This window comes from Peromyscus eremicus, chromosome 18, assembly GCF_949786415.1.
Source record: "Peromyscus eremicus chromosome 18, PerEre_H2_v1, whole genome shotgun sequence".
Lineage (NCBI taxonomy): Eukaryota > Metazoa > Chordata > Mammalia > Rodentia > Cricetidae > Peromyscus > Peromyscus eremicus.
Window position 1 is genome coordinate 45,327,946 of NC_081434.1, and position 72,089 is coordinate 45,400,034.

The following is a 72,089-nucleotide window of genomic DNA, read 5'->3' on the forward strand; positions in this document are numbered from 1 at the left end:
GTGCATTCCCAGGTAGATGGCCTCAGCATTGAGTCCCATTTTAGGATGCCTGGCGTGACTGTGGAGAACTGGAGAATTGTTTGGTATGAGAAAAAAATGTACACCTTTGGTGAGGAAGAGGCAGGACAGAAAACAGCTCCTTTTCAAACCTTCTAAGAAGGTTCAGGGTCTCCTGAGTGGAAAGGAAAGGGTCTCCTGAAGTTCAGGGAGAGTAGGTAGGTTCCCATTTAATCATCTGCCCAGGTTTGCCAGTAAGAGTAGTGAATTGTTGTTGAGAAGACCCTCGAAGACACAATGTTCTTCTGTATGTAGGCCCCAAAACCATCTCAGCTGTGTTGGACTTAGAGGTTCCTCTGATGAAACTCACTTGTGTTCAAAGCTTCTTGGTGGTATCCTAGGGTGGGGTAGCTTGTGTTTAATGAAGTTAAATGAAGTTAAAGCCTTCTTCATTTCTATGTTGGCTGCCACACCTCAGCTACCCAGTGACAACATTTCCATCAGTGTTAGCTGAGGGACTGTCAATAGGATGAAGACAGTTCTTTGTCCTCATCCTGCCTGGGGCTGCAGCTCCATCAGTCGATGTCCCCAGACAGGTTTGTGGTTCTGTCTTTGCAGAACATTATCTTCTAGAGCTTTAAGCTATTTCTACTTCTTACTGTACTGCTTAACTTTATTCTATTAGACTGGGAGCCACACACCCCAACTCCTTCTTGGCTGGGAGCCTTGACAATGGTGGGATATTCCTTGGGGAGTAGGAATATTTTGTTTTTCTTAGCCCCCAACCTCTCTATTCTGATGCCTGAAATCTAAATTCACCCCCATCTCCAAACTATTTCTACTCACTATTCCAGAAATAACCGCAGGTCCTCACCTACATCCTTTCCCCTGGGACGGTTACTGGATGGGGCGTGTTTCCCATAAATGCTCAAGTAAATTATCCTTTGGCCTGCTGTCTAAACACAAAGATAAATTAAAATGCTTAACTGTCTGAATGGCAGGGGATCCCCAAATTGATGCAATCTGTCTTTTCTATTCTTTTTTAGCTTGGAAGGAAACCTGGCTTTTGCCAGGTACCCTGGACATCTGTCAGAGACCAATCAGCCAGATATGGGAACCTGGAAACACTTTTTAAAAGTTCAATTTATCTATTTGAGTGTGTGTGTGTGGGGGGGGGGGGGCGGTTGGATAGGTTTATGCTTGAATCTGTGCTTAGGGAGGACATCGTGTGTCCTCTATCACTCTTTGCCTTATTCATTCAAGACAGGATCTCTTGCTGAACCTGGAGACAGGCTGGCAGCCAGCAAGCCCCAGAGACCCCCACCCCCATTCACTTCCCCTGCCACACTCAGTGCTTCAGGTACAGGCATGTGTGGGATCATGCCTGGCTTGTTATATGTTTGTGTAGATTAGAACTCTGGTCTCCATGCTTATACTATAAGTGCTCTTAGCTGCTGAGCCATCTCTCTAGCCCTCTTTTGTTTTTTAAACCTAAGTAAAACAGACCAAGCAGGGTGACTTTGTTAGATGAAACTGTCACTTAAAACTCTTGCTAAGGAGCTGGAGAGATGGCTAAGAGGTTAAGAGTACTTGCCACTCTTCCAGAGGACCTGAGTTCAATTCCCAGCACCTACTTGGCAGCTCATAACTGCCTCTTACTCCAGTTCCAGGGGATCTGACGCTCTACTCTTGCCTCCTTGGGCACGCCAATAGTGCACAGACATGCATGCAATCAAAATACCTATATATGTAAAGTAAGTTTAAGAAGACTCTTGCTAAGGGTCTTTCCAAATACCTGGAAGAAGATCTCTGTAGGCAGTGATGGCCAGCTTCCACAAGGAGGGGAGTAAGGCTTGCTGCCTTTTAAGGCAGCTGCTTTGGCTTTAACCCTAGGTCTCTAGTTGGAGTTGTGATCTTGGCTAATGTATAATTGTTCTGTGCTTACCCCCATTTTCCCGAAAAATGGAAATGAATAATAAGAATAGTCTCTTCTCCCGAGGTTGGCTTAAGTGGAGGACTTAGATAGCACTTGGCACGTGGCAAGCCCTAAAGGAGTGCTAATAGTTCAGTGCTATCTGTTCATTCACAGAAACGAAGGACAGCGATAACTGGGAGAGTCTTAGGTGGGGTTACTACTGTTGTGATGAAACATCATGACCAAAAGCAGCTTGAGGAGGAAAGGGTTTATTCCACTCACAGTTCCATATAACAGTTCATCATCAAAAGCACTGAGGGCAGGAACTCAAGCAGGGCAGGAACCTGGAGGCAGGAGCTGATGCAGAAGCCATGGAGGGGTGCTGCTTACTGGCTTGCTCCTCATGGCTTGCTCAGCCTGCTTTCTTATAGAACTCAGGACCACCAGCTTACAGGTGGCACTACCCACCATAGACTGGGCCCTACCCAATCGCTAATTAAGAAAATGCCCTACTGGCTTACCTACAGCTGGATCTTATGGAGGCATTTTCTCAACTGAAGTTCCTGCCTCTCAAATGACTTTAGTTTGCGTTAAGTTAACATAAAACTAGCCAGCACAGGGAGTGACAGCGTTGACCATTTAGCATGGAAAGCCTGTTTAAGATATGTGTATATGCTTATCTTCTTGATGGATAGTAATAATAGAGGCAATGACTTATTGGATTCATGCTCTGTATCTTCATTGTTACACAAACCCATATGAGCTGTTTCTTAATTTATAACCATCCTATCCTGTAATACTCTCATTAGTTCAGTGTAATTTGCATTGGTGATATTGTTCATAATCAGCAGTTTAAACATAAACTCAAGTCTGACTGATGCCAAAACTTGCACCCTTATCACAATCTAATGATTTTATTTCCCAAAGCCTCACTAACTCAGGAGGAGAGGGTGCCTAAAGACGGCCAGTCTCGGATGTAAAAAGACAATGCAGTAAAGAATACTGTAGCAGCCTCCAAATCGTCTCGACTTCAGTGTGTTTGAACTTGTCACTCCTTCCAGCTAAGGTGTCATCTGGTGGCAGCTGGCCTCATCTCATTCAAGGTCACAGCTTTTGCTAAGCTTTTATTTGTAGAAAACTCTGGGGGCGGGGTGTGGCTTCTTAAAATTTCCATTGTACCAACCAGCAGTGGCCCGCTGGTTTCTCAGCAGTGAACACCGCCTTTCCATTTTCCTTTAAATGACTAGGATGTAACTTGGAGGTGAACAGGACACTACCAACTTTAGCTTGCAGGTCCAGATGTGAAAGTCTAACAGGCCCCCAGCAGTGTGGTGTGTCCTTGGCTTCTGGGCAGTGCCAACTTTCGGACTGACTTCAGAAGGAGATAAGGAGAGGCCGCTGCCTAAAGCTGTTGCTGAGAAGCAGAGGTGGAGTGGGAAACATCTCAGGGCAATCTCTTCTAAGGACGACCTTGCACAAACTCTGGACAACCTCGGCTTCCCTTTACGCAGCTCTTCTAGAACCTGACATCTGGTCTGGAGCAGGTCCTGAAGGCACCAGCCAGTCACAGGAAGAAGTTGCCCAAATGTCTATGGTTTCTTCTCCTGTTACAATGCTGTCCACTGCCAAGCATGCACCTGTAGCCCCAGGGGGTGTGCCCTGTAACTGGTTGACTGTGAAAGGGAAGACTAGGGCCTGGTTTAATGATGGTTCTGTATCTTATTCAGGCCCCCCCCCCCCCAGAAGTGGACAGCTGCAGCATTACAACCCCTTTCTGAGACAATCTTGAAAGATACCGGTGAAGGGAAATCTTCACACTGGGCAGAACTTTGGGCACTACACACGGTCATACATTTTGTTTGGAAGGAGAAATGGCCAGATGTGTGACTGTTCACTGATTCAAGGGTTGTAGCCAATGGATTGGCTGGATGGTCAGGAACTTAGAAGGAGCATGAAGGGAAAAATCAGTAAGAAAAACATCTGTTGAAGTAGCATGTGGATAGAGCTCTGCAAATGGGCAAAGGATGTGAAGATATTTGTGTCCCATGTAAATGTCCATCCAAAGGTGACTTCAGCAGAGGGGAGTCCAGTAATCAAGTTGATAGGATGATTCATTCTGTGGACTGTCATTCTCTTTCTCCAGCCATTCCTGTCATTGGCCAATGGTCCATGAACAAAGTGGCCATGGTGGCAGGGATGGAGGTTGTATGTGGACTTGATAGCAGGGATTTCCACTCACCAAGGCTAACCTGGCTACAGCTGCTGCTGAGTGCCAGATCTGCCAACAGCAGAGATGAGCACTGAGCCCCAGATATGGCACCATTCTCTGGGGTGACCAGCCAGTGACCTGGTGGCAGGTTGACTACACTGGACCATTTTCTCCATGGAAAGCACAATTCTGTCCTTACTGGAGTAGATACTTATTCTAGTTATGGATCTGCCTTTCCTGCACATAATGCTTCTGCCAACACCACCATCCGTGGGCTCACAGGATGTCTTATCCACTGTCATGGTGCTCCACACAGTATTGCTTCTGACCAAGGGACTCCCTCCACAGCCAGGGAAGTACAACAGTGGCCCATGATCATGGAATCCATGGGTCTTTCCATGTTCCCCACCATCCTGAAGCAGCTGACCTGATAGAAAAATGGAATGGCCTTTTAAAGACACGGTTACAGCACCATTTAGGTGGCAGCCGCATGGAGGGCTGGAGCAGGAGTCTCCAGAAGACGGCATATGTGCTGAATCAGTGTCTAATATATGATACTGCTTTCCCTTAGCCAGGATCCACGGGTCCAGGAACCGAGGGGTGGAAAGGGGAATAGTTCTACTCACTGTCACCCCTAGTGACCCCCTAGCACATTTTGCTTCCGGTTCTCTCCACCTTAAGTTCTGCTGGCCTAGGAGCTTTGGTTCTAGAGGAGGGAGCAGTCCTGCCAGGAGACACAACAAACATTCCATTGACCTGGAAGCTCAGACTTCTCCCTGGCCGCTTTGGGCTTCTAGTGCTCTTCAGCTGACAGACTCAGAAAGGATTAACAGTGTAGGCGGTTGTTATTGATCCAGACTACCATGGAGGAACTGGATTACTTCTCCATAATGGAGGTAGGAGAGACTGTGATGGAGTGCAGGGGATCCTTTAGAGCGTCTCATGGTGCTACCACGTCCTGTGGTTAAAGCCCATGGTAAAGTCCAACAGCCTAACCCAGACAGGATGGCAAAGAGCACAGACCCGTTGGGAATGAAGCTATAGGTCACTTCTCCAGGAAAAGAGCCAAGACCTGCTGAGGGCAGAGGAAACACAAAATGGGTGGTAGGGGAAGGTAGTTATAAATACCAGCTAAGGCCACGTGACCAGTTGCAGAAATGAAGGTTGTAATTAGCATGCATTTTCCTGTCATATGTTTGTTCAGAAGGTGTCTATACAGATATTTGTGTTTTCTTGATTTCTTTCTTATTAATGTAACATTGATTAAGACAATATCAGTGGTTATCATGTTTAGGTTTGAGAGACTGAAGGAATGTCCCTTGGTACTGGGGAGATGGCTGAGCAGTTAAGAGCACTGGCTGCTCTTCCAGAGGACCCAGGTTCAATTCCCAGCTCCCACATGGTAGCCCACAACTGTCTGTAACTCCCTCACACACAGACATCCAGCCTTACTGGATGAACAACTACTGGATTCTTGGACCTTCTGTTCGTAGACAGTCACTGTTGGACTAGCTGGACCATGGCCCGTAAGTCGCTCTAATAAATCCCCTTTGTATATATTCATCCTTCAAGTTCTGTTCCTCTAGAGAGTCCCAACTAATGCAGCCCCCCAGTCTCATCACGTAGAAATGGCTGCCTTTAACTTTTATGGTCATAATTCCATAGTCTTTCTTTCTCTTTCCAGAAATGTATATATAAATGGATAAAAGAATGGATGGAATACATATGGATAGTCTTTGTCTCTAGAAGCAAAAAGTACTCAAAGAACAACCTGTTTTTTTTTTCACAAAGGAAGTGACTGGAACTACTGAGATGTCGGCCAGTACATACAGATTTACAAGAAGAGATAAGCTGACGAGGTCTCAATAGCGACAGGCAGGGCGACCAGAGCTCTCAAAACTCCCTGGAACAGCGCCGTGGAGGAAGGGACTGTTCCACTGCATCTCCACCCTGTATTACCATTCACCCCACCTGTACTGTCATTTAAAACTGTATTTTAACATTCAATGATTGTGGCCAGTTTTAGTTTTGTACTTTGATACATTAATGTTCACAACCATGTGTGTGTGTGTGTGTGTGTGTGTGTGTGTGTGTGTGTGTGCTTGCATGTGTGTATGTACATGTGGTGTATGTGTGTGTACATGTAGTGTGTGTGTATATGTGTGTTCACATGTGTGTATGCACATGTGGTATGTGTGTACATGTGGTATCTGGGGTGTGTACAAGTGGAGTGTGTGTGGGGTAGCTGTTTGCATGTGTATATGTACATGTGGTGTGTGGCATGTGTGTGTACATGTGGTGTGTATGTAGTGTGGGCTATGTGTGTATGTACAAGTGGTATGGTATGTATGTGTACATATGGTGTCTGAATATGTGTACATGTGAGGCATGTGTATACATGTGAGGTATGTGTGTGTGTTCAAATGTGAGTATGTACATGCGGTATGTGGTGAGGTTTGTATGTATGTGTGTATATATGTGGTGTGTGTGTATGTGTGTGTGAAGGTGTACATGCATGTATATGCATGTGCATATAGAAGCCAGAGACTGATGTTGGGTATCTTCTAACAATCCTTTCCCTTCTACATTAGGTAGGTTTCCTTACTTGAACCCAGAACTCACTGGTTTGGGTAGTCTGGCTCACCAGCTTGCTCCAGGGATCTCCTGACTCTACTTTCTGCAGCAGTAGAGGTGAGGACGGATGTGGGGGGAGAGCTAGTTGTGAGACGGTAAATGTTGGTGTGTGAGTGTAGAGATCATGTGGTAGTGGGCGCAGTGGAAGTAGCAGTCAGGCACTGAGTTATGTCTTAGCCCATTCCTGTGTTATAACAAAATATCAGAGAATCAGTCATTTGTAAAAGCCAGAAATTTATTTCCCACAGATCTGATTCGGCACTTTATCGCCGACTTCGCTGGAGGAACAAAGGGACCAGAGGGTAAAGAGGGTAAAGGGAGCTGGCCAGTCATGTTGTAAGGGTCCGATCCACTCACAAGCGTGCTTCCTTCAGATAGAATTACTGTTCACACGGTATAGGGACGAACTTCTGAAACCTGAGTTGAGGAAGGACACACACACACTCATACCACAGTGAGAGGCCAAGGCGTAGCCGGAAGGGAGATGGCACCAGCTCTGTGGTATCCATAGAAGACAAGGAGTCAATTCTGAGAAGAAGGAGAATTTTGATGCCAAATTTTAAGGGGATAATATCCTTTTTTTTTTTTTTCCAGAGTATTTTTGCAAGCAGTTCAGAGGAAAGCCCACATATTCCTAGGAGTGACTATGCAGAGAAAGCCTTTACAGTACAGCCATGGCAAGCCCAGCATTGTTCACAGCGATGGGGCCAAGTTTCCCTTCCTTGCTAGCTAGCGGAGGCTCAGGCACCTCCAATTTATTTCTGCTTGGCTTTGCAGGCCATTAAGCAATGGATTTGGCCACAGACTCACCCTTCCTAATGATGTTTTTCTTGGGTTAGCACGGAAAGCAAGCTGGCAATTGCCAAATCACCACAGGATGACAGCTATTGGGGGGAGGCACAAACGCTCCAGGTTCTGTGACAACCGGAAAAAGCTGGAGACACTGCTGAGCCCGCAAAGTCGGGAAGGTACCCTGAAGGGACGGCTGGGGGTGGGGCTAGCGCACAGGGAGCGCTGCAGAGTAGGGTGCTTAGAGACAACAGGACAACGCGGGGCAGGGGCTCGGAGTAACCAACTCCTCCATCTGGTGATGCCTTACGGGTTGTTCTGGCACAAGGCCCTCTCATGATGTCACAAAGCCAAGCTTTATGAGGACAGGACAGTGGAAAAGAAAATACTGTGAGCCACGGTGTCTGAAAAGCGCCACATAAAACAAGGGAGGGAAACGCTGCATGGAACACTGAGTTGTGTTCTGATTTTTCCACCTTGGAAACTGGAAACCTCGCATTCAAATGAAGCAAGTTGGAAGCTCCCCCGAGATGCTGATGATGGCGATACCCTGGGTATGCACGCCGTGTGTGTGTCTTACGTTGCTCTAAGGGCCTTCTACATTTACCATGTTACTGGACCTTGCTGACTCTAAGAAGCCAGTACAGTCCCTCTGCCCTGGATACCTTGTCTCTGACTCACAGGAGATTCTCTAGAGCAGCCAGCAGCAGTGGGAGATGCATCTGCATGGCCTGCACTTTTCTCTACTCAGGTGCTGAAGGGAGCTTGACTTGCACCACAGAAGGCAGTTGCAGCCTGAAGTAAAGTCCATTTTACTTCCCTTTACTAAGGGAAGAAGAGCGTGGGGCTTTTTTTTTTTTTTTTTTTTTTAAAGATAGTACATGTTTATATTTGAGCTCATGTAGAGGGGAGAAGTGGAGAGGGGATGGGGAAGAGCAGTATACATCCAAGGCAAGGGCTGGGTGTAAGTTTCCCAAAATGAGACAGTTGTATCACTCCTATTGTTGATAGCTCATTTTATGGGCAACCTTTACTAGAGGGGAGGGATTATATTAATGAGTTATGGTAGGGAAAGGGGTTGTGATTTTCAAGTGACAGAATTTATTTGCCTTTTTCCTCCTTGTGTGGGTGTGTCATAGTGCCAGATGCATGATGGGAGCAGGCCATTTTACAAAGCCAATGGCATGGAGATGCCATTAGATGATGAAGCACAAGGCAGTTAGCGATGTCTCTGTGGACATATGCGTCCCAGTTGGTTTGGGGTGGTCTTGTCATCGTGTTGTTTGGGCAGTCACATAATGTCCCGTGACACCTCTGGGGTTGCACCAGCCTCCAGCTACTGTGCAGTTTGCTTCTTGCTTACTCTGTACATATCTACCCTGCCTGAACACCAGGGGAGAAGAGACACCCAGGGACATGAATGTCGGCTTGTGTTTTCTACAAAGGGGCCATCCCACTGCCACTCCATCAAGTCCCCTCTTGTGACTGCCTAATGGGCTTCTTTCCTGCTGCCACCGAGTGGCTAGGTGGGGAACTCTGAATCTCATACATCTTTGTACCTGGTTCATTGTAGAGGGCAGTTAACCAAGGATCAATGTGGTCCTTACAACTGTCATTCAAGTCCTTAGCTGTTCTCTATGCTTGCCCAACTGAACGCACTCCATCATGCATTTTTCCCCTTGGCTAGCTAGCTCCCTCATGTTCCTACATCTCCATCCCTTTGACAGATTGTGACTCACAAGACTCAGGTCACTGAGCAGGGCAAAGATCTTTCTCTGTCTATTTCTGACTCTTCATGGGGGAGAAGGAAGTTGTCAGAACTTAGAATGTTCTCTTCTCTTGGGTGCTGGGGGAAGGTGAAGGCCCGTGCCCTCCTCTAGCAGACAGGATGAGATGGCCTGAGCTGAGAGAGCTGGAAAGATTTGCTCAGCTGAACATAAGATAACATAACCTTGGGAATGGCAGCTCATGTCCTTAATCCTAGCACTTTGAACACTGAGACAGGAGGATTAACACAAGTTTAATAACATGGGGAATATAGTGAATTATAGGGCAGCCTGGGCTGTAGAAGGAGACTCTCCAAAGAAACAAATATCCAACCAATCATACACATAAATAAACCACTGACAGAGTTGGACTTTCAACCTAAACTTCAAGCCCTTAGCCAAGGGGGCAAGAATCTGAACAAATCTAAGAGCTGTTCTAGACACTACCAGTTGGCATTTCCTTCATGTTGGTCCAAACTTTTCTGCTAACAAAAGCAGACCGCTGAGTTCTCACTATCACATTTCCTGTCAAATGAAGGTCCAAGGCTTCCCAGCCAAGGTCTACCTCACAGTGATGAGTGTTGTTCAGACAGTGGGCTCCACCCAGCCTCATCCATCCCATTCCCCTCTCTGTCCAGGCACCCACTCCTCCGTCTCTACTCTCTTCATTCCTACTTCCTATGGGCATTATCTTCTGCATGCAAAACAGCCTTTCAAGCCACCTGGGAGATTTGTTTGGGGCAGGAGATTTGTTTGATGGAGAGGAAAGGATGGAAAGGAGCCTTGTGTCCTTCAACTTGACTGCTGTCGATCAAAGCTCTGGCAGAGGCAGCACTGAGGAGACTGCTTCCAAAGACAAGGTGGGCTCCAGTTTCTAGGGTGGTTGCATACTTGTTGTAGGGGCGGCAGGGTAAGGGGGAGGAATCTATTCAAGCAGACTAGAAAATAAATCAGTTAACAAGGCATAAGCAGTTTCCAAGGAGCTCCTTTGATACTGTGGTGACTCAAGGCCATACACACTAGTCACATTATTTATCACCAGGGCATGAACATCCTAACCACATCCAAGGGTTTTCATTGGGCTTGTAACAACACATAGGACCACAAAGAAATGCAAATAATCTAGTGGAAGATTGAGAACAAAAGGCAGCCCTGGCCCCATCCTCCTCTCTTGAGTCTGCAGATACTCCAGGACCCAAGCCAGAACTTTCTCTTTTGTTCCTCCTGCCCAGTGTTTTTAGTGTGACTGGAATGACCTAGTTGGTCTATACATTGAGTTCTTGTGCTCTCCCTCTCTGTCTCTCTCTGTCTCTCTGTCTCTCTCTCTCTCTCTCTCTCTCTCTCTCTCTCTCTCTCTCTCTCTCTTTCTAGTTCCTCTAAGTCCTTCAGCCTGAAGGGAGTGCACCAGCTGCCAATTTCCTTCCCTATTCTGGAATATTGTTTTAAGATGTGTTACATTTATTTATGCTGTGGAACATTTGTTTAATATTCAAACAAAGATGTGTTGCATTCTTCTATGTTGCATTTGTTGAACTCTCTGAAGATGTGTTACTTTGCCTGTCTAAAACACCTGATGGTCTAATAAGGAGCTGAACATTCAATAGCAAGGCAGGAGAGAGGATAGGTGGGGCTGGCAGACAGAGAGAGTAGAATAAATAGGGAGAGAAGCCTGGGCTTGATTAGGGAGCAAGAGGAGAAAGAGGAGAGTACTCCAAGGACCAGCCACCCAGCTACAGAGCAAGCAACGGAGTAAGAAGAAAAGAAAGGTATGTAGAATAGAGGAAGATAAAATCCCAGAGGCAAAAGGTAGGTGGGATAATTTAAGTTAGCAAAGCTGGCTAGAAATAAGCCAAGCTACAGGCATTCATAAGGAAGAATAAGCCTCCCTGTATTTATTTAGGAGCTGGGTGTCTGGTCCCTCAAAGAATAAAGAGTAAAAACAACCAACAACTACACTTCCCCACTGCTATGGGATGTCTTTCTGTACACTGTGAATATGTGTTGCTCTGATTGGTTGATAAATAAAATGCTGATTGGCCAGAAACCAGACAGGAAGTATAGGCAGGGCAAGCAGATGAGGAGAATTCTGGGAAGAGGAAAGGCTGAGTCAGGAGTTACCAGCCAGACACAGAGGAAGCAAGATGACAAGGCAGAACTGAGAAAAGGTACCAAGCCACGTAGCTAAACATAGATAAGCACTATGGGTTAATTTAAGTGTAAGAACTAGTCAGTATTAAGCCTGAGCTAATGGTCAAGCAGTAAAATTAATATAAGCTTCTGAGTGATTGTTTTATAAGCAGGTCACTAGACTGCGGGGGCCTGGTGGGACCGGAGAAACTTTCCAACTACACCCTTCACTCACCTGTAGAGTTTCTGCTTTTCCCTCTGAAACATTAGAAGCAGAAAGACACAAGTTGGGAGTACAATTTACGAGAGGAAAGAACCATGTTCTTAGAGCAACGGGCCAGAGGTCTACTCTCTCCTGTACTGAATCTACCATGCGACTGACCAAGTGTTGAAATCTGCCTGCTGTTCTGTTGATTCATGTGAAAAATAAGGTATTTGCCTACTGTACTTCAAGTTCTTCAGTCCTGTGGTCTGCTTGAGGCCAAGGTTCTCAAGTGCTCTGAGAATGGACTTGAACCAATCAGCATGCCACATTCCCAGTGACCCCTCTGATAGATCTGAAAGTAGCCTGCTGGCCAGAGCCCATCCAATCAAGGGGGACCTTAAGATTTAGATTGTGAATACTGGAGACAGACTTCATGCTGGGTGCAGATGAAGGTTCAAATAGTCCTGAGGGTGTTTCTAGTCATCTTGACACCATGAGGGGGGAGTTCACTTGAGAATGGAGCTCAGGTTAAAAAACAAAACAAAACAAACCCCCAAAGAGTTTAGTGATGAACTCTAAGAAACGGATAGCGGAAAGACCAAGCTCCAATCTTAATGTATAACCTGGGTTCAGCTTTGCTGTAGTTTCTACCATGGTGGCTCTTTTGGTTACAAGAAGTAAGGAATTCTCCTTGTATGAATTTGATTTTGTGAAGGATGTAGGCCTCATGATATCAGAGGTTCTTTATGAAGGGAGAAGGAAAAAAACTACAGATTTTTTGGGGGGCTCTTTCAATTTACTCCAGGGACTGTGCTTGTCAATGGAGAGCAGAGGTAAAGATGTTATGGGTCCGTAGTTACACCAAATTGGCTCAGATCCTTCAAACTGAACCCCAAACCATAGGTGAGTAGATAGACCCAAGAGCTTTGAACCTCAAAGAAACCCTTTGAAGTAGTTTATCTCCCAAACTGCACATAAAACTCCAATTGTTTTGCTGAGGAATTGGGGTTTCAAAATATCACCAGTGCTTCTAGTATTCAGCTTAATATAAATCTCCTAGGGTGGGTATATTCATGTGTCTTTCCAGTCTCCACCTTCCCAGGGAGGGAATTAATCTTTAAAGTGCAACTAAATCCACAGCACAAAGATAATTGATCCATAGAAGCCCATGTAATTCTGGTTTTGGCCTCAAGTGTGGCTGGTTCTCTGAAAGCTGAGCCACACACGAGTGTTCCCAAGGCCTGCTACTCACAAACCAGAAGGAGTCTCAGCACACTGCTCTGCCTGAGAGCTTGGGGAGATGGCTGACCATATCATGTGAGGGCAATAAGGATTGAATTTATTTCTAAATTCATTTTCTCTTGTGGGAACAGAGAGTGGGATATGATCAATTGTCAATAGTCCGAGGCACTAAATGCCGGACATTCGATGCCATAAAGATTTTCTTTTATTTCCACAACTATGCAGCAGAGGCGCCAACATTTCCCACTCCAGCTTTGGACCTACACCAGGAATAGACATTTCTAGTTAGTTGAGCACTGTTTGAATAAAAAAGAAATGTATCCTTCCATTTCTCAAGACAGTGCTTAAGGAAGCCACTCCCTGCTACTTTCACTTGGGATTCCAGTTATAAGAGATAGAAACTCATCCATTTTTGTTCATACAGAAAAGGAACGGGGTTGTTTCTATTGTAGAAAGTCCAACAAAAAATCTGATTGCAGACATGGCAGGACCCAAACGGTTTGCAACCACCAGATCTCTCTCTCCTTCTTCCTCCTCCCTCTCTCTTCCCTTTCTCTTATTAATTTTGTATCATTTTCATTGCCAGACTAAGCGCTTCCTCCTTCACACTCCAACTACCTGACAAATAGCTGCTGACTGCTTCCAGCACCTAGCTTCCCGGGATCGTAGCCCCTGGAGAGAGTGGCTATGGGTCCAGGGAACTCAGACAAGAACTTTAGAATTGAGTCTCCTTAGCTCCTGTTGGTCTAATTCAAGATAGGTCTGTCAGCCAATCAGTGTCGGGACAAGTGCCATGTTGACTAAGAATGCTGATTGACTTGCCCCGGTCTTGGGTCCCCATGAGGTGTATGAGTAAAGACAAGATGTCTAATTGATTCTTTCCAAACAGAGCACAGAAGTTGTGTTACCAGGGGGAAAAGATGGATGTTTTACAGGAAAAACAACACAAGCCCCCTGAGCGTTGATAAGCAATATTAATATGTTCATCAGCCTCATTTTAGGTACCACATTTTCTACCCTGAAACAGCTTTTTTGTTGTTGTTTTCTAACTTGAGCTGTAATTCGCCTGGATTGCAACTCACCTGTCAAGTTTTATTGTCACAGATGCCTTTGTGCAAACTATCAACACACAAATTTTAGAACATATTATCATTTCTCCCCAAGACCCTACTAGCAGTAATTTCCTAGCTATCATTTCCAATCAGCTCATGACTTATAGGACCTACTTCCTGTTTCCATAGATTTTCTCCTCCTGGACAATTCTTCTAGATGGCCTTTATGGATGATTTCTCTCTGTTAACATATTGCATTTAAAGTTGACCTGTAATGTAGCCTGTGCCATGGCTTCCTTCCCCTTTATGGCTAAAAACTATTTTGATGGTGTAGGCATGGCATTGTATTTATCTCGTTGTCAATTAGTGGGTATTTGGGTATTTTTCACTCCATCTATTAAGAATAATGCTTCTCTGAATATTTGTGTTTAAGTTCTGTGAGTGTGGACAGATGTAATTTCATATACCTCAGGGGGATTTGATAAGTCTGGGTTTGACAGTCAAGAAGCCTGATTGCTTTGCTGTGTGGGCCCAGCACCTTGCATCAGCACTAGCCTGAGGGATCCAGCCCTCCCCAACACTTGCTGTGAGTTGTTTATTTTCTCCTAGCCACCTCAGTCTGTGTGAAGAGTAAGTACAATGCTTGTAATTTGGAAAAAACTATCAGATGTGTGGAGAGATTGCTCGGTGGTTAAAAGCACAAGCCAACTCCCCCCCCCCCCCCCCCCCCCCCGCCAAGGACCCAGGTTCGATTCCCAGCACCCACGTGGCAGTTCACAACCATCTGCAACTCCAAGGGACACGATGCTGTCTTCCGGCCTCTGCAGGTACGAGGCTCACACATAGTACATAGACATACATAGAGGGTTCGGTGGTTTCAATGAGACTGACCCCTTAGGCTCATGTGTTTGCATGCTTAGTCTCAGTTGATGGACTGTCCAGAAAGGATTAAGAGGTGTGGCCTTATGGGAAGAGGTGTGTCACTAGAGGTGGGCTTTGAGGTTTCAAAAACCCGGTTTGTCTGTCTGTCTGTCTGTCTGCCTGCTGCCTGAAGATCAGAATGTAAAGCTCTTGGCTACTTCTCCCACACCATGTCTACCTGTGTGGGGCCATGCTCCTTACCATGATGATAATGGACCAAGCCTCTGAAACTGTAAGCCAGACCCCAGTTAAATGTCCTCCTTTAGAAGAGTTGCCTTGATCATGGTGTCTTTTCACAGCATAGAAACCTATATAAGACATAGGCAAAATACTCATACACATATAAACATTTTCTTTTAAAAACAAAAGCTGAAAGGGGAAAATGTGATATATCTTTTCCAACAGGAAAAAAAATTCAGGAAATCATATTTTTAGAGAAGAAAAGTATTTGAGTCCATTTTGTTAACCAGGAAGGACTCTGTTGCACAATGACCAACGTGGAAAACTGTAAAGGTTTATGGAATGTGTGCATATAGGGGCATATATGAAATGTGTGTATAGGGGCATATACTTCTCTCTAGAGGAAAAAAGTTTTATTGGCTCTAAAAAAGGTGGTATGTGGATCTCAAGTTAGAGGAACACATCTTCAGTGGAGTTCCACCTGTGAGAATACTGCATTGCCTCAAGAACAACGTTGCCTTAAACCGCTAAAGTGTGTGTAGCGGGGCATGCTCAGAACAGTGCCATGAAATATACTTCTAATGTTCTGTGAAACTGGGTCTCAGAGCGGTTATCAATTTACGAAACTTCACCAAAATCAAGGGAATGGGTTAAGGATGATGATTTAGGCCAATCCACTCATGAGTGAAGACCAGAGTCCAAAATAAAGAAAGGGACATATCTAAGGCCACATTTCTCTTGACCTTACAGGTTCCGGCTCTTAATGCCCAGGTCTGGTTATTACAAATCTAGTTTACTCCACCAGCTGAAGATCCTGAAAAAAAGACAGGAGAAATTATGACTTAGAACAAATCTAGCTGGGAATGTGTTCTCCTGCTTTCTTAATGTTCTTCTTCCCTTTATTTTGATGACAGGACCTTCCTCTTTGTAGTGGAAAATACTCCATTTAGTTTGGCTAGAACCAACCATCCCATCCCAGTGCAGATCCACAGGGTGATGTGTGACACTGTTCCTGGGGAGATGTGAGCACATATCTACTCATCCCAGAGAGGGACTTGACAACAGACCACAGTAAGGACACTACCAGAGCCCAGTGAATTGTATTGGGGTTAGTTACAGGAGTAAGGGGTAGGGATTATTAGAGAAATGACTCAAAAGACAGCTTCATCACCAAAGTCCACCTCAGCATGGGAGACAGCTCACAAAATCTGGGAACCTGAAGTGTACTTCACCGCTTGCAGGTCCCTGGACAGGTTGGAGACTGTCTCTCTCAGGCATTGCAGGCAGTCTTAACCTTTTCTAGATGGGTCAGCTGGTGTTTGATTCTTTAATGAAGCTTGGCTGTTCTGAGTCTCTTTTGTTTGACTGTCTCTCAGCAGTTCTTCCTGCTTATACATGTGTGAAGAGGCAGAGGTCTCGTGAATATGATCAGTTTCAGGGACTTTCTGAAGCTTTCATGTTGTTTACTTCCCAAGCTTAAAGAGCTTCCCTGCAGGATGGAATGTTTCACCTGCTTTTAACACATCCTGTCTCTTTTTGTTTGCTTATTTTTGAAATTGTAATTTAATTACAACATTTCTCCCTTCTTCTCCTTCCTCCAGATCCTGCCACACGCCCCTCTCCTCTCTCCTTTAAATCCATGGCCTCTTTTTTCATTAATTATTATTGCATGGATATATGTATTTTCATATACATATATATTCCTAAATGTAACCAGTTGAGTTCATGTACTTGTGTGCATGTTTTCAGGACTGACCGTTTGGCACTGGACAACCAATTGATGTGCTCTTCCCTGGGAAGGACCACTTCTCTTGTTCCCTGTTTCACTTAGTTGCCTGTTGTTCTTTGAACAGTGTTGAGTTAGTTCTTAAGGACTTTCCCTGCTCCTGGTTGGCAGGTTGGTTGGTGTCATCCTCTGTCTTTAATGTGCTTCCTTCTCCAGTGCTCTGGTGGAAGATCTACCTCATCTCCCCTCCCCTATCTCTTCCCTAAACCCCGCCCCTTCAAAGGCCGCCAAACACAGCTCTTCCCTCAGAGAGGCTCAAGACCACTCCCACAGGGTATTTAAGCTGCATCTCAGAAAACAGACACATGGTTCTTCTGCAGGGCTGGGGAATCACCCGGGAATGCTTTACCCATTAAATTGGGCCTTTTCCTAATTTGGTCTGATTTGGATTGCTGCATCGGCAGAGAGGCCTATCAGGGTCACTGCACCACACACACACACACACACACACACACACACACACACACACACACATGACCTAGAGCTTCTAAAGTCATGGTCATGGTGGTTATCTGAAGGATGAGTGGGCTACAGAAATGGAGGAACTCAGAGCCCTTGCTGGGTATTTTACTCCGGCTATTGAATAGAACTCCTATACAGATGTTCTGTTTCTGCAAATTCAACCAACTGCTCATTGAAAAATATTTGGGAAAAGTTTTATCTCTACCGAAAATGTCATTATTTCCTACACCAAACAATAGCCATTCAACAACCATTGACAGAGACTAACATTATGTTGGCTTACAAATAATCTAGAGATTACTGAAGTACATAGGATGATGGACATGAGTTCTTTGTAGGGGTGGTTTTCTGTGCTTTACCCCTGAAGCACCGCCCCTAGTAGGCAGCAGATAACTGTTAGGTACCTGTCTCCCCCCTCCCCGCCCCCTGCATGGCCGAGGGGGGACCCCTTAAGACCTGGGATGTGTATGTGCTCGCTCTTGGTGCTACCTCGTGGTCTTGGATGCTGGATGCTGGATGCTGGTGCTGTGGATCAAGGCAGAGTTCTCTAGAGAAACTTGTTGGACCGCGTTGATCTCTGGATCCCGAGACCAACTTCCTTATGCTTGTTGTGAGTTAACCCAAAATAAACCCCTTTGATTATCAGATAAACTCCGTGGAATTGCCTATTATCTGGGGCCCATGTCCAGGGCTTCCGCCCTTAGCCTCCATGACTAAGCTATGGTGGCAGTTTTATGGGAATACTATGCCACATTACACATGGGCCTGCAGCATCTGCAGATGTGAGTATCCACAGAGAGCCTTGGAAGCAAGCTCCAAGGACCTGTGTCCTCCTTCTTCCATTTTGTTACCCTAAGGAGAAAGTCTTTTGGGAAGAAGCCAACATGAAAGGAAGGAGAAGATAGGGAGAGAGAAAAGGAGGGAGACTAATTCCCGAGTACCCACCACCTGGATTATTTGGTCATGGGATCTAACAAATTCTCTCCTGTATTCAGAGATCTTAGGTGTGTATTGCTCGAGACCCAAAGGAACATGCCGGTATGACATGACTTCCCTGTGGATGACACTGTGACTGCTGGCAACTTTGACAGCCACTAGAGGCTCGACTGCTGTGAGATGGGATGCAGGAAGTAAGAGTAGAGACGTCATTAGAGAGATGGATGCTGCCTGGTGGTGGTGGTGCACGCCTTTAATCCCAGCACTGGGGAGGCAGAGGCAGGAAGATCTCTGTGAGTTCAAGGCCAGCCTGGTCTCCAGAGAGAGTTCCAGGACAGCCAAAGCTACACAGAGAAATCTTGTCTCAAACAACAACAACAACAAACCCAAAAAAGATGGTTGCTAAGCAAGGGTCCCTTCTAGACTTCTTCCAGTTCATACTCCTCTACGTTGTGTTCAAGGCCGTATAAAGCTGGTGATAGGAAGGGTGTCAGGCTCATTGTGAGCCCAGGAAAGATAGCTCATTCAGAGGAGAGAATTCTCAGAACACGTGAGATCTTGTAAGATGGGAGGGGGCTAGAAACAGAGCTGCAGCTGGATCCTCTTAAGCTGTTCTATTCTGGTTCAGGATGGTGTATCTCAGAGAAACACCAGGGTTGTAAGGGACAACTTATGTCACCCATCATGTGCCATTGTTATGGCCATTTAGTGAAACAGCAGACACATTCATTCAGATGTGTATGAAAGGACAGATGGGTGAGTCATGAGAAGCACTCCTGAGTTCTACCTGACCTGGAATAAAGGGTAGAGGTGTGGAGGCTAGTCTTATTTCAGGGGTGTGGAACAGCCACAGAGGACAGGCGTTTATGTAGCATGTGTGACATGGGTCTCACTTGTTCTCTGACCTAGCATCAGAAGGCTTAGTCAGGTCCTCTGGAAATGAGTGCCGAGAGTGATAGGGTGGGTCATTTCTGGCAACGTGGGGAGATCAACGTTAGCAATGAGATAGTGACAGGGTGTTAGAGGTGACTTTGCAGCAGAATCCATACAGAAGGTATTTCTGATGGTAGAAGCTGAGGAATAATACAAGACTTGTTCTTCTCTCTCTCTCTCTCTCTCTCTCTCTCTCTCTCTCTCTCTCTCTCTCTCTGTGTGTTGGTCTCTCCTCTTCGGAGCCTCTGCTCATCTTCTACTTTCTGTTTAGCTTGCCTCAGCCTCTTCGTAAGCCCTTCCCCTCTGGCTGCTCTCCTGCACACTGAAACCCGCGAGCCTTTGTCGAGAGGGACAGACCACAGTGGTTCTCATCCCAGGGGAAACATGTTAACGGTGGCTGGTATATTTGCTGATGATGGAAGCAGATGGGAGTGGCTGTGATGGAGAGAACTTTGGGTGTTCACAGTTTCCCCACCGTCCTTCTTTGGCATAAACTACCCTTTGTCTTGTTCTTAGAGCTGCAGAATGACACGTCTAAATGCCTTAACATGCCCAATTTTGAAACTGATGATCTTTGTTGCCAACTGGGGAGCCAGAGACTTTGGGAGTGCACACAGAGATTGTGACTCTGTCCCCAGGCAGCAGTGGAGTCCTGATGAAGTAGATAGTTGCTTACAAAACACACATCACACTTCAGGCTTAAGGAGCTTGGATTTTCGAAATCAACCTGGTAAATGGAAAAGAGTTCATGCCTGCCTCTGAGTTCATGGGCTACACCTTGAAAACCAGCTCCTCTGAAATAATCATGAATTTAAGCAACTCCAGTTTCAAGGCAAGCCTGTACAGAAACACCTGACTCTGGTTATAAGGAGTCCACAATGGCTCTCTGGGTAGATCTGTGCAGTTTTATGTGGTTGCTGCATGGTTGGCAAATTACTGTGGATAATTGCACAGGTGCTGATCCCAGGAACTCCCCCAGATATCTGTGTATTCAGTTATCTGAGGTCAGTAGCAGTAACCGGGAGGCCATCGATACTCAGTGTTCTATCAGGTGATAGGAAAGTGGTATGGCCATTTATTTCTGCAGTCTGCCTAGAGCAAAGGAGGAGGCAGTGTTGAGCGAAGGGTCAAGAGCTGCAAAGGACAGAACTGAAAAGATGTCATTCAGATGGTAATCTGGGCCCTTGAGGCTTGTATCATTCAATTATAATATTTCCCTCCTATTTCAACTACAGGACGAAGAGGCTGAAGAATCTCAAAGGCTTCCCATTCCTTGCTGTGTATTTAGTACTACATCAAAGAGAATGGTTGGCAGAGCTGACACACAGCAAGATCTCACCAACGTCAGCTGTGTTCTTAATAGTTTATGTTTCGGAAACTAAAGTCTGGCTGGGAGGGAGAAACATGAGTTCTGATGTACAGCACCTACGTGTGAACTCAGGCTTTGCCTCTTGCTGGCTGTGTGAGCAACTTTGAGTGAGTAACTTGAGCACTCTGAGCTCAAGGTCTTTGTTTCTGTATTGGGGCTGTAGTACCAGTGTTAAGAGTGAATACGTCCCTGAAGGCAAAACTTAATTTGTGCCCAAATAAGAATCCTGAAAGGGAAGAAGCACACAGACAGGGAGCAGAAGACAGCTTAATACATCTCTGGGGAGTAGGTTCCATGTGCCATGTCAACTAAATACATCTTTTAATGTTTTTAGTTTCTGTGTATTGTTACAGTTAGTGTGTGTGTATTAGAGGTGGGGAGGGGCCATGTGTGTGCCACAGTGCACATGTGGAGGTCAGAGGACAGCCTTTAGCTATCGTCAGGTCTTCCCTCCCACTGTGGGCTCTGGGGATTGAACTCAGGATGTCGGGCTTGGATGACAGCCACTTCTACCCACTGAGGCTTCTCACCAAGCCCCATTCAGCGTTCCTGACACAAACCTTTGAACTGGTTTCTGCTTTAGACTTCCTCTAGCTGCAGATTCTCTTCACTACATTTCCTAGAGAGTCAAACAAGTCTTCGAACTGGTTTCACCGAGCTGGGGACGGTGGGAGTGGGAAAGGTTGGGTCGAGAAGCAGACAGGGCTGGTGTCTACTCTCTGGGATGTCTTCATTCTTTTGGGATATTTATTTATGCGTGGACCTGTCTAAAACCCTCTCACGGTTGAAAATAACTTTTCTTTCCTTGGTCTGAGTGCTGTTTCCACACATGACCAGAAAATTGAGAGGGTGGATGAGATCTGAAAGGGTTCGGGGTGAGTAGAACCCCCTACGTGAAAACACACGTGCAGCCAGGGAAGCTTCCAGAGACGGGAATGATGGCAAGAGTTCAGTTATTGAGTGGAGTTCCTGGGGGTTCTTTGAATAATATGCTCGTTACTATACTTCATTTCATTTAAAAAAGTTCATTTTCTACCTTTTAGAAGTAGATTCCTCCTCATTGATGGAGCAGTTTAGGGGAATTTGTAACAAAAATCTCTTCAAGATTTTGCATGCCATATTCTATCTGGTCTGGTTCTTTTCATGACAAGATCTTCCTGCTGTGATGGAAACAATGCTTTCTCAGGGATCAAGAGCACCTTCCCATGGTGCTTTGCAGCCCTTACTTCCCTTCTCAAGTTTTCCCTTTTGTGTTATAAGTATCATGGCTGAGCAAATGTGTCTAAAATTTTGGAATAGAGTGAAGTCTTTCATTGATATGACCATCTATCCATGCTGTATATATCCAAAAATACAAGCCGCCCCATGTTGTGGTAGCCCCCTCCAGGATGGCTCCAGCAGTCTCCTCAGAGGGGAGTTGTCTATGTCATGGTCCATGGTTTGTGAGGCGGTAGAAGCGATGTAGAGAACGGTGCTGAGACATGGCCGAGGCCATGAATGTAGGAACTTGGCCACCAAATCCTATAAACAGAAGCCCGAGTTAGTTCCAAGATGGAGGAAGAGGTTACAGCTGAGGACCACAGGAGGCCACTAGACTTGAAGGAGCCAAGGAAACAGATCCTTCCCTCGGTGAGCTCTGCTAACACTTCAGCCTCATGAGACCGATTTTAAACTTGTACCTCCAGGACTGAGACCATCAACATAGGTTGTTTTAGGCAGCTAAGTTTGTGGTGAGTTGTCTCAGTAGCAATAGGATACTAACAAAATATGGGTGCACTTAACAAAATATCAAGAAGTAGGTGGCCCAAGGCAAGTGCAGCTGTTTGAGTGAGTCATCCAGATCCTGCTCCTCTAGAGCCAGCAGTTCATTTCTGTGAGGACCTCTTCCCCCTGCTTGTAAGAAGGGTCTCACATCCAGTCCCTAGAGCAGGCAGAGAGGGAAGGGTTAAGGAGAAAGGTTTATTCTCTGGGAACCGTTTTCTTTTCTCTCCATCCAAGGACGGAGACTGTCTCCAGAGACACCTGCTCAATGGTTCTAGCCGCAGAGAAGGTCGGGAAGAGGGGATGTAATGGTGTCCACTGCTTTCTGGGACAAGTTGGACTTTGAGTGTGAAGGAAGAAGGTGATAAAAAGAATATCAGAAAGACAGATGCCATAGGATCTGCCGTAATACTCACTAAACAGTTACTGGATATTGGAAGTGGGGAAAGCTGGAATCAAGTCGTAGATCCGTCAGGCCGAGTGAGAAAGGGAGGAGCCTATGCTGCCTGGGAGCAAAGCATGGAGGGGCTTCTTTAAAAGCTGATTTAGAGTTCCCGGGCTTTGTGGTGCACTGCCACAGTTTTTACTTCAGCGGTGGGTGTGGCAGATGGTGAAGAGGTTTACCAGGACAGGCCCACAGGCAGCTTTAGACATTCTGAGTCCAAGCGCCCAGGGTCTATTCCTGATTCTCTAGCCTGCTCACTGTAGAATAGCATGCACTGGGCCCAGGCAGGCACAGGCTGTTGCAGGCTGGCGCACATTGGCTCAGGTTGATGCAGGCTGGCTGTCCTCTAGTCTCCTGCTGTGTGGTGGGATATTTGACTGTACAGTGACACTCCGAGACTGTTAATAAAGTTAAACTTTAAATCAAGGGGTGGAATCCACCACAACTAACTGACCAGAATTAGCCATAGAGATTTTTGAGGGCCAGATAGATAGGTACAGGAAAAGATAAGGAGGGGCTTAGAGATTCACAGCCTTTTCAGTCTGGGAAAACGGAGAAAGAGGATCAGCTAGTCGTGTCTCTGCTGCCTTCTTGATCTATGGGGTTTGCATCCTAACATCTGACTTCTCAGTTTTTATTAATAATAAAACAATGTAGGTGAACTCTTCACAGCTGAGTCCAGCCATGCTGCAGTTTACACTTCCTCCCAGTGAAAGCACCTTGTGGAGACCTCCGTTTTCACTGGCAAAGACTTACCTTGCTGCGGATGGCCAGTCTCTGAGATGCAGAAGGTGGAAGGAAGAACCTCTGTATGGAAAGTTTAGGCGCTTGGCCATGTGCTAGAATTACCGCTGTACCCACCTGCACAACTGGCCGTTCAGGCACATATGGACCACTCTGAAGTTAGGACTGAAGCTGCTGCCTCACTCTGGACATCAGACCTTCAACCATTCATTTGCATTCAGGTTTGAACCATAATCCCTTTTGCCCTTGGAGGAATGCTTGGTGTAGCAGAGACGAAGAACTTCTTGGATGATTGACATTTCTTCCTTTGCAGTTAAGAATCTCTGTATGCTGGAAAACTGAACGCAAGTGGAAATAAAGAGCTCCATGCTAGGAAGGGCCTGAAAAACAACTATGAATAAGGCATAATCATAGGAGGCAAAATTAAACAGAAGCGCTGGGCAGTGGTGGTGCACACCTTTAATCCCAGCACTCGGGAGGCAGAGGCAGGCTGATCTCTGTGAGTTCAAGGCCAGCCTGGGCTACAGCGCGAGATCCAGGAAAGGTTCCAAAGCTACACAGAGAAACCCTGTCTCAAAATATAAATAAGATAAAATAAACAGAATCATCAGCATACTGCAAGCTATTGTAGGGATTCAAATGAAAGCCCATGTTCTAAGCTGAGTGAATAGTAAATGGTACACAGAAAATGCCATGCCAGAGTTACCTATTACTGTTCCTTCTAACCAGGGGTTTTGCCATCCCTGTCCTCTGGAAGGGGCCAGCCAGAGCCAAGGTGTCTATTCTTTCCTCCTGGACATTTATGTTGGAATATTATTTCGGGTAACACACAGTCAATAGTACATGAACAGAAGTCCGTGATGGCCTTTTAGAGAGCACCGCTGTCCTGACATGAATGTGTTTGAGCCTTTCTGTGTTGGTTTCCTCTTTCCTCCTGGAACGTGGTTAAAAACTAGAGCAAGAACAGCCATCTAATAACCTTACATGACCACAAGAAAGGACATCCTTCCCTAAAGCTGGTGGAGCAGAATGACAGAAGGAGCCTGAGGCAGATAGGTGTGTGGAGTCCCCAAATCTGCTTTACCACCCCAGCCTCCAAACTTCCCATGCTGGGGGCAGGGTATTCCTTCAGTTAAGTCACTGGAGTCTGGATTTCTGACACTTGGGGACTTGAGCCATCCTGACTGAAAGACCTGATCAGGAATAGGACAGATCCTAAGTAAAGAACTTATTTCCGGAAGGTAGTAAGTATTCAGTAAATATGTAAAAGTGGCTCTGTGAATCAATAAATGTACTAACGAAAGAAGATAAAAGCATTAGGTAACAGAGAACTTTCCCTCGGAAAACAAGGTATTCACAGCTACCATCCCTTGTCTCTAGCCTCAACAATCTGCGAAGGTCTTGGAGGTAGGTATTGATATTTCCATTTACAGACTGGAAACTGAGGCTCCAGGAAGCTGAGCTAACTTCCTGGTCATGGCAGGGCTGAGATCTGAATCTGGGGTCAGGCTGGGTGCCGGCTGAAGTGTGTTTCCTTTTTATAGGCCAAGCTGGAATCACAACCAGCCACTCACTGGGCGCCTGACCCTAAGCTAGTGGCTCACTGGAGACTCGGGGTAGAACGCTAGCTCACGGACTTCGAGAATTTAATCCTGGACATTGTTTTTTCTTATTTGTAGATCTCGGGTTTCTCATTTAAGAAGAGGGGAGGAAGTGTAACAGCACCTCCCGTGCAGCCTCATATTAAATGTGATTGCGTGTGTAAAGTGATGAGCAGAATGCCAGCACGAACTCAAAATTACCATTCATTAGCGTTGATGTCACCCTTGACCCACACCTTGACCCACCGCAAACCCCAGCGAGCATCTGTGAGGAGAATGGTGGCTGACTCTGGAAAGAAAGCTCCAGAGCAGGTGCTGGGGTGAGCCAGGCCCTTGCAGCTGTGGGAACGAACCTGTGTGCTTCTAGCTTTGCAGACTTGGTTCCCACTTCCCACTTGGGACGTCGGCATCCTCCTCAGAGCACTGATCTCCACGGTCTTGAGATGCCTAGTGGATTTCTCTTCCCCATTGGAAGGCCTCATGACTTGCTGAATTCATTGTCATGCAAAGCTGCAGCAGAGTCCCTTAGCGTTGGCCTCTTAATCCACGCACAGGTGTCAGACAATGCCTCATGGGTGGAGAACATTGTGCTCCTGTCTGGCTCCCTGCCCATCTCACCTCAGCGCCAGAGCAGCCTGGGAGTCGGGTAAGTCTGAGACAAGATGCGGAGGCGGATTTGAATCTTAGATGCTAATCTTCCCAACCAGAGGTTTTGAATCTGTCTTGGCACACACATAGGCGCATGGAATCTTCAGAGCCAAGAGTTGGTTATAGTTTTGAGAGGGTGGGGTGGGAGCCTAGGCTGTTGAAGACAGGTAGGGCTAGATGCTTCTCACCAGGGCAGGCATGGCAAAGTCCCGAAACGCAGATTTACCGTGGGAAAGAATGAGACAGGAAATTGCTGTAGAAAACTGGGTCTTTGAACCTCAAGATCTGTTCAAGCGCCAGCTCTTAGGCTTATGAATTGTGTGAGCTGAAGCCCATCACTCACCGACCTCCTTGGGTGTTACATTCTCACCTGTAAAGCGGGGGGAGCAATAGCACCCACAGCTGCCATGAGTATTAAAGGAGATAATCTAGGAGAGCTTTCAGGACAGTGTTTGGAGAATTATTAGGGCTCAATGAATACCAGCTATGGTCATCATATCAGCACAGCGATGTGTACCATGACAACCCCCATGCTGCTAAACAAGCCGCTGAAAACCTCTCTGCTCTGAGGGAGACACCGGATTGAGGTTGTGTTCCGCATTTTCTATTGCCTTTAGCCATATCCCTGCTCTCACTTCCCCCATTCCCCATCTCTTGAGAAAGGTCTTAAGTATCCCAGGCTGGCCCTAAACTATGTAGCTAAGGATGACCTTGAACTTCTGATTCTCTTGCCTTCACCTCCCGAGTGCTGGAATTACCAGTACATGGCACACGCCCAAAGCTTTGTCCACACCAGGCCAGCCCTCCACAGCTGAGCCACATCGCCAGCCCCTCTTACCTGTATCTATCAGCGGCACTATTGTCTTGTGATAAGAGCAGTCTTTTTAATTTTTTTAGAATTTCATGTGTAAGTGCCACATTTGCATTATTCCCAACCCTCCCTATCCCCCCTCCAACTCCTTCCTCCTACAGTTTCCTCCTACTCCTTCTCAAATTCAAATTCATTCTCTCTACTTTAGGTATTGGTGGTGGTGGTGGTGGTGGTGGTGGTGGTGGTGGTGGTGGTGTGTGGGTGTGTGTGTGTAACCTCCTAATGCTCATATGTACATGTGTGTAGGGACAACCATTTGAGTTATTACCAGGCCTCTACCCTTGGATGGTAATAACTGCCATCCCTAAACCAGTCAGGATCTGTCAGTGAAGAAAAAGGAGAAAGTACTTGTTGCAAGCTACAGCACCAGCTCAGGCATGGACCATCACAGCAAGCCTAGGCCACTTGCCAAGCATGGTTAGTACTTAATTTAATCTTTCTGAATCTTCATTAACATATGAAGATATAATGCTCCTTCCTTTCCCTTCCCCCCTCACTTCCCATTCTGTTCTCCCTCCCTCCTTCCTTCTCAGTAGTGGTATTGCTAAGGAAATACAGGATGTTGGCTAAGAAACAAGGCATAGCTCGATGAAACATGCAGGACTATATGGTCAGGAGAAAATCTTGTGGTCAACGAATAAGGTCATGGACTTTGATTTTGACAACTTATCTCAGGATGTTAGGTCTGTCACTAATCCTAATATTATGTCAAGTTGAAACTGCTAAAGTGCACATAGTAGGAATAAGAATTTAAAGAAATGAATGCAAAAACACAGTCTAGCATAAACCAACAGCATGTGCAACATCTTAGCCCATCACATTACCTGTTATGAGACAGACCTAAGGGCCAGATCTGACCTGCAAAATCAGGTATTTGTTGGAATACGTTCACAATCATTTGTTTATATATGATCTATGGCTGTTTGAAGGCTACCGTGGCAGAGTTGAGTCACCTGGGCAGGGGCCATATGCTCCCCAAAGCCTACAACATGTACTAGACTGTCCTTTACAAGAGAGGTTTCCTAAATCCTGTTGTACTAGAACACACCAGGCTAAATTCATCGCTCCAAGAGACCAAGATGAAAGCTTAGTATTTATGCTGACTACTTGGGTGTACTTGGGTCACTGGCTTAGCCTTCAGGAAGATGATTTTTTTTTCCAGTTGTGAAATCAGGACCAGTCCTTGTCTTCTTTGAGGGATGTTGTAAGAGTTAGAGATAAGATAACCGGCCCTCAGTAGGTGCTCCGTAAACTGAACCCACAGTTTGCATTATTGTGGGAGACTAAGCAGATATTGGTGTGGTAAAATGTACATTCTAGACAAAAGCATAGACACTGTGCTGCTTTTCTGGAGTTACCTAAACCGTGTGCCATGAACTTGGTGACTTAAACAGCAGGAATGTATTGTCTTAGATCTGGAGGGCAGGAGTCTAAGTCCTACCTGCTGGCAGGGTGTTTCTTTCTGGCGGCTGCTAGGGGAAAGTTACTCCATGTCTTGTCTCTGATTTCTACTACTTTGGTGGTAGCCTTTGCCTCTCCTTACCTGTGAGAAAGTCCTCTGTACCTTTGTCTCCATCCATGTTCCCTTGGCAGAGATGTGCATGCATCTATGTCCAAATCACCCTTTCTTTACAAGGACATGGTCTGATGGCATTAGAACTCTCCCTAGCGACCTCATTTTAATGACGTCGTCTGCAGAGCCCACTGCCAAATAAAAGCTCATTCCTAGATCGTGGGAGTCAGGACTTTACTGTCTTTGAGGAGATGTAATGCAACAGAGAGAATGAGGAGGTTAACATGCTCGTGGTCAGGTGACTGTAAGGAGGCTCATTGGATGACCATGGAGGTCCACTGTGGTCAGGTAACTGTAAGCAGGCTCATTGGATGATCATGGAGGTCCACTGTGGTCAGGTGACTGTAAGGAGGCTCATTGGATGACCACGGAGGTCCACTGTGGTAAGGTGATAAGAGGGAGGAGATGAAAAGCATGAGAAATGAAGCTCCTGTTGGGATGTCGTGACAGAGAAGAGGAGCTGACAGTAACACTGAGGGTGGTAAGTGAAGCCATCATTGGAACTGAATGCTACTAGTTCAGAAGGAAGAGCTAGATCCACGATGTTAGACTGTAGTACTGTGAGGACAAGAGTGAAGTGTTTCATGGAAACAGGCAGCGAGCAAAAGAAAATGACTTTTATTGAACCTGCAATATGTCATGTGTCAGACCAGGACAATAAAAGGCAACCTGCTGAGGGTAGAGGCCTGGGTAATAACTCTTAATGGATGGATGACATCGCCGGAGCTAGAGCGGACAGGACTTTGGGAAGACCAGATGCCAGGAGATGAGTAGCTTGTGTTCTCACATCCTGCTCCCAAACTTCTCTTTAATGACCATGTTTAGACATTCATCGCACTTCCTCCTCGGCCTGTGTCATCCCACACTTGTTAGGAACTGCCCTCGCTCCTACACAGACATTTCCTCTGCCGCCAGGTGGTCACACCTGCTGGCACGAGACCAGCCCAGCGTGCTGACAGCTCCTGCTCAGGAAGAAAGCCAACACAAGCTTCTGGTTAGGGCACACCTTTCTCCTGCCATGGAAGCCTGGCCTCTCTTTTCTTAGCATGCCCATCTAGACAAGGACCACCTTGTAGAGGAAAGTACAGGGGGAGAGGAGATGATGCTGTCCCTCAGCACTAAGCTGCCGTGTGCCAAGTGTTTGATATGTATTGGAATCTCCTATTGTTATTCTTTATGACTCTTGCTTACTATTATCATCTGCCACAGGCTCCTGCTCCATGGTGTGACTAATATTATCTTCCCTAAAAATCAAATCTAAGAGGCCTTCAGTCTCTATTATCCCCAGCTCCTAAATGGACACAGCCTGGTCCTGAAGTTGATTAACTTCATTCCACAGGCATAATTGAGGAAACTGTTGGCCATTGATTGGCAGCTAGAATTTCATCTCCCTCTCTTCCCTAAAGTTTGGCAGATAGTGCAGAAAAGTCCTCTTGTCACGTGATCCAAACCTGGTGCCGCCGCGGTGTGTGTGTGTGTGTGTGTGTGTGTGTGTATGTGTGACGTGACTCAATCCTGGAGCTATATGTGTGTGTGGCAGGAGGTGGTGGTGGTGGTGTGGGGGTGGGGGTGGTCCCCAGACATCAGCCATCCCATTGACATATAAAGGACAGACATCATTCTGGGGATTCCCACAGTCACAGGATCTGCTTCCAGATCACATCACTTTTAACTTGAATTTTCAAACTGATAATTTCCCTTTCCTAATTGAGGTCACCTTCAAATGTAAAATGTATCTTTTCAAAATACAAATGCCACCATAATCTTTCCCTCTCTACTGATACGGTTTTATTTAAATTTTAGTTATTTTAATGATGTAGGTCAAATACACAGCCATAATTTAAAAAGCAAAATGGTTTTGTGAGTCTTATAGCAGATCAAAGCAACTCCTCCCTCACTCCTCTCTGCCTGAATCTCCTTGGCTATCTCATCTTATTTTCCCTATGCAGTGTGTTTGATGCACCCTCAGATGAGCGGGACCCCCACACACCACATGAGGTCCCAGACTATTAGCCATTGTCTTGACTTCCTATTAAGAAGGCGAGGACTTAGCTCTCCATCCAAGCCTGGCTCTTGTTCTTTTCCCTCAGTGTAGCCACAGGATGATATGCTCTTCATGAAGAGACACTCCAAGGTTTCTATTTGCTCCAGCCCTTAGGCTCAGCCCAAATCCACCTTCTCATCCCCTGCACTGTGGTGCTGGGGCTGCGGCTTTGCAAACGAAGCTTTCCAGTTTGCTAGCTGCTGTTTCAGAGGGAGAATGGAAAATGGGAGGAGGGGAAGAAGAACTCCAGCTCATTTCTTGCTGGTGCTACCGGAACCACACAGGGGGTGGGCCAGCCTTCAGTTTCATCTGGCCCTGACAGTACCGACTCCAGGACCCCTCCCTTCACTGCAGGGCCTTGTCTGGGAAGTTCAGCTTGCTGACTATCCAGCTGTCCGGCACCACTTGCTCAAAGCTTTGCGTCTTTATGCAGCAGTGATTTTAGAGGCCTCCTGTATCATAGGTAGCCAACTCAGTAATCATGAGGGTCAGTTCTGGGGATACCTACAGATACCAACATCCATAGATGCCCACCTCCCTTTCGTACACAGGTGTTATATTTGCCCAGGACCTGGGCATATCTTTCAGTATTCTTTAGGTGACTTTTGATTTCTAAGGCAAACTAAGTATGATTTGCTTGTCATTGATATTATTATAAAAACCTGCATGTGTTCAGTACACACATATTCTTTTAGAATATTTTCGACCTGCAGTTAGTTGAAGCGGCAGAGGAAGAACTGGTGGGCACGGCCAGCTGAGTGTATCTACTGTGCAAACACACTTGAGTGTCTTGTTTTCTTATACTGGCGTTAGAGAATATTCCAGCATCTGCCTGCTTAGTTCCCATTGTTGTTTTTCTTTTGCAGGATTTTTTTCCAGTCATTTTTTCATATTGATATTTCCATGTGAACTTTCCTAGGCATATGCATATGGACAAGCCTGATATAATTAGAAATATAAAAAAAAAAAAAAACAACCACAGGCCAGGGAGATGGCACTTGCTGGGCAACTGTGATGACTGGAATTCTAGTCCTCCAGATCCACGTGAAAATCCAGTGGACATAATGACCCACATGCAATCCCAGTGTTTGGGAGGTAGAGAGATCTCTCGTAGGCAAGCTGGCTAGAACTAGCTGAGTTGGTGAGCTTTCTCTAGTGATAAATAAAGCAAAGAATGATTAAAGAGGAGGCTTGATATCAACCTCTGACTTTCACAGACACATGCACACATGTGCATGTGCACACACATGCATACACACACACCACACGCATAAATACACAAGAAATAAAGAAAATAAACGAACCAATTACACTCCTCTGAGTCATTTTCCTGTATAAACTGCAGCAAGAGGCCCACAGTATAGCCCCTCCTCTTGATCCAAGCTTGCCTCTGGGGCTCTACGCGGCTGGTCATGTGAACTGGTCCATCCCACTGTGCAGACCTCAGCAGAAGTTTCAGCAAACTAGGACCTTCAGCTAAAGTCCCGAGCCACAGGGTAGGAAAGGGGCTGGTGGTCTGAGCCGCTCCTGAACTTACAGCACAAACGGGGCGAAGCCTGTTCCTGCCTTGTGCTTCCTCCAGGGAAGTCCCATAGTGAGGGAAAGCTGGATAACGCCGTAGATGGGAAGGAACCTACAGTGAGGTGAGGTAGAGGAGGAACTAAAGCTCTGCATCCGTCTGAAGTGTGTGACTAGCTGGTGAGGTGGTCTGACACAGGGTGAGGAGGTTTCATAACTAGCTGAGAAACAATGGCTTCTTATATTTGCTATGAATCAACATATTCATCAGCACATGCCATGATGTGGTATTCATTCCCCCTTTCATGATGTGGTACCGCCCACCCCTCATGATGAGGTACCCCCCACCTCTCATGATGTGTTATCTCCCCCACCTCTCATGATGTGGTACCCCCACCTCTCATGATGTGTTATCCCCCACCTCTCATGATGTGGTACCCCCCACCTCTCATGGTACCCCCCCTTCATGGTGTAGTATTTATAAGACCTATAAATGATGGCAAAGTTAAGGAAAACTTTTTTGGCCACAAAATTTGCCAGAAGCCAAAGCTGTCTCCTTTTGTGATTTGTCTTTATGTTTAGAAGCACAGACTCTGTGTTGCAGAGGCTGTGTGGTGTCTGTATTGAAGAGTGGGCATTTAGCTTCAGAAGAGACTCTAATGTCTCCTAGAAAAAGTAACAAGTTTGGTAGTGATCATAAAATGCTGCTTTTACAGAAGAGTGTCAACAGCCAAACCTTGGGAAGGTGGTGTGAATTCTGATGTTGACACAAAAGTAGCTAACTCCATGGCTCAGAAGTTAAGAGCACTTGCTGCTCTTCTAGAGGACCAGAATTTGGTTCCCAGCACTCATATTGGGAGCTGCACTACAACCTGTAGCTCTGGCTCTAGGAGATATGGTGCCCTCTTCTTGCCTCTGTGCACACTGCACTCACATGCACACACCCACATGCAGACATACACAAATACACATAACTAAAAATGAACCTTAAAGAAAAAGGCTGTGTACTCAGGAATGTTTAAAATGAGTGAAAGGTGAGCAAATGTCACAGAATAGACTCTCACAGGTGAGTGGCATTGATGAGTCCATCTAGAAGATGTTTGCCATTATTAGGACTAGGGAGGAAGGTCTCCAAAAAGCCTAGGTGTGATAGCACACTCCTGTGAGCCCAGCACTTGAAGGTACAGGCAGGACCAGGAGTCCATGGCCTTCCTTAGCTGCATAGTGAGTTCAAGGCCAGCCTGGGCTACATGAGACACTGTTTCCAAACATATGTGTGTATATGTATACACACACACACACACACACACACACACACACACACACACACGTATGTGTGTACATATGTATATATTTAACTTTGAGTGATAAGGTTCTTGGAAAAATTCACATTGTAAGAAGAAATTTCAAAGCTGGGCGGTGGTGGCGCACGCCTTTAATCCCAGCACTCGGGAGGCAGAGCCAGGCGGATCTCTGTGAGTTCGAGGCCAGCCTGAGCTACCAAGTGAGTTCCAGGAAAAGGCACAAAGCTACACAGAGAAACCCTGTCTCGAAAAACCAAAAAAAAAAAAAAAAAAAAAAAAAAGAAGAAGAAGAAGAAATTTCGATGCAGTGCCAATTCTGCCTGGGTTTGTGAAGGCATGGATGTTGGCATGAATGTTTTCTAAACCACTTAGAGGGCAGGGGCACTTGAAAGAGTGCCTCCATTCCTTTCTAACACACATTATCACAGAGTGAGTCCACTTTCTGTCAGACTTCTGCTTAGCCTGAGAACTGGACTTTGGGAGAAGAGAAAGAATTGGGGAGGGGCAAACAGATTATCCTCAAAATGAGGTCTAACATCCACCATTGCACAGGTCCTGGTCTGTGAAGAAGCCTCTTGCTTTGTGTAGGAAAACTAGGATTTTCTGCTGCAAGTTCAACCTCTGACCTGTGTGTCTGAGCACCACCTTGATTAACGCACTAAGGGTAGAGATTACCCCACCCCCTTTCTCTCTCTCTCTCTTATTTGGTAATATAAAATCTGTGTATTGTTTATCTCAGGACTAAACTGAGGGTTTATGATGAAAGAAAGAACAGAAATAAAGTATAGCTCTGTCTTAGTTACTGTTCTATTGCTATGAAGAGACATCATGACCAAGGCAGCTTATAGAGGAAAGTATTTGACTGGAGGTTTGCAGGGTGAGTCCATGACCATCATGGCAGGAAGCATGGCCATAGGCAGGCAGGCAGGCATGGTGCTGGAGCAGTAGCTGAGAGCTTATATCTGATCCACAAGGTGAAGACATAGAGAGACAGAGACTGGGCCTGGCATGGGCTTTTGAAACCTCAAAGCCCACCCCTAGTGACACGTCTCCTCCAACAAGGCCACACCTCCAAATCCTTCCAAAATAGTTCCATCAACTATGGGCCAAGCATTCAAATATATGAGCCTATGGGGACCATTCTCATTTAAAGTACCACAAGCTCTCACACTAAAAAGGATAAATTTTATTTTGTTATTTAATAAACAACATTTTAATACCTACTCAAGCCTAAAGAAGTCAGGAAACTGTTTTGAAATCGCTAAGCTATAACTGAGTCTGACATGCCAGGAGGAAAGACTTTTCCTGGTCCTTTATGCCCTTCCCTAGGTTGTCTCTAACTGTCTTCTTTGGATTATAGCTTCAGAAGCTTACAATTAATGTGTTTTTTTGTGTGTGCATGTATGTGTAGGTGTATGAGTATGTGTGTGTGAATGTGTGTGTATGTGTGTGTGTGTGTGTTTGTGTCTGTATATGAGTATGTGTGTATGTATATGAGCATGTGTGTATGTGTTTGTGTGTGTATGAGTGTATGTGTGTGAGTGTGTATGAGTATGTGTTTGTATGTGAGAGTGTGTGTGTATGAGTGTGTGTGTGCGTGTGTATGTGTGTGTGTGTGTGTGTGTGTGTGTGTGTGTGTGTGTGTGTGCTGGAAGTAAAGGCCACTATGTATAACCTTTATTTAAAAAATGTATCAATCTTCCATTTAGAAAACTTAAATTTCATTTTATTTTGAGGCTATTACAGAAATATGTTGTATTTTCCTTATGAATTAAATTTTTAGAAAGGAAAGATTAATTGCAAAATGTAAGTTAAATGTAATTGTCACTGTTATTCAGTAAAGTTTGGCTTAAAATGTGATTTTTTTTGGTTTGGTTTGTTTGTTTGTTTGTTTGTTTTGAGACAGGTTTTCTCTGTATAGCCCTGGGTTCTGGAACTCCCTCTATAGACAGGCTGGCCTTGAACTGAGAGATCTGCCTGCCTCTGACTTGGGATTAAAGACATGCACCACCGCTGTATGGCTAATTTTTTTGTTTTAAACAACAACAAGAAAAAAGATCCCTATTCTTATACATGCTATCTATTACACAAACTACTATTTCATAGTATAATTTTAACATTCTTAGTCCCACTTGAATACATTTTTTAAAATAGAAAGTTTAAAAAGGGGGTGGTGGGAAATGAAATTTTCTTTTTCACTGTATTCCAGGTTTACATTAAAGTTTGCATTCTTGATGAGAAAGGAACCACAAAAAAGATTTAATTGGTAGATAAAATAAAGTAAAACAAGGCAAAAAAAAAAAAAACCCCTCAAAGCAGAGTCATTGAAAATATTGTTTGCTCAAGAGCAATGACAAATTGTTCTTGGACTTAGAAATCTGTATGCTACTGATAATGCTGATACACCAGGGGCAGTGCTGTGACACACAGGGTCCTGAGACCTGGAAATCTCCCCAAGGGCTGCAAAGTCCAAAGACCCCCTGGCTAATTCACCAGAGCCAGGCTCACCACAGGGTGTTGGAGCCAGGGGAGCAGCCAAGCTCCCTTCCCACCTAAATTTCCTCATCTTCTGTGTCTGCTGCTGACTTCCGGAAACCCTTCAGGGCTGTCAGTCATGCATTAGCTTCCCTTTCATTGGCTGCTGCCTCTGCCGTGGCTCAGCCCCACATTGTTTGGTCTGGTAGGCAGCTCTTCTTATTAAAGAATCGCTGGACTAGAAGGTGTCCCAAGGCTCAGTGGCCTCTCACTGGCGTTGAGTCGGTGCTGGCCCAAAGCTCCTCCTCTAGCGCCCTTCTTAATCTTTCCTCACACTTGGACTTCTTGCAGCTTTCTGGGTCCATAGCAGCCACTCATCAGACCCTTTGCCCAATCCAGCCAATGTCCTGTTATTTATGGAGTAGTTTATCTTATTTGAGAATGATCCAGGTCCGTTCTGTCCTTCAGCCCTTATTTGCCACTTGTCCTTATGACAAGCCCTGGCTGAGCTGTATTATTAGACTGTGACTCATTCACAGCTCCATTCAATAGTACAGCCACCTGAGCCACTAAAGCCGGAAGACAGGGACACACTGATTACTGATTAACTGGTGGGTGCCCTCCAGTCAGCCAACAACCTGTAGGTGGTAGTAGTGACAGGAGCTTTATTATATGCCAGTACCTTCACACGGGTTATTTATTTAAGCTGCCCACACCTGTGCCAAGTGGGTGCTTCCTACTGTGCAGATGAAGATATGGGAGCTCAGAAGCATCAGTTGACCTGTTGCAGGTCTCAGTGGGCACATCTACAACCAGAAGCATCGTGTGTTCCAAGCTCAAGTGCACCTTTTCCCCATCATCTGTTGCCATGACGACTGAAGCAGTTTCTCTAGGGGTTCCAAGGAGACTTTTGTGCCCACCTGTACATTATATTTCTACTCCGAGTTTCAGAGCATGCAAATGTGCTCGGTAGCTTATATCTGAGTGTTCTCGGTTGAACATCCCTTTATAGGCACAGCACCTGGGCTTATGGGTGGGTTGGCTATGGTTCTGATCATCGTTGCCAGGCTTGTCCTCACTACCCCAGGATACAAGAGCTGCCAGTGTTTGGACCATGCCTGAGCCTAATTAGCAGTTCTAAGCAATCGGTACATCAAGTGCCTTCCTCTTTCTGTTCTGGAGACTTTCAGACACGCCTGCAGCACTGTTCTCTGTAATACACAGCAATTCTGCCCTCCAGGGTAGACTCCAGCATGGGTGCCCCTGTGTGTCACATTGCCCATATCTCACGGCTGTGCTGGAGAGGTTTGCGTTCCTCAGAGGCACCTGCTATGGGACTCTGGAGTGTTTGTCTCAAAGAACGTGTTCTGTGGTAAAAAGGAAAGAAGCAACATTAATGAGGTAAAATTCCCAAGCCCAAAATACCAGCTGCTTTCCATACCTTATCTCATTTAATTCTCACAGACCTCTACCAGAGAGGGAGTTTTAAAGCCATTTATCAATACATCTATAAATAACATCAAACGCAGAATATGTTCCCAAGTATGCTCTGCTGAGGTGAGGCTGCCAAATGCAAATTAGGAAGAGACAGTTTTTAGAACATATAGTTCAAGGAAATCACAAGCTTTGAAGCAAGTAACCGTAAACACCATGGGTGTTGTGGGCTCACAGCAGGATCAGTATCCCCGCTGTGGTGACCTTGGGCTCTGTGGCCACAGCTGCTCAGGCTGTCTGTGAATCCCATTACTGTTTGCCTCAGTGACTCCCCACAGCATCTTTAGAAGATATACAACCACTAAACACTGTTTCTCTTGCAGTAACTGGGGCTTGGGGAATTAACTATCAATTTTGTGAAAGTGTTCAGGCAATGCGGAGCAGTGGTGATGAGCAAGATGGGACCGGACTCCATGGCTTCAAACTTCAAGTCTGTTCTCTAGTTGTTCCTTCTAAGAGAACTTCTCAGCCCTGCATCTTCGTTGCCTCTGTGTATAAAGTGGAGGTAGATTATGGTCCCAGTCACTCATGGTTATTTCTCTTCTTACAGACAAGGACACCGAGACAGAGTTTGTCAAAGCGGCAAAGTTAGGGCTCAGCAACGTTGATGCATCTCCCATCATTGGTGCCTGGTTATATTCCAAGTAACAATGATGTCAAGTTCATCCAGTGCTCCTCTTGCAGTGGTTGGTATCTGCTGTGTTTTAGACACACTTTATCCCTGCTAGAACTCGTGTTGAAATACCAGTGGAGTGGTATTGGGGTGGGGTCCTGGGGGACAAACATCCTTCCCCTGAGACTGGGTTGCTTATCTCAGGAATGGATTAGTTTTCAGAAGAGGTCATCATAAAGCATCTGCCTTCTTCTATCCCCTTCTCTTTTCTACATATATCTGCTTGCCATGCTCTCACACACATCTACCATAGGATGCCACCCTTCACATTATAACCCATCATGAGGCCCATGCAACCAAACCCTGAACTTCCCTGCCTCCAGAACCATGAGATAAAGAAAGCTCTTCTCTTTGTAAACAGCCTAGTCTCAGGTGTCGTGTTTTATCCAAAAAACAAACTAGGCTAAGACAATGTCAAAGAAAGCAAAATGCTGAAATACCCCTTAGAATGTTGCTGGTCCTGAGAGCTTGCTCTGGACACATTTACAGAGCATCTCCCAGCAACACCATCAACAGCACCACAGTCAAGAGCAATGTGTTTAAATACATGCTCTGGTGTGTGCATATGGAGGGGCAAGGAAAAGTCTTAAGGTGACAGAGAAATTGAGATCCACCTTAATGGCTGTGTGGGTGACTGGGTGCTTGGTTGGGGTGTGGTTACTTCATTTGTAAAAGGGAATGAAAGGAATGAAAGGAATGAAAGGGATGTAAGCAAATGGTCCCCATGGAAAAATTTCAAACTTCCACCAATGTAATTGTATTGTGTAACTGGTATCTTAAGGTTTCATTGCCAAGTCTATTTGTTCTCTGCAGATGTCTGTAGACATCAAGCCTGATATTTGCTCTGGAACATGGACACACACACACACACACACACACACACACACACACACACACACACCTTGTGCTGGGGCTTCTTAGCTGTCAACACATTCTTGACTTTGCTCTGGTGCCAGCTGATAACCCCCATTAACATCTTGAAAATGCTGGCAGCTTCACAAGCCAGCCCTCACCTCGGGGTGGATTGTTCTAGAACAAAACAGCTCCTCCCCTTTCCACCGCTCACCACAACCTTATTAGGACCAAATATGTTTCCCCTTTACTTCAGGCACGTATCTTCTTGCCTGGCCTCTTGTTTTCTTCTTGTCCAGATTTGTGAAGAGGATTCATGGAAAGCCCCTGATTCTTATCTGGTCCTAGGAATAAATTCACTTCTTTGAGGCATTGGATGGTTTGTGTTCTACCCCACACCCCAGCCCTGTATAACATGGTGTCGCACACAGTCAACTGGAAACCCATTGTTCATATCTCTTTTAGCCATGCACTAAGTTTGGACTTTTCTAATACTCTCTCCTAACTATCAGCATCCTTTCACCCCTACCAGTGATACCCGGTTCCAGACCCTGGACTATCTCATCAGGACTTCCTTGTGGAAGCAGCCTGTCTTGGCTTCTTGCCTACCATCCTTCTCCACTCAAATCCACTCCCAGTTCACTTCCAGAACTGCAGATCTGATCTTGTGAATCCCTTGTTCTCAATTCTCCAGTGGTCCCTTGCTGTCTCCAAGACTAGGGATGAGGGCTGGCTCATGATAGAAATTTCTGGAATACAATGGACCAGAACATATTATACCCATGGAATACCCATTCTGAGAACTCTTAAAATGACTTTGTTTAGAAAAATGCATTGTAGTTTACATACCTTTATGCACAGAGGAAATTCTTTGTTTCATCTTGGAGGACAGCTTTACCTATAATTTTGTTTTTAGTGGCTCTTAGGGTCATCTGGGAGAAAAATAGTGTTCATCTTTTCCAATAAGAAATAGGGTGTTGGAACCAGAAGGGACTGGACCCTTGACGCTATACACTTAGCTTTACTAGGCTCTATAATATGGTTTGGTTCCTAATCACTGACTGAAGGGCACAAATTCAAAATGCACAAAGAAATATATGAGTTCTCACTACTGACCTCAGCCAAACTGCACAGCTCTTCATTCGCAAACACTGTGAAAATGCAAAGATCAGTTTTGATTTTAATTTCTTGATTGGATCTCCTCATGAAGTATTATGTATTAACTAGGATTACATTGAAGAGATGGGGAAACTGAGGCACAGAGCAAGACTAGGAGTGTGCCCAGGTCACAGTTGGTAGTCAATCTCACCTTCTTATTCACAAAACATGCACATATCTATCTAAATCACCCCCACCCCCATGGAAAACAGCCTATACCTTCTTCAATGGCTATTCTTGGTTGTCAACTTGACTACATCTGAAATTAATTAAAACCTAAAAATGGTAGCTCACACCTTTGAGGGATTTTTTTTTCTTAATTGAATTATTTGAAGTGGGAACTGTTCACTCCTAATCTGGATCTTTGAGGTGGGAAGACACATTGCTAATCCAGATCTTTTGAGATGGGAAGACACATCTCTAATCTGGGCCACATCTGCTGGAAGTATATATATATAAATATGACATGGAAGAAGGAAGTTCTCTCTCTCTCTCTCTCTCTCTCTCTCTCTCTCTCTCTCTCTCTCTCTCTCTCCTCTCTTCTGTTTCCTTGCTACCCCTGCTAGCTAGCAAGTCCATTCATTCACTAACATTAGAGACTGCTTTTTGAGGACACTGGTATACTGAAGACCAGTTGAGACATCCAGCTTTATGGACTGAACAGTTACTGGATTCTTGAACCTTCCATTCATGGGCAGCCTTTATTGGATTAGCTGGACCACAGCCTGTAAGTCATTCTAATAAATCATATATATATATATATATATATATATGAGATTCATTCTATAAGTTCTGTTACTCTAGAGAACCACGACTAATACACCTACAATAATGAGTCCACAGACACCAAATCAGTGAAACCTTCAGGGCAGGCTACCATTTCAGCCTAGAATTTATTCCCCTTTCTATATAGGGAATCATCACTTTTTTCAGTGTCTAAAAGTATGAGGTTCAAGGAAAAGCAACCACAAGCGTGGAAGAGGCACTGTTCTGTAAACTATTTGTAAATTATCTTAATTGTTATATTTTAAGTAAAGATTAAGACCCCAAAATTCATATTCTTAGTCAAATTTCTACAATAAATTTGAAAGTAATTAGTTTCCTTTTCCCATCCTTCTTGCTGCAAGTCTCATGAGTACAAAATGTATAAGAAAATCAAAGTAGAGAAGTTTAAGAGGAATAAAGACAGGCTGAAAATGCTATTCACATATTAATAAAATACTCATTCCCTGTACCATGTGAACAACACTTTCGGGCTTCAGTGCAGGAATTAAATGTGGAACACTGTGGTTTCATAGGTGGTTCCTTCAAAAGAAGGACTCCCAGGAGACATAGTAGACACGTGGGTCCAATGACATGGTAGATGCTTTCACAGTATGGGATGGGGTGGAGGCACGTTACCTTGGAAATCTCAGGTCACAGGTTGGATTTATCTCATTTATTAGCTCATAGAGTGTGATTTTCAAAGGATGGTTCCAGCAAAGCTTCCCACTGTTTCTTCAATTGGTTGATTTACTTTACCTCCATCATTCTCTTTGCTTCTCCTACAGCCAACCACATTGTGTATCTTTTGGTTTCAGAATTATTAACTTGTATCCCCATGGGAAACTATCTTATCAATGAAAGTATGTGCTCATATGTATCTCCCCTTTCCTTGAGTAGTGTAGATTCCACTCATCTCCTAAGATATTTGGTCAACTCTTACCTTCCTGTTCCCTTAAATGAGATTATTCCATATACTTGTAATACATTTCAATTACTTTGTCACATTTTGCATTACATTCCAGTCTTCTAAATTAATAACTTTAAACTTCATATAAAATTAACATTTACTGTGTGTGCTGAGAATTTGTAGGGTCAGTTTTTTGTTGTTTATTTTGTTTTGTGTTTTGTATTGATCATATATGAGTATGTGTGTGCACGTATGTGTATGTGTTTGGTATTTTTTGTTTTTCTTTTTTTCAAACCATTTATATATTATTTAACAGAGTATATATTGTGTATATGATTATTTGTAACTATATTACTCTCTGTTGTTCTTCTTCCTTTCTCTGAGATTCTCCTTCTTCCTAGTTCCCCAATGGATACACCATTAAAGAAAATGACACTCTTTTCCTACAGTTAATAGTCAGTAGGCAACAGTTCCTGAGGATTGGATGGGGCCTTATGTGGGCACTTCCCCTATGTATGATGGAAAGTTGGATGGCCCAGTCTTGTACAGGTATCCATAGACATTGTGTGTTCAAGGGTGCAACAGCCATAATGTCATATATGGTTTTTGTTTTGTTTTGTTTTTATAAGTCAGGGTTTCTCTGTAGCTTTGGAGCCTGTCCTGGAACTCACTCTGTAGACCAGGTTGGCCTTGAACTCATAGAGATCTGCATATCTCTGCCTTTTGAGTGCTGGGATTAAAGGCGTACCCCACCATTGCCAAGCTATGATGTCATATCTTGATAGAAGTGTTTCAAGGGACTCCTCCCCATCCTCTTGCTCTTCAAGTCTTTCTGCTCCCCGTTCTGTGGTATGGATTTGAATGTGGGTAGTCCTGGGGTTTGGACAAATTCATCATGTCATTTGTTCATCACTGAAGAGTTGTATAAAACAGATTCACCGTCCTAGACCTGTTCCTCACCTGGTCAACTCTCTCCCACTTCCTGGCATCCAACAACTGTTCATCTGCCTATGGACCGTAGATTTGCCATTTGCAGAATGTCAGTAAAGGGAATTACATAGTGTATAGTTATTTCTGACTGGTTTCTTCACGTAACAAATTCTTACATGTCTTTGTATGTTTTGATAGTTAATTGCCTTTTAATTGTTCAGTAATATCCTATTGCACAGGTGTATAGTGTAATTGGCTTTTTGTTTTGTTCTTTTACTCTTTGGAGGCTAGCCACCTAGCTCCCAAATAAATACAGGGAGACTTATTCTTCCTTATGAAAGCTTGGCCTTAGCTTGGCTTGTTTCTAGCCAGCCTTTCTAACTTAAATTAACCCATTTCTCTTCTACATTTTGCCTCTGGGCTTTTTACTTTTCTTTATTCTATATGTCTTTCTTCCCTTCTTACTTCACGGCTGGTTGTGTGGTGCGGTTGAGTGGCTGGCCCCTGGTGTCCTCCTCTTCTCTTCTCACTCCTCCCCCTTCTCTTTTCTAGATTTCCCCTTCTATTTATTCGCTCTACTTGCCAGCCTCACTTATCCTTTCTTCTGCCTAGTGATTGTCTGTTCAGCTCTTTATTAGACCAATCAGGTGTTTGAGGCAGGCAAAGTAACACAGCTACACAGAATTAAACAAATGCAGCATAAAAGAATGCAACACATCTTAAACTAACATTCCATAACAGTATAGTTTGTTTACACATTCAGCTATTGAAGAATATCTTGGTTGCTATCAGTTTTTGATGATTATGGTTAGAGTCCCTGTAAAAATTGTCAGTCTGGCTGGGGATTTAGCACAGTTGGTAGAGTACTTAATTATCATGTGCTAAGTCCTAGATTTAATCACCAGGGCCACATAAACCAGGTGTGGTGGTACATGCCTATAATAATACTGGCGGTCAACCTGTAGGAGGTGAACACAGGAGGATCAGGTCACCCTTAACTATGTAGTTAGTTTGAGGGCAGTCTGGCCATCTTTAACTGCAATTAGTTTTCCATTAAAAAAAAATCATGTACATGTATAAAAATCTTAGTAAGTGAAAGTTTTCAAAATTCATTTACATGAGTGAAAACTTTAGTAAATGAAAGTTTTCAAGTATATTATATGTATGATTGGTAGATCATGTGATAAGATTTAGCATTGAAGGGTTTCTTCAAAGGACAATTCCAGGAAAACTGGGTTTCTGTGTGGAGAGGAGAAAAATTGGACCTTTGTCTCATACCATGTGCAAGATACAATTCCAAGTAAATTAAAGACTTAAATGTAAGACCACTAGAAAAAATAAGGTGACATCTTATTGACATTGACATATGTTTTGCTACCCGGAGATATAAACAAGAGGACAAAATGTGGACAAAGAAGGTGGTACCAAATGAAAATGCTTCCTCAGAGCAAACCAAATTATCAATAGTGCAAAGAGACAACCTGCAAAGTGGGAGTGCCTCCAACTCATCCAACTGAAGAGCGCTAGTGTGGGAAACATAGGGCACCGACACATTGCTAGCAAGAAAGCAAACAGCATGAGTGAAGAATGGGCAAAGGATCTGAAAAAACATTTCTTGAAAGAAAAAAATCAAAAGACTGTTCAATAGGTATATAAAAACATGCCCAATATTTCTAATTTTCATAAAAATTTAATGAGATATCACCTTACACTTGATACAGTGACCATTATCAAAAGGACAGGAACAATAAGTGCTGAAAGAAGATGTAGGAGAAAGAGGGCACTTTTTAAACTATTATAGTCATGTATTAGGGTCTCTAGAGGAGTGGAATCAACGCAACGGTATATATACTACAAGCGGATTTGTTAGAGTGGCCTACATGATACAGGCTGGGTAGTCCACAATACTTGGGGAGTCTGAGGACTCAGTAGCTGCTCAGTCCATGAGACTCAATGTCTCACCAGCCTCAGTCTGGATTGGAAGACCGGGGACATTCTGTTTGGCCACTGGTCAGAATAACCAGAGCAATAGCAACAGACAGAGTAGGTGTGTAGACCAGTACGTACTGTGGCGGGACAGGCACAAAGCCTTTGCCATCAGACCTCCGTATCTGGGCTGCCACTGGCAGGTGCTGCCCACTTTTGGCAATTGTCTTTCCCTTTTCGGTTAATCCTTCCAGAAACCACTCTTCTAGACCCGTCCAGAGACGTACCTCTTGGTTGACCACAGTTCTAATCAAGTTCACAAGCAAGATTAACCATCACAATTCTTTACGGAAATAAAAATGGAAGCTTTTCCCCAAATTGATGGTAGACTGCCATATAACCCACCAACCCTGTTTCCGGGATATACTCCCATGGGAAATAAGCTCAGCACAGGGAAAACTGGAAAAACTCCCACGCTCATTTCATTATTTACAATAGCCTAGACACTGAGCAAATCTAAGTGTCCATCATATGTAAACAGTGAAAGAAAATGTGATCTATCTTTACAGTGGGATACTATTCAACTGTGAAAAAGAAGAAATTTGTGTAATTTGTAACAACAGGGACAATCTTAAAGTTATGCTAAAAATAAAAAACTTAAAATGATGTTCAATGAAATAAGCAAGGTATAAAAAGAACAAATGCCACATGGTGTGATTTATGCATAGGATCAAAAACAGTCAAACTCTTAGATGTATACAGTGGAGTGATGTTTCAAAGGCTAAGTGGAAGGGTGGTGAGGAAGAGGATAGTCACAGATAAAATAATCAAAAGAGGAAAGAAGTCAAGATATCTATTATATAACATGGTGTTTGTAGTTACCGATCATTCAACAGTATTAATGTAGGAAATTGATAGAAGATTAGATCTTAAGTGTTCTCAACATCAGAAAAGGTAACAAGTGAGATAAGTCTGCTGATTTGCCATGTCTAGTCATTTCATTATTATACATACATATTCATTTCATTATATATTATACATATTCATTTCATTATATATATCATAGTTTGTATGCCATAAATATACACTTTTTCAAACCAATGAAAACTTCAAATTCCTCCAACATGACTGCCATTTTTGAATTACTATCAACAATAAATATATTTTTTTTATTGTGATGATTTTAATTTTCAACTCCACACAATGTAGAGCCACCTGGAATTGTCTCAATGAGAAATTTCTGCATCAGTTTGGCCTGTGGGCATGTCTATGGGGATTATTTTGATTATGTAAATTGGTGTGAGAAGACACAGCCCACAGCTGGTGGCACTATTCCCTAGGTAGGGAATACTGGACTATATGAGTGTTGAGGGGGACTGAACACTAAGCATTTATTCTTTCTCTGCTCTTGATTGAGAATGTGACTAATTGCTTCAAGTCTCTGCCTTGGCTTCTCCAAAACGACAGGCTGTAATCTGGAATTGTAAGCCAAATAAACTCTTTCCCATGTAGGCCCTGCATCGTCTGGGTGCTTTCTCACTGCAACAGAAATAAAACTACAACGTGTGTCCTTAGCCAACAGTTAACTTAACTTCTGTTAAGCAGTTTGGAATCATGCCATTCTAATGGATGTGAAATGATACCTTGTTTTTTGCACATACATTGTTTTAGCTTTGTGGAACACATCGTTTTGTGTGCTTCTTTGTGTTTTTACAGTAAGTCACATTGTTGTGTACAGGTAGAATTCATTGCTTCTTGGTGTTGCATAATATCCTAACTTACAGAGAGCAGTGGGAGGACCTCTTTCATAGTGGGCACCATCCCTCTAAATTATGTAAAAGCGTTCTTACGCAAATACAGCTTCCGGGAAAGTTTCCAGACTCCTGTTCTAAACAGGTACTGACAGTGGTGATGTGTCTGGGAGTGTGTGGGTGAGTGCTTGATAAGATGGGAGAGACATCTGCCTCGTTTTCTACCACTCCCTCTGATATGGCCCCACTGATGAAGGGTGTTGAAAACATGCTGTGACATTTCTGAATTCAGAGTCAAGTGGGCACCACCAATTAGAGAAGCTGATCTGGAAAAAAGACACACTGAACTCTGTGAAGCCTTTCAGCTATGGTCTGTGTTCCGTGTAGTTCAATCCAGAAGGAAGTTGATTTCGTGTAAGTGATGGGGATGATGGGAAAATATAAGAGGAAAATATATTATACTATAGAGTGTCTACTGTGTTAACCCTGGCATCAGGACATCCTCACAGACTTTCGTAAGATGACACAAAGTCCTACAGCATCAAGTCTTTGTCTCGTTATATTGGAACCAGTTATGGCCAGTGGGGGTAAAACCACTGTCCCAAGAAGATTAGGATGAAATGACATTCTGAAGTGGGGTCTTTGTTACTCCAAGTTCTCACTGTGTCATGGATCTGCTCATGGAAATCTCTAGCCATGGCCCAGGAGTTCGGGTGTTCTCCAGTAGCTGCATGATACTGCTGGTGGTCTTTCAACAGTAAATGCCCAGAGCCTGTAAAGGAGGGAGCTCACAAGGAAGTTAGCACAGGCGACTAAGAGTCTGCTGCAGTAGGCTGCCCATGAGACGAGAAGTTTGCATTTGGGCAGCAGTGGTGCCGAAGAGGAAGCAACAGGCACTTCCAAGTGTGAGTCAGGGTATCCTGCAAGTGGGTTTTAGAAGCTCAGTGAAAGACGTCTTCATGGGAACAGCACAGACATTGTTTCAGAGGAGACTGAAAAGCACAAGCCTGAGGCAGGAAACACAAGCTATTTGGAATTAATGCTGATGTTGGACTTAGTCCCTTTCTAATTTGCCTGCTGACTGAAGGGAATTTACCTGTTATGACAGTGGGAGCCTCTCTGTCGATGCCCTGGTAGAATCTTGCAGGGACAAAGCACATTGTGTGCTCTTGGTCCCAGCTTTGAAAGACCAAAGCACACGGCCCTGAAGATACCATAACACACTCGAAGCAATTGTTTATTGCTCTTTATCTACTGGAATGCTAAATAAATCCTTAGGATTTATTTGCCCTATTGAATGTAACTTAAAATAAGTTTTTACCTTGTGATCTTAGCCTGGGATGTTTAAACTGGCCCCATTTCCCCCCTCACTGGCTTTTACTCTCATCGTATTGTTCCATTTATTTCCCCACAGCCATTTCTCTCGATGCCCTGACCTTGTGAGTCTGTTGGACTTGGGGAGAGTAGATGAGTTGCTGACTTGTCAAGTGTTGACTGCCCCGAGCTGTCTCAGCTAGTGGCTTGGCCACTCCATTAGCAAATTTGTTCTCATCAACAAATTGACTTTTTCCTCACTTTGTGCCCAGAATGCAGGCATCAGAGCCATGCTTGGTTCTCTGAACACAACTGATGATGCTATGAAGTTGTGCTAAGGAACTATTCCTGTCTTCTGACATGAATGAATGCCATAAATACTATGAACAGGCAACCACAGAGCTTCACTGCACTATGGAAAATCAGTCCCGTGAAAGGTTCTTTAGCCAAGGCTCCCTGGTCAAATGAGTGTGCCACACCTGCCTTAGAGGTCATAACCCTCCAGTCCACTGAACCATCTCATAGAAAAGGAATAGGTTTAAACTTTTAAACTAACTTAAGCATGTGTATTAGTTTTTAGCTATAGTAATAATAACCCTCCAAAACCTCAGTAATTTAGAAAATGCATATATATGCATATTACATGGTATATGCATGTTTATTCATTATGTGTATATGTGCTAAATGTATATATTATATTTCTCATCCCCAGATCTGTTTGTGTTTTGTGGATTGCACGGTTCTTCTTGGTTCAGCTTTTCCTTCTGGACTGAAGTAAAAGCTCCTAATTGGAATATCCTGGCCTCACAGAAAATGCTAGAAGTATGAGAGAGCCCAAACAAACTCTCATGTGCCGCACGTGACCCTTCTGTGGCTGTCCATTGGTTCAAACCTGTCACCTGGCTGAGCCCGAAGATGAGGTGATGATGAACTTCTCTCTCCGATGATGTGTGGCCAAGTCATGGGACGATGAGTAAGAAGGGGCCATATGTTTACTAAGGAGTACAGCACTGGGAACGGAACATACTCTTCCACACTATGGAAAGTGTTTATCAGCTGTCAGATTTTGTAAAGGCAAAGGCCAAGACAAGTATTTCTGAGCATGTGATTTATTGAGGGCCATCTCTCAAGAGAAAACTATATGGAATGAGAAGGAAAGGAGAAGACAAGACAAAGAGCCACGTTAAAAAACATGTGATTTCACTTGAAATCTAACCTGGATCCCCTGAGGCACTGGAGCATAAACAGCATTGCAATGTCTTTCCTTGGTGTAAGAGATTAGTTTTTGTATGCCCCTAATAATCAGTTGTTGGCTTCATGCCTCTTCCCAGAAGATAGTATCTCCTAAGGTGTGAGGAACGAGGAGGCTTCTTTCACTTGAGAGCAATTTTTGGAGATGGCCATACTGTGTGTGCTCGACAGCCAACACTTACCATGGCTAGGGGGGTGGGAGAAATAGCTGCTAAAGGAAAGTTGGGACCCGTGCTCTTTCTAAGCTGTTCATCCTTCACACCTGACTATGAGTCACCTCTCCCAGCTCTCCTCACTCTGTTTCCCAGGGTACCAGCAGTGTGTATTATGATGTACCCCTGCACCACTCAGGTCCACAGCATTTTCACATCCAAGCACACATCTCCAAGATTCTATTTGGTGTCATTTCTGCAACCTCACGGGAGAAGTGATAGGGAGCTAAGGCTGTGATTGTTGCTTTTCTACTATGTCCCTTCCTCTCAGTCAGAACTTGGTTGTTTTACGTGGGTCTCTGAGGGGTCTTGATGTATGGGGAACTTCTTTTCATCAGGGCAGGTTGACTTATTTTATGATGTATAGTCAAAATTGAACACCAGAGAATTCACCCAACTAACCAACTCAGCCATTACATAGCAGCAACTCTAACTTTACCACACTTTACTCTGGCTAGTATGATCCATACTGGTTTGAGGGTCCCAGAGATACCAAGGAGGAATAGCCACAGTTTTAAGTCTGATGGGATTGTGACTCTGTTCCTTGGGGAATCAGAACCTCTAGGTCCACAGAACGTAAGCTAGCGTGAGCAAAAAGCAGGTTGTTTATTTTGACTGGTAGCAAAATAAGCCACTCTACTTCCAACTTGAATGTTCAGGACCCATGTATTTAACTATGAATGGCAGGTGTGTGTGTGTGTGTGTGTGTGTGTGTGTGTGTGTGTGTGTGTGTGTGCTGGCTTTTACTCTGGGTTGCATGCCACCCACACCAGACCTCCATCATCTCATCCACATCTTTATGAGTTTGCTCCTCTGCTTCATTGGACTGGATGCTTTGGGCATCTGTAGTATGTGGTTGAAATAGTCCCTGAGCTATGCACTTATTAACAAACCTCTTTTACTGTTAAGAAGTTTTTTATTCCATTTCTCTGTCATTGGGCGATCCCTGTGTCTTTCTTGGGGTCCTGTTTTCCAGGTAGCCTGCCTGGTGATGTGAGTAGCAGTCCAGTCATCCTTGTTCCACATCTAGTATCCTGTTATGAGTGAGTACATACCATGTTTGTCTTTCTGAGTCTGGGATACCTCACTCAGGATGATTTTTTCTAGGTCCATCCATTTGTCTGCAAACCTCATGATGTCATTGTTTTTCTCTGCTGAGTAGTATTCCATTGTGTATATGTACCACATTTTGTTTATCCATTCTTCAGTTGAAGGGCATCTAGGTTGTTTCCATGTTCTGGCTATTACAAACAATGCTGATATGAACATAGCTGAACAAGTGCTCTTGTGGTGTGGTTGAGCATTCCTTGGGTATATGCCCAAGAGTGGTATAGCTGGTGGAATGAGATCTACATGAACAGCCTGGACATGAGTAGGGGTAGTGAAGGGTGAGGGTCGAGGGAAAGAGAGCTTGGGTGAGTGGGAGATCCCAGCTGGATCAACAACAGAGAGGGAGAACAAGGAATAGGAGACCATGGTAAATGAAGACCACATGAGAATAGGAAGAAACAAAGTACTAGAGAGGCCCACAGAAATCCACAAAGATACCCCCACAACAGACTGCTGGCAATGGTCGAGAGACAGTCCGAACTGACCTACTCTGGTGATGGGATGGCCAAACACCCTAATTGTCGTGCTAGAAACCTCATCCAACTACTGAGGGATCTGGATGCAGAGATCCATGACTAGGCCCCAGGTGGATCTCTGGGAGTCCAATTAGCGAGAATGAGGAGGGTTTATATGAGAGAGAATTGTTGAGACCAAGGTCGGATAAAGCACAGAGACAAATAGCCAAACAAACGGAAACACATGAAATATGAACCAATGGCTGAGAGGTCACCAACTGGATCAGGCCCTCTGAGTGGGTGAGACAGTTGATTGGCCTGATCTGTTTGGGAGGCATCCAGGCAGTGGCACTGGGTCCTGTGCTCATTGCATGAGTCGGCTGTTTGAAACCTGGGGCCTATGCAGGGTCCCTTGGCTCGGCCTGGGAGGAGGGGACTGGACCTACCTGGACTGAGTCCACCAGGTTGATCTCAGTCTGTGAGGAAGGCTTTGCCCTAGAGGAGATTGGAATGGGGGGGCAGGCTGGGGGGAAGGTGAGGGGGGTGGGAGGGGGGAGAACAAGGGAATCTGTGCCTGTATGTAGAACTTAATTGCATTGCAAAATAAAAAAAAAAAAAAAAAAGAAGAAGTTTTTTATTCTGAAGCAATGTTACCATGGGATCCCATGTCTGTAAAGCAGGTGATTTTTGAGCTTTGAAGAGTGGTAAGTCTTTGCTGAATGAAAGACAACCCCATACCACAACTATGTGTCAATGCCAGTAAGGGTAAATTTTTGTTTTTCCTATGATGGAAGGGTTACAATATGATCATTTTATCTCCAAGCAGCTGGTTTGTCTCCTCCGTAGATGATGCCCTGTCAAGGGCTTTGTGTTAGTATCTATGTGAAGGTTCTTAACCATCTACTGGGTCCAGAACACTCATCTGACAGGTCAGGAGAAGCAGATGTGTGACTCATAGACAGACATGGAAGATAAACAGAAGTTTAGGATTTGTGGTGAGCTTGTCCAGAAAGACTCCAGAAAGCTTCCCAGGGCAGATGGAGCTGTCTGCACATGCTATGTGGGGTGAGGAACCCTGAAGACATTCCACTGAAGCTCTTACATCCTGAGTGCAATGGTACTACACTGTAGAACGTCCTGTTCTAGCAAGAGAGGGGATATGACCTTGGCTTCTCCGGACAATTCTTCCTTATCTCAAGCCATTGTATTCTTGCTCTGATCTATAGTTATTCTGAGAACCATGAGCAGGAGAGTAAGGAGTTGGTTGTCCATGGCCTCCGAGGACCTGTTCTTTCTCATTCTGTCACTGACAAATTTGACCTCTAGTTGGTAGTGGTTAGATCATTCTTTGGACGCAGGGGCCCAAGCCTTTGAACATCTGTGTGGCTTTCATCTCTTCCCTCAAGGCTAATCCAGTATGACTTATCACACGATCTATTGAGTGGTACAGTATAGAGGCTGGCTGGCATCTCTGATCTGAGTCATCCTACTTGTCAGTGTCTCTTTAGTGGTGTGAGTTTTCCAATATATATCATGACACAATGACCCCTACAGTTTTGGGCCACTCCTATAGGTATATGCAAATATACCCTTGAAGCATGATCCTCAAGTAATAAAAATAAAATAAAATAAAAATCAGGAGTCAAATGTTGAAGGTGAAAGCTGAAAGATCAGAGAAGTGGAGCAGCAGCCACTAGAAACTTCTTACCCCTATGAATCCTCAGACCAAATGAGGGGGAGATCCTGTCTCCACCCACCTTATATTCCTGTCTCCACCTTTCTAGTGCTGAAATTAAAGGTGGGCACCACCATCACCCGGCTCTATTTCTCTTTTAGACTGGTTCAATCTCCTGCAGTCCAGGGTGGTCTTGAACTCCAGATCTTCCTTCTTCCTCATCCCAAGTGCTGGATTTAAAGGTTTGTGCCACCATTATTTGGCCTCTATAGTTAACTAGTGGCTAACTCCACCCTCTTATCTCCAAACATGGCTTATTTGTCAGAACACAAACAAAGTATCATACAACATACCCTTTACAGACTTCTTTGACTAGCATCTTTTTATCTCTCTTTCCATCTGCTCCACAGATCAGATAGGACATTTGTTACTGCCCATGTGTCTGTGTGTACCCCAATCTTGGATTACTTCTCTCTGCATACAAAAATTAATGACTAAATGAATGAATTCACTTCCTATCACCACCTTTCAGGGTCATTCCTCAGGGGTGGGACAGCATAGCAACAGTAACTTGTTTTTTGCCCCAATTTCCTAAGCTCATCTCTCCATAAATAGGTTAGAAAAGTCTCCTTCTCTAATATGAGGAAGTTACAGATCTCCATGAAATTGTAGGGGTGAGCAGAGAAGGAAGCACAGAGCAGCTCACCTTTGCTTCTGCCCATTGGATGTGCCCCAGTCCAACGTTACAACCTGTTTCCATCTTAACAATGGAATTAGATGCACATATCTTAGTGGGGTTGACATTGTCCTGTTCATGAAAATTATCTTTTATTACATGCCACCTGATGCCCAAGACCAGAGACCCTTTTTCTGCGGGCCCAGTATTTTGTCAAGAGCTACCTCCAAAATACGTAGTTCTCTGCTGTAGATAGCACAGCCTTGTTCCAAATGCCTACAGTCCATGGTATAGTTTTCTATTGAGTCTTGCTAGAAGGATTGAGGACATAGCCCAAGTGGTAGATTTGCTGCCTAGAATGCACAAAGCCCTATGTTTGAACACCAGCACTGTGTAAACCCAGTACTTGGAACGCTGTAGAGGAAAGATCAGAAGTTCAAGGTCATCCTTGACTATATAGTGAGTTCAATGCCAGCCTGGGCTACCAGAGACTCTGTCTCAAAAAGAACCTTGCTGGTGATTCTAGCATGCCACTGTAAAGATTGTGTCCTATTAGCTTTTGAAGGTCAGGCCTTCCTGACAACCATTTCAACCTCACTGACATTTCAAGTAGTTATTTTTGCATGGTTTTTAAAGTAAAACACCATTTCCTGACATCTGTCATGCTATTGCTACTAGGAAACTACTATTATCAACATCCAGAGGACAACCATTGATACCTTTTATGAACAATGCTGGTGTGTCACCACTGGCATACAGTCATTCCTCAGTGTGACCACGGATTGCTTTGCGGGTTCCCCGTAGCATGGCTCAATATTCGTACATACAATGATGCAGTGTTTCTGTGAAACCTATACAATTTACCCTCTGTATAATTTATATTTGGATCATTTCCAATGCCCACTGCAATGCAAGTACTCTGGAAATAGCAGTTAAACTATTATTTAGGAAATAAGACAAGTGATGGCAAGCTGCACGTATTTGGTGTAGGTGTAATATATTTTTGTGATTATTTTTACCTTCCTGTGACTGTGTGGTTAGAACCCTTGGATCCAGAGGATGGACTGTATTCCCAATACTTTAGTAGACAGAGTACTCTCTGGGACCTCATAAGGGACATGGATGGTATAATGGTTGATCTTGGTTGCAACTTGACATACCTTAGAAGGGGGAACCTCCGCTGAGGAACCACCTCCGTCAGATGGGTCTGCTGGGCTAGGTCCTGACTGCGAATTCATGTAGGAGGATCCAGACTACTGTTGCTGGTACCGTCCATAGACAGGAGGTCCTGGGCTGTACAAGAAATGCAGCTCAACGTGAGCCTGGGAATGAGTCAGTAAGTAGCCTTGAGTCCCTGCCTTGGCTTCCTTGATGATGGACTGTAACTTATAGGATAAAATAAACCTTTTCTTCCACAAGTTGCTTTGGGTTATGATGTTTATCACAACAGAAAACGCATCCTAGAACAGATGGCTGATAAACTCTCTAGTCCTGATCAATAGATCCACAAAAATATTTACTTTTCAAAGAGACTTTTGGTCCCTTCCTCCATTATTTTCCACTGTTAATTTTTGTAGCTACTTAATTTATTATAGACAGTCACTTTTTTATAGAGAACCTGAGTTCTATCCTAGCAGTGTATCACACAGATTACTAGGTCAGTTATTTTAACATCAGCTAGTATATTTCAAATTATTGGGGACATGAGTCAAAGGGTACGTGACACCGAAAGCTCTTCCTTAGGTGACTCCATACTTTACTCTTCTTGATCCGCCACCGTCACGATTCATTTCTGAGATTCTGTCCCAGTTCCTTCTAGGACATTCATCCAGGAGTGTTTCGTTGCTGTAGGTTCTGACCTTCCCTCTCATGTACAACACTTCCTCAGTGAAGTCAACTGAGATCTGGCACTGCTGAAGGGACAGGTGGTGAGCAGAGAGAGTCTGGTCCCTTCGGTCCTGAGAAAGGCAGGAGCTCCTTCGTATAGCTCCTAGGCATTTGTGTAGTACTCAGGACTGGGTGAGAATAGAAACTCTTTCTTTTAACACAGGGCAGCAGCTCACACCTGTGGGCATTGGGGGATTAGTCTTTAGAGGTCCATTTACCCACCCAGATGTAGCCATCACAAGCCTCAGCATTGGGAGGCTTTCTATGGAATTCAATTCTTTTCAAAGTTCTACCACTCTTAGAGCTGGGCTTTATTCTGCCTGGCTTTTAAAAGGCTCTGGTGGCTCTCTGGATCCTGAAGAGGAGGAAACCTTCAAGCACCATCAGGGAGCCTGCAGAACTTCCCGCTCTGTTCTGCGTTGCCAAGCAATCAATCTGAACTTGCCAAGCTCTCCCTCCATGCATCCAAGGCATTGAGCAAAAGCTATCAAATTCCAGTCTTTAAAGTTATGATTTCCCTTCTGTCAATAGAAGGACACAGCCCAAGCCAGGACATCTCTTGAACCTTGTATTTTGCCCAAGCTCAGGAAGCATCTTAGCAGTTGTCTAGTAAATAAATCAAAGACCAACAGAGAGGCAGGGGTCCAATGATGAGGAGATGGATGTCCCAACCCCAGCATACAGCTTCCTGAGATCACACTCAGAACGGCCATTTCATGTTCAGGTTGTTGGAGGCACAGTCTAAGATTGGGATCATTTGGCAAGTGATGTATTTGGCGGGTTCTCTTAGTAGAAATCTGTAAGGAAATGATGGAAGCTTTGCAAAGATGTGGGTGCATCTGAAGTATAGCTACAACTGAGATCCATGGGGAGTCTTAAAACATGAATGATGCCACAGGGTTATCCCACCTGCAAGAGAGTGAGACGAGGTTTATGTCAGTACCAGTTACTGACTTCAGAAAGGGGAACAAAGTCTCCTTGAAGACCTCAGGAAATCAGCTTCCCATAGACTAAAGACATTCTTCTTTAAAATGAATATAACTTTGAACTGTTAACTACTAACGATGATGAATATGTCAGCCTCAGAAAGATCTGGAGCACTCAACCACATCTATAGCAATGGCCTGTCGTCTTGATAGTATATGAAGCCAGAGTGGCTGTGGTTTAAAATATCTCCCTGAGGCTCACATGCTCACACTTAGTTTCCGCCAAATCCCGTTAATGGTATTTGGAGAGTGAAGCCTCTGAGAAACGGTTAGGATAGATGATGCCCGAGGGATGAGGCTCCACAGTGGCATCCGCTGCTTTGTAAGAAGAGGAAGACGGAGACCTGTGCTGGCACACTTGCTCTGTCCTGCTTTGTGATTGTCTCTCCGTGTTAGGATAGAGTAGGAGACCTGACTGAGCGCACTAGTGACATTATCAGGAGCTTCCCAGCCTCCATCCCTCCAAAATAATCAAGCTTATTTAGAAATTACCCAGTGGCATCAAAAGAAAAGCAGAAGACTCCCATACATGCCATCTGCCAGGCATTTGAATGGAATAGATGTGTCGGCATGTGGCTGTAACACAGGGAGTCACTGCTCAGGTGGCAGGGGCTGGGACCGGTTATAGAGTGACGCCCAGGAATGAGGAGGTTTCCCAGGTGTATATCTCTTAACTTTAAAACTGGGAAAGCCCCTAGAAAACCTGAATGAGTTAGTCACTCCAACTAGGTGCTAGGAAGATTACATCTTACATGGGAAAAATATCATTGTCTGCTACAAGAACCGAGAAAACTTCTAAGGTCACTAAACGAACATCTCTTAGAAAGACAGCTGTTAATATTCTTTGATGAGGAAGAGAGTCGGTCTCTGTGGAGGCAGACAAGCCCTTGCATTGATGTACTTTTCTAAAAGCAGAAAGCTGTGCCATTTCTACTGAGCACAATAACTCAACCTGTATTCTCCTAAAGTCTCATCTGCTTATAGGAGGCCAGCCCCAGCTCCTGCTCTGACAGTTATGATCACACTTGTGAGAAGTGAAAGATTCAGACACACAATCCAATTTGCTCCTTGAATTCTTTCAGGATGGAAGGTGCTAGTCTCCATTTCACCAGGTCCTCTGAAGAACGTCCACGTGCTTTTCTCCAGTTATTCCAAATATACTGGGTATCTAGACAATGCCCACATTCTTTCCTTCATGGACTTAAAATATATTGAATATCTAATGCTGAGCAAGAACATCTGTTGTCTATTATCAGGAGCAGAAGTTCAAATACTTTTGCCCACTGCATCTTGCCTTCGGAGTTGCCAAGGAAAACATCACAATAAAGAACTGGCCAGAGCAAGGCCTTCCTCACAAAGAGATGCCAAAGAGCACAGTTGCCTTCAGTAGTGAGTATTGGTACTTCTTAGCTGGTGGGTCCCTCCCAGAAGCAGATGCAGGATAACTGGCTATTGGCACCCCTCTGGTGCTGCAGCAGAAGGATTTGGCTCCTTATTCAGAGGGGACAGATGTAGCAGTGGGACTAACTAGGTGTTAAGTAATCCAGACGTATCGGCAGAACAGAGGAGAATGCACTGAGTGTGAAGCAGGAAAAGACATCTTTAGACAAATGAGAAGTCCAGCCCAGGCTGGGAGGACTCTAACTCCAGTTAAGAAGATGTTCCTGGGCAAGCTCCTTGTGGCTGAGGAGACTGAGAAACTGCAGACCTAAGACTGCATTTTCCAATACTGTTCTAATTACAGCTTTATTGCTGTGAAGAGACTCCATGACCATGGCGACTCTTATAAAGGAAACATTTAATTGGGGCTGGCTTACAGTTCAGAGGTTTAGTGTGTTATTATCATGGCAAGAAGCAAGGCAGCACACAGACAGACATGGTGCTGGAGAAGGAGCAGAGAGTTTTGCATCCAGATCCACAGGCAGCAGGAAGACAGAATGAGCCATTGGGACTGGCTTGAGCTTCTGAAACCTCAAAGTCCACCCCCAGTGACACACCTCCTCCAACAAGGCCACACTTACTCCAAAAAGTCCTAATCCTTTCTAATAATGCCACTCCCTATGAGCCTACGGGGCCCATTTTCATTCAAATTGCCATATTCGACTCCCTGGCTCCCATAGGCTTATAGCTATATCATAATGCAAAACATAAAAAGTCCCCACAGTCTATCACAGTCCCAATGCTGTTTAAAAACCCACAGTTCAAGGTCTCTGATACTCATGGCAATCTCTTAACTGTAACCCTCTGTGAAATCAAAAAGAAAAGGCAGATCACATACTTCCAGCATACAGTGGCACAGGATAAACATTAGCATGCATAGTGAGGAAATACTGGACCAAGGCAAGGCTGAAACCAGCTGGGCAAACTCCACACTCTGCATCTCCATGTCTGATGTCAAAGCGCTCTTCAGATCTCTAACTCCTTTCAGCCTTGCCGACTGCAACACACTTCTTTCTCTTGGGCTGGGTCCACATCCAGTTAGTAGCTCTCCTCAGCAAGTATCCCACAGCTGTGGCATCTCCAACATTTTGGGGTCTGCAAGGCAACCCAGGCTTCACCTTCACAGTTTCTTGCAATTGGGCTCCATGCAGGGACACCCCTGACAAATGCTTGGCCTCAGCGGCTTTCTTTAGTCTTGGAGGGAGATTCCATAACACCTTTCTTGTGTCCTTGACTCTAAAGCCAGAACCATGTGGCCAAAGCTTCCAAGTTCTGCTGCTTGCTGGGGCTGGAACATGGCCCTCTCGTTCAACTACGTTTTCAATATCTTTTCTGTTTTCCATGATTTCCTTTGCTGCCTAAACTGGCTGTCCTAAAACCCAATCTATAGACCAGGCTGGCCTTGAACTCAAAAATCCTCCATACCCAGCCCTAAGCTTTTCTTTAATTCGTTTTCACAATTTGGAAGCCTAGCTGGGTGGAATCTTGCTCTGAGGACATGGCTCCCTTTATTCCATTTAGCATCAGGCTTTTCTTTAATCTGTTTATACTTCCTAGTGCCTTTTCTCCTCAAACTGTAAACTGTGTATTTTTCCTTGCTCAGCTTGTTCTTTTTCATTATATGTCTGCATAAGCATGGTCACCAGCAACCAAGCAGCATGATCAATGCTAGGCTGTCTGGAAGTCTCCTCTGCAAAGATGTTAATCCAAAACTTTTCAAGTTAGTCTCAGACAAATTTTTTGGACAAGGCCAGAAAGCAGCCACGTTCTTTGCCAAAATATCACAAGAATGGTCTCTAGGCCACATATTAAATTCTTTTCCTCTGAAAACTCTTGAGCAAGGCCCTCACAGTTCAAATTACTCTCGACAATTATTGTTTTCCATGATCCTACTAGTGTGGTTTATTAAGCCTGGCTTAAAGAGTTCACCTGCTTTTCTAGTCTAAAGTCCCAAAGTGTTCCATATTCCTCCAAACAAAAGCATGGCCAGGCCTATCACAGAATACCCAAGTCCTTGGTACCAATTTCTGTCTTAGTTGGGGTTTTATTGCTGTGAAGAGACACCATGACCACAGCAACTCTTATAAAAGGAAACATTTAATTGGGGCTGGCTTACAGTTCAGAGGTTTGAGTCCATTACCATCATGGTGGGAAGCATGGTGGTGTGCAGGCAGACATGATGCTGGAGAGGAGCTGAGATTTCTACATCTGGATCAGCAGGCAGCAGGTCTTCTGCAGCCTCTGAAACTTCAAAGCCCACCCCCAGTGACACACTTCTTCTAACAAGGCCACACCTACCCCCTTAAAGGTCACAGCCCTAATTGTGCCACTCCCTGTGAGCCTATGGGAGCCATTAAAATTCAAGCCATCACAAATGCTGACAAAGTGTCAGTGTTCTAGCTACTGGGGACACCGCCATGATCATGACTGATGAATGTTTCCTTACAGTTTACATTCTAGTTACACAGCCTCTCTCTCTCTCTCTCTCTCTCTCTCTCTCTCTCTCTCTCTCTCTCTTTCTGTGTGTGTGTGTGTGTGTGTGTGTGTGTGTGTGTGTGTGTGTGTGCATTCTTATAACCATGGCACATGGTGATAAGGCTGCTATATGTATTAGACAGAGCTGCGGTGGTAGAGATAGTAAGGAGTATTTGGGTTCTGGATATACTCTGAAAGTTTAGCCAGGAAATCAACTGATGAATTGAATATAGGATAAAGGGGCCACGGGCTGGAAGATCGGAAGTTCAGATCACGGGATTCCAAAGCACACACTGAGAAAACGGGCGAGCTTATGAAGGTGAAGTTCAAGTGAAGCCGAATAGGATACACAGTGTTTGGAACCCCCGTTTCTAGCTGGTATCGAGAGCTATCACACAGGATGTGATTGCTTGGGGAGGCAGCAAGTGTCAGGAGGTGGTATAGTGACTGAGCCCTGAGACACTCCAGTGTTAGGAAGAATGGGGATGAAGGAAGACCAACCCAAGACTTCAAGGAGCAACAGCCCATGGAGGAAAAGTAAAACCAGGACGTGTGCTCGCCTGGAAGCCATGAAGATGCTCTTTCAAGGATGGCATCTTGATCCACTTCAGGTCAGCCTGATGGTGGTTGAAATTTAATCACAGGATCAGGCAACATGGAGGTGACTGAGAACCTTGCCTAATCCTTTATCTGACCACTAAAATGGAAAATCATCTCAGGTCATTTTATACTTTGGGATATCTCCCAACTTTCCTTTGGAAACTGGCCCAAAATATCCAAAGAATGACAAAGTTTAGTCTTTTGATTCACAGCCAGATTTCCATAATCTCAAGTGTGGGGAATTTATCTTATTTATCTGGTTATCTTTGGACCTTTAACATGGGCTTAGTACACAGTAGATATTAAGAAAACATTTATCACATAAGAACTCATGTGATGATCAGCACGTAGGCCTCTTCCTCCTACTTCTTATTCCTTGTATTTCTGGATACTGCTAGCTGCACTTTCATGTCATTCCTGGAAAGCTGAAATATTTAATTTTTAATGATTATCTACTTTCAATAAAACAAAATAATGAAAGCTAAGAAAAAACAAAATGCAACGCTGACAATGACTCCCTGGAGGTTTACTGTGTACCTGGTATTAGACCAAGCATTTTGCCAATGTTGCTCTCACCTAAACACTGCAAGATATGCGGCTGTGGTGATATATTGTGTACCCTAATAAAATTTGCCTGAAAAATCAGAGAACAGAACAAGCCACTAGATTAAACATAGAGGCCAGACATTGGTGGCACACACCTTTGATCCTAGCACTCGGGAGGCAGATCTCTCTGAATCTCTGTGAGTTCAAAGCCACTCTGGACTGTACATGAGATTGATTCAGTATAGGAGAGAAATAGGGGACACAGGTTGACATGTGTCCCTGACTTCCTTGCAGTTAGGTACAGGTATGTGACAGCTCTGAATTTAGAAAAAAGGAAGATGCATCTCAGTGCTGTTTTCTGGCTTGACCCATCAAAATATCACATACACAACTCTCTCCTGATTTTCCCATCTAGAAGCTTCATAGAGTAATCCCTTTAGTCCTGGTAGAACCACAAGATTTAAAGAAACTTGATCCCCGAATAACTCCTTAGGAAATTGTCTGCTAAGGAGGCACGCCTACATGATACTGTGCAGGAGAAAGATGTAAATTGGTAGTAAGTCATTGTGATGCAGTTCATCTCATCTGCTCTTTATGGTTATTCTACTGGTAAGTCTGAAGGTTCATTTTAAGAAGGGGCATTGGCATTGAGTATAGACATCCATACCAAAATCAGAGGACTTGCTGAATTTGTTCACAGTGCGTGCTCTCTGGTGAGCTTTCCAGCCCTCTTCCATAACTGCAACCACAGAACACTCTCAAGATCCTTATCTTCCACACAAGAGATGAGAAGAATCTTCTCTGGGGACTCTAAACTCTAGCCAAGAAAGAAGATGAAAAGATACAGACTATGGGGGTCTGGTAAGGCGTAGTTGGATGGAGTCAATTGTAACCAGCTCCACTGTCGAGCTGAAAGCTTCCAATGAGCTTTCTGTGTCCTCATTTTTATTAATAACAAGCAATATGGATTACTCAACATGTGGAAAGGTCCTAACATGACATCCAGAGACCACAACAAACAAACAGAAGGAATGCAACTTAGAGGAAACAGGAAAGGAAAGAATTGTTGAAACAGCTTTCATTAATCTTCTTAAGAGAGATAAGAGTCCATGAATAAATTAGGAAAGGATTCTCTAAAATGAAGAAAGATGAGAAGTTTGGGATAATTAAAAACACGAGGACAGAGGTTAGGTATCTAGCAAGGGACCAGGGATGGTGTGTTGGTGGGGGAGAGGATCTTCCAAGGACAGGAAAACAGAACACAGAGTTATGGGGAGGCACAGGGGAACTAGAGTAGAAAGAGTAAATGGGAAGGGAGATGGGGGAAGAATAGAGAGACCACGGGAAGGAACAACTAACACTAACGGCCATTTTTAAAGAAGCATATGGAAACCTACTACCGTAGAAGCTTTCTAAAATACATACATGTATGAAAGGAATCTAAATGGAGCCACCACATAATAGGGGATACAGTGCCCCAACTAGACAATTTATTACACCAAGTAAAAACTCCAGTGCCAGGAATGGTTTGCAAGTTGTTGAGTCATTGGCCAAAGGGGCCCCATAGCACCTCCAAACATCACAGGCTGTTGCCAAGACTATTAGTTGCTCTCCACAACCTGATAGTAAGGTCCTATTGCTGCAGGCAACACTTCCTTATGTCACAGAACATGGAAAAGTTGAGCTGATGACCAGGGTTCATGGTACTGGATGGTACTCTTCATGCAATTGTGACTTGTCTGCAAGATATACTGGTACAATAGTGGCTCAAATGTTATGGGAGTAACCAACCACTTTTAAAAATTGTATTTAAGGGCCACTCCATGATATGGAGCCCATTCCTTACACTGCTGATTTGGCCAGAACCTGAGCCTAGATAGGTTATGGGCCCAGGGAAAAACCTAATACTATTATTCTGTTAAATGAACATATTAATAAAAGGACTCCTAATGACATATTCTGTACCCATACATTAGTGCCTCACTCAACCCACATCAGAGAAGCTTCTTCTTTCAGCAGATTGAAATCAACACAGAGACCAACAACTGGACAATGTGCAGAGAGTGAGAGACTTAGGAGCCCCCAGTCCTGAATGGGATGTCATCATAAAGCCCTTCCCCTCAAGGTTCAGGGAGCTATGCAGGAGAGGAGACAGACAGATTGTGAGAACAGAGGTGATGAATGACTCCAAGGACACAGTGTCTTCCAGACACAACAGGACTTACGCATGTATGAACTCATAGACTGTGGCAGTAGACACAAGACCCACACAGATTCAAGCCAGATGGGCCCCAGCACTGAGAGCGGGAAGTAGACATAGGGTTCCACCCCTAACCAGTTGACATCTACTGGCAAAGGAATGAAATGGGGTGACACTGGGTGTCATATTCCAGGCTAGGCCCCCATGTCAACCCCAGGCTAGACCCTCATGCTGAAGTTGACCAACACAAAATAAACTAAATAGAATCTTTGTTGACTTTTTGTTTCATTTTTGTTTAGTTTGGCATTTTTCATCTTTTTGGTCTTTATTTTGAACTTCATTTTTGTAGGTTTTTATGTGTGTGTGTTTCTTTTTTTCTGTTTCTGCTTCTTGAGTTTTTTGTTTGTTGTTTGTTTGAAAAAGAGAGAAAGAATCTGAAGTGAAATGAGCAGGGAGGTAGCGAGGATCTGGGACCAGCTGGGGTTAGAGAAAACATGATCAAAATATATTGTGTGAAAAAACTTTTTAAAAAGCCCTCCAAAACATGAGAACAGAAAGAAAAATTTTGGTAGAAGGATTAGAAGATAAATTGGAAGCATCAGCAAAAGCTGATTTTTAAAAAGTCATAAATGAAAGCATGAAATAAGTTGAAGGCCAGAGCAAAGGAACCCTAGACAGAAAGAGCTGGGGAAGGAAGGAAAAACAATCTATGAAATAATTTAAGCAAATTTCCAGGAATGATCAAATGAGTTGTTCCATCATGCCCAATAGATGGATTAGGTTCCACATCATATCACATTTTGTAATATGATACATATTACTATTATGTAATTTTGGAATATTGGAAGGAAAAAAGATTCTGTGAAGTTTTGTCTTTTTTTTTTTTTGACAGAGGAGATATGTGCTACATGCAGGGGCCAACTATTAGAAATGCTCTGTATTTGCCAACAGCTCTATAGTAAAAGCTTCTGTAGTTAAATCACATACAACTAACAATTACATATCTAGCCAAATTACTAACCACAATTCTGCATAGAATGTTACTATTTTCCAACATTCAAGGTCTCAGATTTGTTTTAAAAATCTACTTGATCCCAGCGTGTTGGCACATATGTGGAATCCCAGTACTTAGGTGGTAGAGTCAGGTCAGAGGCAGGATGGGAGTGATTTCCAAGCTGGCCTGAACTCCATGCAACACTGTCTCAGAAGAAAAGAAAGAAGGAAAGGAAGGAAGGAAGGGAGGGAGGGAGGAAGGGAGGGAGGGAGGAAGGAAGGAAGGAAGGAAGGAAGGAAGGAAGGAAGGAAGGAAGGAAGGAAAAAAGTATCCACTTGATTTTTTACATTTCAGCAAAATGTAAGAATCGAGCAAAAACAAAGGCATGGGGTGCACATGCCCCCGCACGTTGAGATGAATCTTCTCCAGAGGGTGGTAAAGGGTTAACCCGGATGGCAGCTGTGTCTTCACATGAAAAGCAAAACCCACCAGATCTGAGCAGAGACAGGCCCGCTGAGGGCTGTCAACACATTCCAAGCTAACCTGAAGACAGGATGTTCTGAAGGGCCTGGTCTGCGCTCTGGACTACAGCTGGTCGTCTGTGGCAGTTCCTGCTCTGAGCTCCATGCCCTGCTGCCTGGATGAGCTGAGGACACGCACCGAAGCCACAGCAATATCCTGCTCTGACTTGATCTCCAGAGCTGGACATCACCATGTAGCTGTCCGGTGCCTCACTCTCCCTGTCTGTATTCCTTCCATACGTCCAGTTCATGACCCACTTTGTAGCCTGGCCAGACACAGGTGCTCTGAAGTGATGAGGCCTCACTTGTGACCTTGCCCAGGGACTCCCCCAGAAGGACTCTTGGAAACCCTCATGGAGACCAACACCAGACCCTGACCTAGAGATGAACTCGGCCTTCCTACAAGCCTCTAACTAGTTATAACATCCACGGGTTTCTGCTCCTTCCCTTTACAAAGCATTGCATAGATTTTTATGTGCAGAGGAAGACACATACACCATGGTGGACAGGTACTTCCGGGTGGGGTGAAGAGCTGGTGGGAGGGAGGGTGTAACTGTGAAGGACTCGTGGGTATGTAAGGGACTGGTAATGTTTGTTATTAGCCTGCATTGGGGGCATATAGTACTCACTTTATACTTACTGTTTAAACTGTTCTGGACCTGTGATATATTTTACAGTGAAACAAAAGGAGCACTTAGTCCTGATAATTACTCATTTTCCCCCCAAGAGTTGGGACTGTGAGGGAACTGGATGGACAGAAAGAACTCTATCACAGTTCATTGCGATCAGTGAGACGGTCCTAGAAACAACAGCATCGATCCGGTAAGAACGCTCACAGTGCCAGAGGCTGTCCCAGAGGTGCTGGGATAGTGACGGACACTGTGGGTCAGTGGAAGTCTTGTGAGGTCGGGTGACCGCAGCCCATTTTATCCTGCGGCTGCTATCCTCTGGTCTACCCTCACTTTATCCAGGAAGAATCTTTACTCATTCAGGTCAAGGTATTACTCCTCTGCTCGAAGCACCCAGAATTCCTGTCCCACACTCCTCTGTGACCTCCCCTCCTCTACTTATTTTCTGCTTTCATTTTGCCTCAGCTAGTCTAATATGGTTCTCTCTCTCTCTCTCTCTCTCTCTCTCTCTCTCTCTCTCTCTCTCTCTCAACACACCTTTTGGGCTTTGGCTTATGCCAAGTCCTCTGTCCAGTGAGCACTCCTTTGGGGCTTGCCTGCTCACGCCCTCCCAGCTCCGTCTCCGTTGTCTCTCTGGGATACTTATTGACCTGCCCATTTCTTACAGTTTGCCATCTCCTTCTCTTTCTGTCTCTCTCAGCTGCAATACAGCTTCTGTGAGGAAAGCTCTGCCCACAGTGATGGTCTGGATGCCGACAGAAAGCAACAAGGCAAACACTCAAGCTTTTCTCTTGGCCTGCCTGCTGCCAGGACTCCAGTTCTGGTCTATAGTGTTCGCTGTATAAGGGTTAATTAGTGATGTTGCTCAACAGACTGTCTTTACCCCGAAGAATGTCATGCAAATGCCAAGACTTACTATTCCCATTAGAAAAACCCAAGGCCCTGAAGGAGACCCTACAGTCATCCAGGGCCCAGTGGCACCTTCTGGACCAACTGCTTGAGCTGTCCGTTGGCATGCTCTGAGCGCTCGGATATGATTCAGCCAATTCCTTGACATGCAGCCTCTTACTGCTGTATAATGCTTTCATCGAGTTACGGCTTACACCAGATCAGGACAGCCTAAGTGAAAACAGAGATCTGCTCTGTCAGTGGAATGTGTCCAAGCTGACAGCAGAGAAGCACCAAAGACTACCGGGGGCTGAACAGAAACCATTCCTTCTGTTTGGTTTGGAAGGCTCCGCTGACCCTAAATAAGACAAATTCAAAGATGCTAAGCTCAGAGATGGAGTTTGTTCAAATGTCCAGTTAGACTTGAAGAGCCAGGTAGATTTTTTTTAAGAAGGAAAAATGCAAATTGATAAAGAGACCTTCTATCTGAGAAGGCAAAAGGTGTGTGTGGGGGGGGGGGGGCAGGGGCACCTGCAAAATGCTTTTAATGGACCAGTGGAAGGGAAGACGGCATCCATAAACCTTCCTCATCCTAAAGAATTCACCCAAAGCAACAATTTATAAATCCATGAGAAGAAAATAGTCGGCAGAAGCATCCTGTGCTTTTGGCAACACAGCACGGTACAGCATCTTGGGTAAAGGCAGTGACTTGGGTACTTTTTGCAATCCTGACGGTGCACACTATTTTCTGTTTTCCAAAGTCCTGCTTCAGGTCACTGTCCCCTCATTTCTTCAAAGGAGACAAGTCAAGAAACACAGTCCTTGTTTAATGCTGGGGGAAAGTAATGAAGATTCAAAGAAATGAAATATTCTGGCTTATACCATTAATCCATTGCTGCCCAGAAAATGATAGTACTGTTTTTGACATGATAGCACTATTCCAAATGCATGTTGTCTGATACAGCAGTCCTTAGCCACCCAAGGCTCCTGAGTGCTTGAGATGGGCTTAATGTGATTGAGATACTAAATAGAAAAGGATTTTAAACATTTTATTTAAGTCTTGGACAGTAAAAGCATTAAGTAGCCAGAGGTGCTCATTAAGAATGGCCGATCTATGCCTAGACTTTCCTAGTCTGAGTAGGTTCTAACAATTCCTTATGAAATAGGAAGTGAAATTTGGTAGGAGTGCATCAGTTTTAGGAATGAGTAAAGTGGCCTGGGTCCCAGGGCCCCGTGAGCCCAGCATATTTGGGCTCCATCCTGCCCTCACTTTTCACACAAGGCAGCCAAACTCCCCCAGCTACTAAACTCCAGCAGGAAAGCAGGGGTGAGGGTGGGGGATGGATCTGGCTACCATTAGGCTTGCTGTATGATCCTTTTCTTTTGTGGCTTCCATCTTCTTAAAACAAGACAAAAGCCCTCAGCCCCCACCACACTCGAGGATGATGAGCACTTATTTTATCTCCGTCACTGCGTGGAGGACAGACTGTTTCCTTTGCAGTGACCAAGTTTCTCTGTGGATTCAGGCAGTGCCTTTGGGAGGGTGGAAGGGAGCTGGCCCAGGCCCTGTATTCCCTACTGTCTGAGGATGTACTGGAACTACCATAGGAGCAAGAAGCAAAGGCATACGTTGACTTTGTGAGTGTGAGATGTTCTGAGGACTTCCGAGTTTGATTTCTTTGTTTCCCCGACCGCCTGGGAGGCTTGGAATTATTAGAAAACTGTTTCTCAGTGTCAGCACTACTGATCCTTGAGGCTCACAGGCATGTGTTACAGGGGCTGTCCCACACAACACTGGATGTTTGGCAGTATCCTGGCCTCCGCTCCCTGCAGTAGGACCTCACTCCCAGTTATGAAAAACAAATAATTTCTCTAGACGTCAAATGTCTCCTGCTGCATTCCAGTTAAGGACTAGTGTGGAAGAATCTAGCCAAAGGCATGCAGACAGCATTTTGCTTGGAACATTTTATTAATAGATTGATTGATGATTGGTTGATTGATTGACCTTTAAAATTTTTAACATTTTAAAACTCAGGGGTTTTGTTTGTTTGTTTTTCGGTTTTGTTTTGTTTTTTGTCTCCCTTATTCTCCAAAGCCTATTGTTGTTATATTATTCTGTTTTTAACTTTTGGTGGAGTTTGGAAAAAGATGTTAACAATTTTAAGACCAGGAAAGAGAGAGTCCTTACTGATCTCCTCATCTCTAGCATTTCAAGTCGAGGCCAGTACAGAGAAAGAACGAGTGTTTTCTACACTGCGTGCATGAATGAATGAAGTCCAAAGTTGCGAGTTTCTCTGTTGCGACATTGCATGAGATGAGCAGGGCTAAGTATTGTGTTTCCAGTGGCCCAAAGCCAGAAACTGAAAGGCTTAGGAGAGCCCAGACTGGACAGTCAGCAGTGCTCAATCTAAAGACGACTCTTTTGCAGTTATTCTAGAACATGGGCCCCAGAAGCCACCGAGCTTGCAGACCTCAGCAGTTGGTATCACAGTGGTCGAGAAGGTCAGACAGAGCTGGCATGGAGTCCGGATACTCTAATGAGATGTATGAGATCTAGAAGAAGAGAGAAACACAGAAAGAAACAGAAGAGAACAGGAGCAGAGTGGGATGAGTCAGGGGTTCAAGAGGAAGGCTGGATGACAGTCCGCATCACGTCAGTGGGAAGTGGGGTGGACACCCAAGCTGCTGAGAGACACAGAGTCCCAGGGAGAATCCCCACACTGGCTTTCCTCCCCACGCTGGCTTTCCTCCCCACGCTGGCTTTCCTCCCCACGCTGGCTTTCCTCCCCACACTGGCTTTCCTCCCCACACTGGCTTTCCTCCCCACACTGGCTTTCCTCCCCACACTGGCTTTCCCCGGTGATGAAGCTGATTTCGATGGCAGACTCAAGAGGAGACGAGGATGTGCTCCGGGGAGAAAGGATACAGGACACAGCAAAGAAAGATGGAGAGCTGCTCATCAAATCTGGGTTTGCAGGCAGATCCATCCCCAGCCTGATCTTGCAGAGAACTTGAAATGTGAATAACAGCTTAAGCATTTGTCCCACCTAAGAAACATGGAGGCCTGGCTTTCTGAGTCAGTCTCAGTCAGCCATTGCCTATAACAGACTGCCTTGGAAGGATTTAAACTCTGAGGTTGCTGTGAAACAGACAAATTGGCTCAGAGGTCCAAGTGTATTCCTCTAAAGAAGGCTGTAGAGAACAGCAGTTAGAAGCCAAGTACACTGAAGGTTGGTGATTGATTCTCGAAACCAAAATAATTCATGTCTTAACATGGGTGATTGTCTGTTTTCTGTTGCTAGAGCAAAACACCTGAGGCTGGGTAATAAATAAAGATACATATATATATATATATATATATATATATATATATATATATATATATATATATATATATGCAGATAGATAGATAGATAGATGGATGGATGGATGGATGGATAGATAGATAGATAGATAGATAGATAGATAGATAGATAGATAGACAGAGGCATGAAGCTAAATCAGAGTGTTCCCTTTCATAAGAATTCACTCCTATCTGTATCTATCGCATATTAATTATACAACACTGTGGGTTTATTTTGAACTTTTCATACATGTGTATAATGTGCTTTGATCATAGTCATGTACACATGCACATTATCCTCTCTCACTGAAATTGCTCTCCAAGAAATTGCTCTCACCCATTTCACCACCTCTCATCATCACCACACTTGAGGACTAAGAGTCCAGCATAGGAACCCTTGAGGGATGTATTCGATCCATGGCCAAGCCGTAGTGTGTGTCTGCTACAGGCATCTGTGGCCACACTGACTTGATCCTTGACCCGTGTGGGAGCCCACAAAGATTCCAACTTGTGCTTTGACTCAAGGTCAGAGAGTCAGAGTTTGTGTTGCTCTCCAAGGCTGCATAATAAGGTGCAAAGGCCTGGTTACCAGGTGTCTTATACTTCAAGGCCTAATCATAAGATGCTTTGCCGTGGGGCGTGGTTACCAGGTGTTTTGAAGGGGCTGCACTTGGTTGTATGTTGTGCTTTCATCTTGAAAGAGGGAGGTCTTTTGCCTCTCCCCTTGCTAGTGTATAAAATGCCCATTAGACATAAACTCGAGGCATCTGTGGTACTGACCCAGGACCTTCCCAAAGCTATCCTGTGTCTCTGTCTTTCTCTTTGTCTAGGCTTATATTTCTATCTAGTATTTCTTCATTCCTCACTCCTCCCTTCAAGGGACCCATCGATAGGTCGGGGCTGGACCCCAAAACTGGGCCCTGACAGACAGTCTAATTAGCAGTCTTCAGGTAACTCTGAAGATGTTGAGAACAAAAGATTCAATGTGTCAGTTGGCTCAGAAGGTGGACTGGATGCAGACCATGGCTTCAGATATGAGTCCTTTTACGGTCTCGCTGTCCTGATGCTGCTCCAGGCTATGGTGACTTTGCATTCTTCAGTTCTGACTGGATTTAAGACATCTGTCTGTCTGGGTTTTGGGTCTAGGCTCACCTGCTGCCTGAAAGGCCTGAGGCCCACAGAGAGAAATGGATGGAACAATTCCTAGCGGCTGAAGGGGACTGACGAGACTAACAAGTTGACAGAAGTACTTCCCACATGCCCGGCCCTGTGCTCAGTACTGAGTTCTCACCGACCCTCTCTTCACGAGCACCTGCACTGCTGTACAAACTAGAAAGCAAGGCTGGAGAGACCCTTTGCCTTCTCCAGGTTGTAGAGCTCAAGAGTGAGCTCAAACCCAGCTCTCAGACCAAAGCTCCTTGTGCCACTTAACTCTGGGACCTCAGACACGTCACTTGACTTCCCAGCTTCCTCCTTGACCGAGTACATGAGGGGCAACGCCACAGGGCTGCTGGGCCAACAACTGAATCATTGTCAGTAAAAGACACACTAGAAAGCTACAAACACCCAACACAACAACAAAAGAGCTCTCTTCTTCTCTTTGATGTTCCAGTTTTGTTGTGTCTTGGCATGTGGGTATATATTACTTTGAAGGAAGGGTAGGAACTAGGGACAGAGAGAGAGAGAGAGAGAGAGAGAGAGAGAGAGAGAGAGAGAGAGAGAGAGAGAGAATCCACATTTTTGGGTCATTTTTAGGATTTTAAACTCATAATCACAGTAGCCAAATACATTGAGGAAAACAACAACCCATAGTTTGTAGCTAAGTATAGCTTATTGAATCAGCAGCGGCCCAGGCCACGCTGGCCACAAGCACTGGCCCACTGAAACCTGAGCTGTGGTCACAGCTCAGGAACTAGGGCAGGCAGAGGCACTTCAGAAGGGCAGAGATTCCAGCTCCTCTGGAATTTTACTTTGGGTAGCTGACAAAGGCCCCGATACCCTGTAAAGTCACAGGCAGATTTGCTGGACTTTTATCCAAGGCCAGCCTCTCACAAAACCCACAGTTGATATTAAAGAAACTGGCTGTCCTTTTAGAGAAGACTGGGTGTTAATTAAGCCCCAGGGACTGCCAGAATGAATTACTGCCAAGCAGGGAGGATAGATGCCATCCTGTTCTTAATGGAGATGAAAGTGACATGTTGGATATGTCTGGTATGCCATGATTTAGAAGTTAATTATTTATTTTTGCTTCAATTTAAAAAATACCTGTATATAAGTGTGTCTGTGTACGGGAATGTGCCCATGAGTGCGGGTGGATTTATAGGAGGTTGTGAGACTGTGCTCTTAACTACTGAGACATCTTTCTAGCTGTGTGAAGTTTTTTAATTTTGTTTGTTTGTATGCTTTAATTATTTGCAAAATCAATGAAAACAAGATTTTTTTCCCTTTAGTCTATTGTGATAACCCCAAAGCTAAGCTGTTTAATATCGTGAGAACAAATACCAAGGTACCACTGCATTATTCTCCTCTCTGTGTAGGTGGTTTAGACAGAATACATTTTCATGGAGAACTATAAAGAGTTTATTTAAAGCAAAGGAAAGCCTGGGATTCGCCCGGTGCAGAAGACCATGAGGCCAGATCAGACTCTGTGTTTGGCAATGTGGGTGTTACCAGGGCTGGATGGGGACATTGTCTGCATTAAGAATATTCTAATTGGGGGGCTGGAGAGATGGCTCAGAGCTTGAGAGCACTGACTGTTCTTCCAGAGGTCCTGAGTTCAATTCCCAGCAACCACATGGTGGCTCACAGCCATCTGTGATGGAATCTGGTGCCCTCTTCTGGCCTGTAGTCATACATGCTGTATACATAATAAATAAATAAACCTTTTAAAAAAAGAATATTCTAATTGTTCCTCAGCATTCTCA

The 72,089-nt window shown here is 44.5% G+C and overlaps 1 long non-coding RNA gene across 1 annotated transcript; it reads left to right on the forward strand.

The window, feature by feature from the left end:
• The first annotated feature begins 7,934 nt into the window (after positions 1–7,934).
• On the forward strand, positions 7,935–48,537 carry LOC131895128 (uncharacterized). The gene is made up of 2 exons (XR_009375108.1): positions 7,935–8,098; positions 47,990–48,537. It is a non-coding gene; the product is annotated as an uncharacterized LOC131895128 (long non-coding RNA).
• Positions 48,538–72,089: the final 23,552 nt, after the last annotated feature.